The sequence below is a fragment of the Glandiceps talaboti genome, chromosome 14 (genome assembly GCF_964340395.1).
Source record: "Glandiceps talaboti chromosome 14, keGlaTala1.1, whole genome shotgun sequence".
NCBI lineage: Eukaryota > Metazoa > Hemichordata > Enteropneusta > Spengelidae > Glandiceps > Glandiceps talaboti.
In genome coordinates this window covers 19,192,227-19,264,315 of record NC_135562.1, presented here as the reverse complement: position 1 = coordinate 19,264,315, position 72,089 = coordinate 19,192,227, and the positions used below count along the sequence as shown (strand labels likewise).

Here is a 72,089-nt window from a genome sequence, read left to right as displayed (position 1 = left end):
TAATCCAATGGCCCAGACACACAACATATAAACTAGTCTACAAAACAGAAAATAAAATAAAACAAAAACATATCTGAAAACAAGTGTTCTGTAAGAAATATATACACTAAGTTACATACAAACCCTCCAAAAAACAAGCCTTTAGGTCTTAAATATGATGTGATTTCTTAGTTCCTCTTTGAATGGTTTTCTTGAATTTATACGTTTGAGGGATGGTGGCAATGAGTTCCAGTGCTTAGTTATGACGTATTGGAAGTTGTGTTGAGTAACTCTTAAACGGGTTAGTGGTATGCGGAAATTACCCTGATATGCTTGACGTGTTGAATATGTTGTTACGGGATACTGGAAGTATGTCTCTATATCGTGAGGGTAGTGGTTATTCATCAGGTCAAAGGCAAATATACAGGAGTAGAATTCACATAGTTGAAAGATGTTAAGAATGTCAAGTTTTCGGAATAGTGGTGCGGAGTGAGCATGGAAGTCAGAGAAAGTTATAAGACGAACGAGTTTTCACATTCATGGCATGAAAAAACGATAAAATTCAAGGTACATGTAGTTGCCATAAAAATAGTTCTATTTATTTGCCATTTTAAATTAAATAAATCAACCATGTTTTTCTGCTTGGAAAAAGGACTGCAAAACAATAATATAAGACAAAGTCCATGTTTGTACCTAATAAATTTGTAAAAGGTTTAATATATGCAAAGAGTTTATCACTATCCATACAGGAAATACAGATAATAAACTGGGTAAACAGAAGTATGGTAACACAAGTAATCATACATGTCTTCTTGATGTAAACTCTACTAGCAGTTGGTTAAAGGATTGTATAATTGTATACACGTTATTTCTGTATGTTATTGTTGTATGCTTTACCATGCTTGCTATAGCTTGTTGTTATGCAATAACGATTGATTGATTGATTGATTGATCGATCGATTGACTGACTGACTGACTGACTGACTGCCTGACTGAGTGAATAATTGATTGATTGATTGATTGATTGATTGATTGATTCAGTAATCGATCTGTATGTATGTGGTAGATTTATAGATTTATTTCATTTGATAGAATGATAGGTATATTTTATGTTATGTTATTATTTTAGATGAGAATTATTATTTGTATGAAATTAATTGCATTATGATGTGTGGTATTAGTTTGATCCAAGCAGTATCATTAAGAAATAAATAATATCATTTGCTATTAACTTTTTACAGGTCAATTTTAGGAATAATTTGAATTCTGCAAACTGCATTAAAAACACATTAACATAATATATATTTAAAGTGTAACTGAATCTACGACTGTCTCAATCTCTGTTACGACTATTTCTGATGGTAAGGTACTTCTCCTTAGCTCTGGATTGTATCTAACGAACACCCATTATTATATTAGCATAGGCATTTCAGATATACTTATCTCTTACAAACTTACAAATAATTAAATAATCTAATCAATGATCATGAATTTGTAGTAGCTAATTAATAAAGGATAATGACATATGTGACAACATCTTGGTGTGTTGGAATATAGAGAAGGAACACATAGTATAGCAGGAGAACATTTGAATTTTATATTGACCAAAGACTATATATACTGAACACATATTGCCTGGCCATGAGGGCTATAGCACCCGTTTATTACACCCGAGGGACTGTGAGTTACCAGAATCACATGCTATTTCCCGAGGCCAAAGGCCGAGGGAAATAGCATGTGATTCTGGTAACTAACAGCCACGAGGGGGTAATGAACGGGAGCTATAGCCCGAATATAGGCCAGGCAATATGTGTTTTATAATATACCTCATGCTGTGAACTCACGGTGGCAGACGACATCGTCAGAAGCCGCCATCTTGACATGCTGTGAACGCGCGGTGGTCACGTGACCATGTAAAAGTTGATGGAATTATTTCCCTAGGGAAATAGTCATTCTATTTTCCTATCACGTGACTGATACTAGCGAATCATGGCACAGCATTATCACTAGGTATATTATAATTTGGGTTAGTTCATCTTTTTGTTTGTTGTTCACTTGTGACATTCATTTAAAGAGAAAATAGAAAAAAGATCAAGAAGATGTCCAATTACAGCATCAAAGTGGGATTTATTGGTGCAATAGTTTCAAGAGTTGTTCCAGTGGCTGTTTCTATAACTTTTATGTCAAGATCTGAGGGAAACAGCTTGTCCATTTTATGCCAGCATATATGCGCAATGTTGTGTTGCCCTCCAATATACAATGTAGTATGTTTTTTCTCTCCTATAAACAATAACAAATATATGTATGATTTACCTTAAGCTTGTCATACTGGCCGAGACAGGTAGTTTATATTTGGAAAATTATCAGTCACAAAAAGAAATGGTGATGTAAAAAAATGTAAGACCAAATACAAAAAATAGCAACTTGAAATGATACTATTCTAATATATTTGAACGTAAATATTCTTTCAGAAAACAGCTTAGAGATACCTAACTGGCTGGCATGCGACAACTTGAACCACAGAAGAGATAAATCCGCCTTTTCCAGCTGTCCCTCCAGATCATCCAAAGTGAAAATTCAGTTTAGGCCTTCTTGTCAAATGGGGTGACCAAGATTTTCCAGGAGAGTTTGTCTAGTATGTAAGAAGATGACAATATGAAGAACTGTGATTCAAGATAAAGCCTGAAACTTAAAGAACATAAAAGGCATCATGACAGCAATGGAGCAGCCAGCAGGCTATCACCAAGCGAATGTTGACCATTGAATATTTCAGTAATAATTTTAGGCAATCAATATCGGGGAAAATTCATTAAAATATAGGAAGAGATACCATGCATGACAGTGCACCTTTACTCATTCTGCAAGACACACAAGTACTATTAAGTATTTACAAAGGGGGGGGGGGTCACATTTCACAAACCTGTTCTTGGGGGAGGGTCATATTTTGCATTACTATGGTTGGGGGAGGGTCACATTTTACAATCCGTAGTTTTGTGAACAAATCGAAGATTCAATTATTGTAAATTGGTTTTGTGTGATTTGAGATGTAAAATGAGATTAGCCTTCAACATCTATTTTTAGAAGTACTTTACATGCCAAAATACAAGAATAAAAATATATGTATTGTAAGAAAATTGTTTTATAAAAACATTTTGTTGAGTGTACAATCTCACCTTATCACTCACACTGTCCGTGAATATTTTTGTTAAAATATGATGGTGATGGTGATATCGATGATGATGATGATTTAGTTTTGAATGTCATAGAGAACACGGACAGTGATGCATGTACTGACTCGAGTAGAACCAGTGAGTTAGATTAGAGTGACACTGATAGAGGCAATACTGAAAGTGAAGGTGATGATGATGATGATGGTGGTGGTGGTGATGATGATGATGATAAAAATGATATCAGGGAACTTTTACAAGTGACCAGATCAGGCAGAGTATACACAACATAGAAAGCACGTTTTAGATACTAACTAGATTGTGTATGATTCTCACGAGAAATGTAACTAGCCAGTCTTTTATTGTTTGTCACTTTATATGTACAAATATTGCTTTCTAATACAGAGTCATTTAATTTATATGTATACATATAATGGGAAGATTGATTAACTTTCGGTATATGCAACAGTCATGGGGAGGGTCATGCTTTACCAAATGGGACAAAGGGGAGGGTCACAAATGAAGAATGGGTGGAGGGTCATGTTTTATTTAACAGACTATGTGTGATTTCCTCCGCCCCCCCCCCCCACTCCTTGTAAATACTGAAGGCTCCCTTGGTGTGAAGCAGTATCGTCTGCAAAGCATTGAATACTAAGACAAAGTTTGGTATCTTGAAGATCTTCAACTCACATTGGCAGTCCACAGCATCGGCGAAGATTAGAAGTCCAAAGATTCGACAAAGTTTGGTACTGAAAAGCTTCAACAAAGATCGGTACTCCAATGCTTCCACAAAGATTGGCAATCAAAAACGTCGAAAATGCTTTGCACGCCAATGTTTCGATGAAGCTTAGTAGTGCAAAGCTTTGACAAGGATCAGCACTCAAACGCTTCGACAGACACTGAATCATTGGCAAAGCTTTGATCTCAACCTTCATATGACCTTTGACCAAGCTTCAACAAAAGTCATGGACAATTTTGTGCATAGGACACGGCATGGCATAGATTAAACCAATCACGACGCTTGAAATCGACTATGTGATCCGTCAATTTTCTCTTGAAGCCCATTACCACCTGCTGCCCTCTTGTGGTGAGATATGTGTTCAGCATGTTGCAGTACATTGTGGAGTTCACGGGACAGATTATCGAAATAGCACATTATTTGCGATAAAGTTGCAAAATATTAAGTCTTTTGTAAGGGAAATAAACAAAAACACAATTGATTATATCTTGCTAAATAAAACAAGATTTGCTGCCGAAGAGTCGAAGCCGAAGGCTCAAACAGTTGAGTCTTGTCTATATAATTTTCATAAAAATAATCAATAAACAGTAGTCGCCATATCCGTGTCTCTTCAAAATATACATTTTAATGATGAATAAGACGTAGCAAACTTATTGGCTGCCTTTACAAATACCCGTAAGTTTGCCCGTAACAGATCTAGATTTTGCGTCCTTGAACGAGGGTGATGTGGTTTCACACATTCAGAGAAAGAGAAGGCCATAGTGTCCTAACCCTTCTGTTTTAGCAAATGAGCAAATTTAGCAAATAGAGCAAATGTTGAGAACGAATTTTCCGCGTGTTCCAATGTTCCATTACTATTAAAGTTAGCCGAGAATCGAATAGTAAGTCCGCGTGATCGCGAACAGACCGGCCGTGAAAATCTGCAGCAGTCAATCGTATGGCCATAGGGTGCTAATCAATTGTGTTTTCGACATGCATGGTCACGCGAACACACACAAACATTGTATAATCATACTGTGTGCACCAAGCTGGTATGCCAAATCGAAGTATTATTCCAAAGCGTATTTTACTAAGGACGTCGACATTATATTGCGTTGTGCATTGAAATTATATATAATTTTGTCAGCAAACACTAAACATATTGTATTACTTCCGTTGATTTAAAAGCCATGATCTAGAAGTCTCCTTATACCTGTGTGTATTCTACAAATTAATTCTCCAGATATTTACCATGTATCACAGTACCATGACAGAAATTATGATATCTTTAGGAATACTTGTATATTGTCTTCATGAGGTTTTTGGTTGTTATTTACATGTTATTCCACTGTTGATATACGAAATGTTGCCTCATACCCTTGATTCGATTTGACTCTTTTGTTTACATGGAGGTTAAGTGAACAATGCAATCAAACATACCCATGCACTACCTTTTATAAACATAATATTGAAATAAATGTGAATGAATGTATATATACATACATATATATATATATATATATATATATATATATATATATATATATATATATATATATATATATATATATATATATATATATATATATATATATATGTACAAACTAAGTAAGTAAATCAAATATGTCATGACTTACTGCAGGTTTCACCTTCATCAGGAATAGTTGTTGCATCGCAAAATGCACAGTCAGGCACACCATCACAAAGTAATGACCTTGGTAGACAAGAACTATCAGGACACGTATATCCATGACAGACTCCTGAAAAGAATGTGTGGCTACAGTGTATGGCATGTATTGGTATTAAGACGATCAGTTATTCCGTTTTGGTTATTAACAATAACTATAATTCAATGCAAACGCCTATATCATAGACGGAATGATTATTTTCAACGAACTTTAACCTACCTGTGCACTCATTTTCATCCGTACCATCAATACAGTCCATAACTCTATCACAACGTTGATTGATTCTAACACACTGTCCATTTTGACAAGTAAATTTTCCATCTTCTAAACTACATTTTGGTTTACCTTAAAAACAGTATCATTAGGTAAATACACTATGTTTTAGAATGAGTTATAAGTTGACGATTGTTCAAGTTTATATCTAATACGTCAGTGAGATAGTTTAGAATGTTGTGACAAATTCTTGGAAATGTATTTTTTGGAAATAATAGCGTTCCTGAGATTCATTTTGTTGTGATTATAAAAACCTATGACATAGGCAATTTTCGGTGAAGAAACGTTCCAACTAATACTAATACTAATGAGAGGTCAGAGAGTTCTTATATTATGAAATAGATGATGACCTAAACGTAGAAATAGCTTCTAAAGTAATACAGTTACAATTGAGTGAGAACAAGTCAGGGATCATCGTAAATATGTTCGACCAGAGGTCAAAATTATATCAAGGTTTAGTTATTCTAGAATCCAATATGGCCACCGAATACCGTTTTACATTATAACAACGTTGAAGATTGTTGCTTTCTTTCAAAAGAAGACGATGAACCCAAACATTTAATACTTCTAATGCACAAGCTGCAAGGAAATACCTTTCACATTTTAAATAACAAGTCCCTGAAACAGATTCCACCTTCAAGAGAATACATACCACACTGGTGTTCATCTGACAAATCAGCACAATCCGGTCGATAATCACAATATTTGGAATATAATATACAGGAACCATCTTCACATCTAAATCCATTACAAGTAACGTTGTTGTCACCTTGAATAAGACAATATAGTATTTTGATATCTGTGAAATGTGAATAATCCCGCAAATCATATCACATGTTGTAACGATGATGTTCAAACCAGCTTTGAAAGCGAAATGGACATAAAATAATAGCTTTGAATTATGTAGTAAGAACTATTTATTAAGATATACAAATAATCACGCTAAACTTGCCAGAACATGAAATCCAATAACTAGTACATAGTATTAAATACTAGGAGGATCTCTGGTTAGAAACGTTCACAAAGGTTACATACATTTCAGAATATCATTTGGCAAGGAATAAGAATAGAAGGGCGTGTTTTCTGTACAACGTCTTTGTTCACATACCACACAATTCCTCGTCACTTCCATCTAGGCAATCTGAAGAACCATCGCAGGTATATGGCCAATGTAAACAGTCACCACTCCAACATTCAAACATTGTGTTTGGGCAAACTAATGCAAAGAATAACAATTCTGACATAGATAAAATAATAATAATTCATATATTGTGCTTTGTTAGTTATTTTCCAAGCCTCGACAAACAAACTCTACACACAACATTGGTAGCAATACTTAAATTAAGGTTTATATGCTATTACTTGTTTAACTGTTTCAAAATTCACTCTGAAAAATAATGACAATATTATATATGTAAAGAATGATATCATAGTTATCTAAAACACATACAGACACTCAAGAAAAGACGCATACATACGCATACAAACTTAATACACACATATATTATATATGTGTGGGTGTGTGTGTGTGTGGTAACAATTATTAGTTCATTCATATATATCAATTTTCTAATATCTGCAATAAATTGTTACATAATCTTTCCTGTCTAATCGTTGTATAAGTGATAAATGATCCGATTCATGTAACTTGAACTTCACAAACCATTATAGATCATATTCATACAAACTGTTGTGATAAACGTGTAGAATCTGGTGTTGTTCTCATCGATATTTCTGATCATTTACCAGTGTTTGTATTTTTCAATGTCTGTACACCTCCTTCAGATACACATCAAAACATTTAGTACACCAACGAGAAGTTTACAAATGAGCTCGGTAAAGAAACATGGGAAGAGGTTCTTACATGTCATGAAGACGTTAACCTTTCATACCATAATTTTAGGAGCAAGTTTCTTAACATTGCTTCGAATTCATGCACCATTTAAATTTCGCCATAATTGAAAGAAAAAAGTACGCAAGCCTTGGAGATTACTATTGGCATTAAAAAGTCAATTGATGTGAAACATAGAATGTATAGCAAATTGGTAAAAAATAAATTCAGGGAACCATTTTTCAGTAATTATAAGATTTACAGAAATATTCTTACTAACATTTTGAAAAAGGCCAAGAAATTTTACTATACAAACCCTTTTTAAGGAATCAAAGTAACACCAAAGAAATGTGGGGAGTCATAAATGAACTATTGGGTAAACAAAAACTCAAGAATCTTAAAATACCAGATCAAATCAAAGTCGTATCCCAAGGTCAAACAGAAATTCATTACCAGGTGTCTGATATGGTAGAATGTTTTAACGACTTTTTTTATCAATGTGGGTGCAAACCTTGCACACAGAAATGACAATTGAACGGCATCTTTAAAAGTTTTTAAAGCATATACGAAGAGTCCAAACCAACATTCATTTTTTCTCCACCCGGTAACAGCGAATGATGTCAAAGAAGTTATAGCTTCCCTTGATACTGGAAAGGCCACAGGGCATGACAATATAAATGTGAGACTGGTTAAATATGCAGTAGACGAAATTTTGAAACCAATAAGTTATATTATAAATTTACCATTTTTTAAAGGGAGAGTTCCCTGAAGATTAAAATATAGCAAGGGTCATACCTATATACAAAAAGGGAAATACTGAAAACGTGGGGAACTATAGGCCGGTATCAATATTACCAGTGTTGAGCAAAGTTTTTGTAAAGATTTTCAACAAGCAAAATTAATTCATATTTCTCAATACGTACTTGAAGAAATTGATAAAGGGAATCCTACTCTAGGTCTATTTATAGATTTTGATACGATAAATCATAATATCTTGCGCAAGATATTATGATTTATTGCTTGCGAAATTGGAATACTATGGAATTAGAGGTTTGCCACTACAATAAATGTAAAAATATCTTTCATCTAGAGGACAGTTTGATGACATCAATGGTGTTAAGTCACAGAAAAGGAGTGTAGTTTGTGGTGTCCTACAAGGCTCAATATTAGGCCCAACATTATTTTTAATTTACATAAACGATATCCCGTCATCATCAAATGTTTTTGATTTTAGATTGTACGCAGACGATTCTAATTTATTCAATACCGTTAGAAATAGAACCAGTATGATTGATCTAAATGGAGTGAATGATGATTTTCAAAATGTAGTCGACTGGTGTGATGCAAACAGACTGACTATCAATGCAACAAAGACAAATTTTACAATAATGACAAGTAACAAGGAAAAATATAGAGTGTACTGGATCACTTCTTTTGAGGGACAATGTCATAAGTAGAGCTGATAGTGTGACTTTCGTTGGTGTGGTTTTGGACAGTAATCTTTCCTGGAAGCAACATATTGCAGAGGTGCGGACAAAAATTAGTAGATGTACAGGTGTATTTCTAAAACTACGTCATACAGTGCCACAATATACTCTTGTTATCTTACATAACGCCTTTGTACTTCCTCATATTACATACTGTGTGAAGGTATGGGCAACACCTATCCTACATATTTAAATGACATTCTTCTGATTCAAAATAAGTTGGTTCGCATCACGACTTTTAACTGCTGGACAGCACATACTCCACCACTCTTTAGGAAACTTGGTATTTTAGACATATACAAAGAACATAAAGTACAACTTGCAGTTTTTCTACACGACACCTTGCATTGTAGACTACCGAGTACATTTCGTAACTTTTTCACATCCATCACTCATAATTATGGTACACGCTAAAGTAACAGGAACAATTTAGCAATACCAAGAATCAAACACAAAGCAGGCCAATTCACAGTAAAATACGCTGCCACTAAGGTCTGGAATAGCATTCCCGACTCAATCAGGAATACAACATGTTGAAGCCACTTTAAACAGCTGCACATAGATCATCTTCAGTTCAGCGAATAATCAATCTTGTTATCTATATCTTTCTGCATCTCAACTTTCGTCACTCTGTGTCACACTTGTTCTTGTCCCTTTCAGCTTTTAATGAATGTGTTTCCAACAATTTTTTTTGTTACACCTGTAAAGTTCAGTGTTAAACATTTTTGCACTTCTTGAGAAAAGTCTTGTACATATTGGACCCAAGTAATGAAAAAAATCCATTGTAGGCTTTTTTTTTCAGAAAAAACGAACAGTTTGTCCAGAGATATTTGTCGAATTTTCATAGACACTTAAATAAGCGGGAACGGACTTGACGAGTTGCCATACAACTAATTTCCATTTTCCCCGTTTATATTATTGAAATAAGTATGAATTTTCTTATGTATTTGTATTTTATTATAATGCCTTTTGAATCTGGGAAATAAAGCATAATTATTATTATAATGAAGAAATTATCAATTATTATTTCACACATACAAATATGCATATATATATATATATATATATATATATATATATATATATATATATATATATATATATATATATATATATATATATATATATATATATATATATCGTAAATGTAATCGATGACATAAAAAGACAAAAGACTTATACCTGCACTGCCATTGTCGTTGTTCTGACTGCTGTTCTGTAAGATTTGTAGGATTGAGGTTGTGATATCTGAGAAAGATTGTTAGATTATTAAAATTACTTGTTCGGTAACAAAAGTACAGTAACTTAAAATATTTCTGTCAGCTGTTACAATACATTTGTGCATGCAAACAATAATGTTGCCATTCTAATAGAATGTTATATATGTAATACATCAAAAGCCTCGTCACAGATTTAGCAATGGTATACCAATATCTCTAGAAGAGTAATAAATCACGGCAAAAAGGAAAGAATTCATCACATGATAAAATAATAGTGAATCCTGAAAATGGTGATATTATGACTTACTATAAATGTCTATTTAAATAAAGGAATACTAATATTTTTACCAGTAGTATTGTCATTCATTGCTGGCTTCTTACAAAGATATCTATTCGTTATATTTTCAGTACATATAACGTCATGCCAATGGTTAGTAGAGTGCAAATTAAGTGTATGTATTGCACCACAATTTTCGTATCTGCCGCCATCTGGTTGAAAACTATTAAGGTTCAACAAGATTTACACATTAATTGCACATTGTAGAGCGAAAGACTTGAACGTATCAATCATTGAAGGTTAATTGAAATCGTTAGAAACTTCAATTTTTTTTTAAATGTTTTCAATGGAAACTTTAGTTTGTTGATAATGAAGATTCTGATTAATCAAATAAAAGCATATCATTTCTAATAATTGATATCATTGTTATAAGCTGATATAATTTTTCAAAGAAATCAAAATATGTCGGGCACTAGCACTTATCAAATAAGGACGATTATGATCTTGGCTGTACATGGCTGTAGGGGTCCATTTGATACAATGGTTTGACTACCCTTTTTATCATTTCCTGTCGTACATGCTGAGATATATAGAGAGCTCCTCACTACAAATTTCTGTACAGCTCTTTATATATCTCCAAACTACGAATGCATGTTTCTCGTCCATTTGAATTAATAAAGTAACTTTCATGGTTCACCATCTTCTTTTCACGGAAATCAACATTCTTGTATTTACCCAATGAGTATACTGATCAATTATGATTATTTCAAAATCGATAGAGATGAAATATTTGTTTTCAGAGAAGAGTTACAATTGGTTATAACCCAGTATGTATACTCTTACTTTTCTGTACTCCAATCAGTTAGAATAAAAGGGCTGCCATCAGTCCATCGATATATCCCTTCATTATCATCATCAGTGAAACCTGTACATAAGATATTCTCATTGGCATATTTATTATACCACTAACATCTCTAACACCAATGTAAAGAGATTTCAAAGCTCCTTAATGCTTGAAAACATACTATTCCAAAACCATTATCTACTGCATAGTCTTAAGGTGAAAATGTCATTTGAAAGACATTACATTATTGTACACTTGATATGAAGGCCACACACATTTTTGGGGGAAATTGTAGAAACGCTTTACTTTGCTGTGGGAATTACAGTTGTGATTATGAAGGCATGTGAGTCATGTTACTTGCCAATATATGTCACTTTAAGCGGCTCTTCAGATACCAATTTATGGACTGTCCAAGCCTCTATCTCCGTTAAGATACTGACTAGATTGGATGACATAAGTTGGCATTCATGTTCTGCCTCCTGCCATGTAATATTCCACTGGGATTGTTGTAAATTGTAGCACATATCAGCATACAACTGCCAATCAGAATTATCACAATATAATCCTGGTAAAGAAATAATATTTGTTTAGGTTAATACATGTGGGTGGTTGGATGGGTAGCTGGGTAGGCAGGTCTGTCTGTCTGTCTGTCTGTCTGTCTGTCTGTCTGTCTGTCTGTCTGTCTGTCTGTCTGTCTGTCTGTCTGTTTGTCTGTATGTGTGTGTGCGTGCGTGCGTGTATGTATGTATGTATGTATGTATGTATGTATGTATGTATGTATGTATGTATGTATGTGTGTGTGTGTGTGTGTATGTATCAAATCACATTATCAGAAGGGTGATAACGATCGTCTCATATTGGCTCTTTAATACATACCATCCCTTCTTCACATGTTAGAAACATAACATAAAAGCATTTTAATATCTTACATTATAATAGGTTAACCAATTCATTACTTCCTGAAGCACCGGTCCATACAAAACAGCATGGATTGGAAGTTATTGCTGGTTCATGTCCATGTCATCGTACTCGATGTGGTACATGTTGTTTCATTATTAATATTAATTATGTTTTTTGGTCATAAGAACAGTGTGGTTGTTACGAACCAGAAATGTGTTTACATGCCAGCAATATGTTATATATATATATATATATATATATATATATATATATATATATATATATATATATATATATATATATATATATATATATATATATATATATATATATATATATATATATATAGATTCTACTGTACGTCGTCTTGGTGATCGTTTCGTGGAACATATCCGTTTTTTTGACAAAAAATTGTAACTATCCCGTATCTATGCATTGTATTACAAACTGTCATAAATGTATCAGAATGATATGTTTATTTTGTAAGGTTTCTGGCGATGAACATCGATTGAGGTTGAAGGAGGCGGAAATCTTTTTTCCGTCTCGAAACGCTGCAGCTGGAACCCCATGGAATTAAAAGATTATTTACATCATTCCCTAATATCTGTAGGGTTCATTTTGGTGCATGCATTTTAAATTCGTTTTGAGCATACCTTAGCATTAATAAATAATTGCGAGGTAATTTTTCTATTCCATAACATTCAAAAATACAAACGGATTGTTACCTGCTGTACATCGGGCCTTGATATCCTTGATAAACGATTTTGATGTGGACTGTAAAACTCGTTCGTTATGAATTTCTATGTATGTATGTATGTATGTATGTATGTATGTATGTATGTATGTGTGTATGTATGTGTGTGTGTGTGTATGTATGTATGTATGTATGTATGTATGTATGTATGTATGTATGTATGTAGGTAGGTAGGTATGTAGGTAGGAGGGTAGGTATGTGCTTTTCTGTAAAACTTATGCTTCTATAATCTGTTAGAAGTAATCAGCAACATAATGCTCTTATCCAGCAGATTATTGCGAAGAATACTCTTTTCATATTCAGCACAAAAGGACTCACTTAATCTCTAAAACATGCATCTAGCTATAAAAGAATCACCATATTGATCACTTTTTTATAGACTCGCCAATCAATTTAGCTATTGGGAAGATCTTACCTCCATATTCCAAATCTTGACCATGAGATGGGATGATGATATCCTGGAAAGCGTAGGATGCCTTGAAACCATGACTGTGATCATCATACCCATCAGATGTAAATACAACGTATAACTGATTAAGGTTAGAAGTAATGATCTCCTTTGGAAGATTACGATTACAAAACCGACCATGGAGAATATCACTACTTGAGTTTCCTCCATAGATGAGAACAAAGTCCGTTGTACATATAGGATGGTTTCTATTCACGTCAAACCCCTCGAATCGTAACTCTATATACTTGTTTACAGGCGCAGTTATGAGCCATGAACATCTACTGTTTTTCGGGTAGGGGAATGGATAGTCGATTGTTGATATGATACCAGGTGAAGTGTCACATTTCATTCTACCAAGACACACTCTATTCACATCTTGGCAGGACATCACCTCTAGCATATATTTTGAAAAGATGAGAATAATAAATTGAATGCAATCAATACCAAATTTAAAATGAAAACCGCACATGAGGGCAAAACATAAGTTGTTGAACCTACACATATTGTTTGGATGCACAATTCTGAACTATAGGTATTTTATACGGTGTACCAGTTAAATGAAAAATTAATTACATGAAACCCTATGAAATTTGAAGCTTGCATAGTTACCATATTGTCTAATTATCGAAATTATGAAAATTAAGCATAAAGACTTACATTAACAACGCATGTCAACGCATGTACTAAACTAGTTAGCATTTCCAAGCAAAAGCAATGTTCCAAAGGGCAAGTGTCAGTGAGAAATTTATCACAAACGTTTATGAAGTATTAAGATATAACTTTTCTGTTTAGATGTTTTCGTAAACCGCTCTCTAAAAGAAAACAGCATGAAGTGTTTTGAGTGAGGTCGACTTTGAACTTTATTATTTGCATGTCATATTGTCAGTACACTCAGAGAGGAGAAATAGATATTCTAATGTTCTAATTTACCGAAATATACACAAGAATTGTGATTCCCTACAAAAACAATATCTTTCATTGCACACATTTCTTAAAATTCCCGCGAGGTAACAAAATAACTGTGGCTGTGATCGCGCTATGCAGAGATCTACTTCTTCATTCCAATCCCCTGGCGTGGCATTCCGTAACCTCATCTTCGGGTCTCACTCAGGGAGATTTTTCCATGTTCGGTCTAATCCTTCGACCTAACTTAGGATGTTAACTGGAAGTACACGAATGGCAGTACCCGGATGTGATTCTATGGTAATTTTTGAAACTCTGACCTATCGGATGTTAAGGTTTTCGTTTTTCGATTGGATTATTTGTTACAGATTTACATGATTTCGCCCTGAACTTGAAAATCACAATGTTTGGACTCAAAAATGGACCATTTTCACAGACTTTGAGATCAAGTCAATGGGACATTCACTTATTTATTTCATATTAAACATTGTTAGAGTATGTCGTTCTCGGTCACAGTTGTGGGTGTACACCAAACATATTTATATTCAATTCTTGGCAAAATTTTCACCTATTTATTTCCAAACACTTGACCAAATGTTATGTTTTTGTCCATCATTTTGCTTCCACCTAGCAATATTCTTTTTCATACGTCGGTTCACAATACATTTTAAAGTCTGTATTCAAAGTTTCGTGAAAATTGAAAGGCAAATTTCTATATGATTGGCCCGTGAAGTCATCAATGTGTTTGACAGATTTAGGGGCCTCGCCGGGCCAGTGATTGTTACCTTAACACTCTGAAAATTCATTTGGCACGGGTAGCATTTAAAAAAATACAAGGAGAACAAAAAATATACTTATAAAAAATACGGACTTTCAAGGGATCTCCGTCTATGTGAACGTCGTTGATACTCCTATATTGCTATAAGCGTACTTCGTATTTCTGACTGAAAACACGATCGCTTCAAAAACAAAGTCACAATTAAGCACAGCGTGTTCTAAAAGTACTCAGAGCTTGTGTTGAATGTGGTAGAGTGAAAAACATTAATCGACGAAATAGATCCATTCAAATGTGTATTGACTTTTATTGCCTCAAAACAAGTTGAAAAAAATGACTACGTGCCCAAAATGAATATTATACATAAAATATGCATAAATCACGATTTCACTGTCCAGTATACCTCCTTGGTAAACAGGATTTCGTAAACGGGGACCGCAACGCATTGTGGGTAGTTTCAGCTCCTACTGCGTGTATTAATGATGTAGGGGAAACCCTCGAGTTCCATCGGACCACCTAGGCCCTCTGGAACTAATTATTTGAAATTTAAAGTTTGCAAAGATATTGCCTAATTATCAAAATGATTACATATTACAAATAAAACCTACCTACAAAACCATACCAAACGTGTCTCAACTGTTATGGTTGATGGATGTACTAAATTAAATGAAATTTGAAGTTTGCTTTCTTAAGATATAGCCTAAATACCGAAAATAATTAATTATGCAAATTAATCATTAAAATGACAAATAGTAATGTGTATAGTAAAGTAAACTGAATATTGAGCATAACAATTGGAATTTCTTTCTGCAGATAGACAGCGGTGAGATGAGGTAGACAGAGCCCCATCCGTCTATGGGTAGCACTACCTCTAGCGTGTCAAAAATACAGAAACTACAACAGTTAAAATTATTCTATTCTTTGTGCTAATACAATAAACAACACGACATACATATTTAATTCGTATCACTATTGCGATATGCGGGCAAGCTACATCACAACAATACATAGTGTGTACAATAGTAGACACCAGTCACTACACTCAAGAAGGACACATTGTCAGAAATATTGTTATTCGCTAAAGTGGACATTAAAGATTCATGACACTGTTCTGTCTCGCTAAAGGCTTGTCCCAAGCTGTATAAATGAAAATGAAAATATGCTTCTAAAGTGAAAATTATAGATTCGTGACACTGTTCTGCCTCGCTAAAGGCTTGTCTCAGGCCGTATACATAAAATGAAATACGTCGCTAAAGTGAAAATTATAGATTAATGACAAAAACAAAAATACTATGCTAACATGTTTTGTAGGATATGTGTGCTGTGTTATAGTTTATATTGTAAGTATTTCAATTAATCTACTAACAAAGACGATTTTCTAGAGCGTGTTTTTCTTGACATATATATACAGCTGTGACTTAAAGAGAATGAAAATTAAGAAATGAAAATTAGGGATAATATTCCACCAATGAGACACTGTCAAGGACAATTGACAGTCGCCACCACTAGTTTTTTTCCGAATGACATAAACAGAATTACCCCAGGTGGCGGACATCAGAGCAGTCTGGGTATCAGAGACTACAGGTGATACTGTTTCCATAGCTACCAATACTAACCTGTCGACATCCTTATGTAGTAGTCAACGTCTAATGATTTCTCAAGTTTTGCATCAATCATCCAGTGTGTCCAATTACCATAAATACACATATTATCAGTCACTGAATACATCAAATAATTGGATGGTGAGTTATTCCCATGTAGGCACAGGTGAACACATTCTTCAAAAGTGACCCTACGAAATACTTGGTCGATTTTACCCTCTAGGTTACAGATGTTATCTGGAGTCCCAGTCTGTTTGATTGAAAATCTATAACCCTTCCGGTAGAAGAAATCATATCTAAAATTCTCTGAAAGATGCAAGGAGAATAGAAATGAAATGTTACAATTCAAAGAATTAAGATGATATACAACTTAGTGTGTAATACCACGGCGTAATACCGCCATCTCTTATTTACAATTATACTATACAAAAACCGAGGCCAAAAAGAATTGGTTCTGGTCAAGGCATTCTGTCAAAAGTGGTGCGATGATGCATTTTTTTTGTATTCTTAGCAAATCTGTTATTCAATCTACTATTTATGGCAGTTACTGTTCTTCTAATAAAGTACTTTAGAGGAAGTGTGTATGGGTCAGATATCATTTGCTTGATTATGGTCAGCTCCGAAATTGTCTTCACTGAAGTAGGGAGGGTTGTTTTTTCCCCAGATCTGCAAACTGCTTAGGAAGATCTGCCAATTCTTAGCTCTGGGGATAGTTGTATATCTTCATATAACGATGTGTTTGCATAATATAAAGGTATAGGTTCACAATAATGAAACACTTGCATCATGTTAAGATATGTTCACATCATATAAAGATATGAGCACATCAAATTATATATTCACACCATAATTAGAAGCTCACATATAAAGGTGTGCACCATATAAGATGTGTTCACATCACATTATGATATGTTCGCATAATATAAAGGTAAGGGCTCATCGGAAAATAACATGTTTGCATCATGTAATGAATGGTTTGCGTCATGTTCGCATTATACAACTCCCGAAATGGTCAATATACTGTTCTGTGTAGACTTGTGAATCGTGACAGCTGCGGCTTTCAATACACCTGGGTTCACACCCAAACCCAGTCACATCAATATGTTGTCAGGGTTACGCGGTATTGACCATATTATGATATATATATATATATATATATATATATATATATATATATATCATAATATGTATAATTTACAGGTACAATTTTTCCGTTCTTTTCTTCTCAGTTGTGTGTCATTTTCCCTTTGTGTCCGGTGAAAATAAATAATGTAATTAATATGAATATGAATATACATAGATACAATAATATACAAAATCTTTATTACAACAACAATCTTCACAACAGCAAACGGAAAGTTATCAAATAACATATGAATATGTATCACCAATGCTTAGCTCAGGGCGTCCATACAGTTCAAGTACTCCACCATAGTTGTAGATTTTCTTTTGAGGTTGAATCCTAATATATCTTGCATATACTGAAGGGCATATCGAATTAAAGCTAAATGAACAACAGGCACCAACATTCCAAAACTCCTACAAAAAGGAAAAGAAAACAGGAATATGGAAAACTGTTATTCATGCTGAAGTGACCATATCGATTAGAAGTAGGTATTCATCTTGAATTCTTAATGATTAAAACAACTTTACAACTCTTCATCCCATCCCCAGTGTGAATTACATTCATTCCCGCACACTAAGTTCTTCCTAAGCTAAATTTCATATGTTCTGTAATAACAATAATGTGGTATGTTGTAATTTGAATGGACAACAATGTCCAATTTTCCAACAAAACAGTGACGAATTGCTCCTTGAATGCTCTCGATTCAAACTGGACGAAAATATACATACAACCTTTCCCTCATGAATGTACTGGTATTTGAAGGGGTGGGTTCTTAACTAACGGAACACCTTTCTGGTTGTAGCCTATTATTTAAAGTTAGGGACCGGTTATTTCTTCGAAAATTATGTAAGTTATGATAAAGAAACGTTTCTGATACTTGATGGTGCTGTCTTGTAAAGCTTGGAGGTTATTGCTTGAAACGGTCTGAATAGCCTAAATTTGGCTTTAAGGGTATAGACACACTCCATGGCTTCTAGGGGAGACCACGAGGACACCCACATGAGGTGAACACATCCCATAACTCTTACTGTCAAGGGGCTATCAAATTATATTTTTAAAGATATTTCAACCCTATGTAATTGCTTTTTACATGTTGGTGCTGTCTTGTAAAGCTTGGAAATTATTGTCTAAAAGTGTCTGAATAGAGATCCCCTCGGACCCACCATGAGAGGTGTGCATAGTCCCTTCTCAAGCTTCCCCCCTGCATTTCAATGTGAAGATGCTATTAAACTCTTTTGGAATATATTTACACTGTGTAGTCAATAATTGTATGATAGTCCTATCCAAGGAACTTGTAAAGTTTTTGCAAGATGGTCAAGCAGTCCACACTGAGTCACGATAAAAAATAATACCTGTCATGTGAATATGATGTAGAGGGGGGTCATCATGTTTTAGAATTAAGTAATAGGGGGTCAACAGATTTTACAGATAGGTGGTTCAGTGACTTTTTGTCGGCCCGATGGAACAATCCACTGCCCCCACCCCCACCCCCGGCCCAGGCTGGAGAAACTGACCGGTCCCTTATGTGATAAAACATAAAACTATCAAATAAAAATGAAATACCTTTGCCACGTTGTCTTCATTTACATAATGGTCATAAAGATTGCCATCAATGCTATAGGCAAGTGTAAAGGATATAATAGTGAATGTAGCTGCAACTGGTTCTTCTATGTGTACAGGGAACGACGACACACCACTGACAATCATCGTTTTAGCAAGATCCACTTCTAGGAATACGGGACTGTCTACATTTAGGTAGGCGAACCATTTAATACACCCAATGATGTTACCAAAAGTGTTGGTGATGTCACCCATTAGTTTCATGCTTGCGTAGTGTGGATGTAATGGTGACATAAATTTTATCATGTCTGTCATTACTAGAGGTGGCGTGTTAGCCCACATTCTTCTGGATCGATAGTCACTCAGTCCAAGGGGAAAGTTATATACATTGCACGGTGGCTGCGTACCTATGTAAATTGAACCAGATAAAAAGCTGAATACCTCCCGTAAGGGAAAACCCATAGGTTTTCGGGTCTACACACATTGTTGGAATGCAAGATTGTAAACTGTAGCTATTGTACATGATGTACCACTTACTGGAAAATTAATTATATGAAACTATATGAAATTTGAAACTTGCATCATTCACACGTTGCCTAATTATCAAATAATCATTGATTATGCAAATTCCCATAGAGCGTATAACTTACATCAAGCTTAAATGGCACATGCACTTCTTTGTACTACATGTATGCTAATTATCTGAAATGAGAAGCTCGTATTCAAAAAATATTGTACCATTAATTATCAAAATGATAATTGATGCAAATTGCATATCATGATTATAAACTACATAAACAACTACGTCAAACATGTATGATTTGTCATGGTTGATGGATGTACACTGCAAGTTAAGTGAAATTTGAAAATAATTAATCATGTAACTTAATATTGCGACGAATCTGAAAATAAACAGAAATGCCATATCTTCATAACAAGTGAAAAATATTAAATTGGCTTCGTTCTAGACCATTCAAAGTATAAAGGGTTGCTTGTATTGCTGGTCAAAACCGAGTGGTATACCTTCCCCAGGGGGTGGTTTATCGCTATTATAATACTAGTATATTGAAAATATCGGTTCAGATAAGAACTAACGTTTTGTCGTTTCATACGCGCCTCTGTGACTAATTTGCATAACAATAACCCTGCTTTCAAGACAGCTGATCTCACAGGGGCGTGTAATATTTCATAGATTGCTGTTTTCTTATTGCTTAGAATGTCGTTTTCTTATGAAAATATCGTACGAATCTTGTTGCTACAAATGTATCAATCTCTATACTACGAAGAAATACTCTTCCCCTTACATGTAGGAATATATATTAATCAAAATGTTGTTATATTTAGTCTGTAGACCTGGAAAACAACAATCTATGAAATATTACATGCCCCTGTGGCTGATCTTGGCCTCAACCATGACGTGAACGTCGTGCAGCGACTGGATTTATTTTATCTGCTAACCGCTTCTAGGGATAATCTATACATTGATCGGCTCATTAAAAGTGCATAATGATGAATAATCAACCTGTTTGACTCAAGGTATAAACTTGAAGTGGTTTATTGAATACAGCGTGCTTCGATCGTTCCCGGCCGGCCGACTTCGCGACTCTGTGAAATGAGATGATAGCCCGGACATGGCGGCAGATTGATATTTATTTACAATGTATTTATATTACTGGAAGTTACGTCAGTAGATTTTCGGGTTTGAGGATTTCCCTATCGGATGCCTTCTAAATTTCCTTCATAATTTCTCATAAAATATTGTCTCATTGAGAAAATATTCCTTTGACAATTCGCAGAGTTCACTATCAGTATTACGGCACTGCGGACTACAACTCAACGCTCGTAGGCGAACAAAATTTGGACGTCTGCCAACCGAGCATTATCGCTCATTTTAGACGTGCTAGTTCGATGTCTAGACCAATCAGATCTCTCGATTTGCGCCATCAATATACTGGTATAATATAATGTGGCTTATGAATGTTCCACATCATATAATTATTAAATTTGAAGTATGCATTCTTAAGACGTAGCCTAATTACTGAAAATCGTTCAGTATGCAAATCATTTATTTAATATTGTAAGCTACATCAAACAACAAACACACATACATACATACATACATACATACATACATACATACAAACAAACATACATACATACATACATACACACATACATACATGTACATACATACATACATGCATGTACACACATACACACACATACATACATACATACATACATAGATACATACATACATACACACATACATACATCCATCCATCCATCCATCCATACATACATACATACATACATACATACATACATACATGTACATCTCATTACAATCGTCAGCATCTTCGAAACCAGAGAAGTGTATCATTGTGACTGAAGACTTTGTTTACATCTGAAGCGACGCCACTGACTTTGACTGTATAATGACGTCATATGCTGCGGTCAGATCATGGTCTTATGGCAGCTGGGAAGGTCTCATCTCATCACCCATCTCCCAATGTAAAATTATGGCGTCACACTGACACTGACGTGTTTAATATATTCCAATCCTAATCCCAACTTCAAACAGAGACATTCCTAAGGATCTCGCTGCAATGCATATTTGTTTTCTATAGTAGCCTGAGGTTTTACAAAAGAAATGTTAATATGACAAAGAAAAACAGTCAGTCACACAGCTACACAGCCAGCCATCCTGCCAAACAGACAGACAGACAGACAGACAGACAGACAGACAGACAGACAACATAACCACATAACGTGGCTCTTATAGAGCACATTAACATCAAAACATACCATTTTCAATGGACACAGGAACACACAGAGCATTAGTATTAAAATCAATGCTGCCATGTTTAGACTCAATTGCATTAAACGCATCTCCAGATAAAAGAGTGTCCCCATTCGTCTTCAGCAAAAACTTATTTTCACTCCAGAAATATCCAAATGTCAGAAGTCCGAACTGCCAGGCTGTGCGAGTGTATTCAAAGGAAGATAATACAGCATTGTTCCCGTCACAGGCAAGTTTTGCGTCCTGGTAAGAATAGGTTCCCAAGATAACAAATGCAATGGCTATTTGTAAGCGAAATAAGATAAAGTAAGACCATAAGTAATACTAAGAATACACGATTACAAATGAAATATTATTCATATGTTCTTTTTATCGACAGAGTCTATACATTATAGATGTTACAAACACTTCTGAAAGAAACTGATATATGACACATATGAATAGATGAATAAATAAACACACACACACACACATATATATATATATATATATATGTACGTTATGTTTATTTCTTATGTTAAACCTTTTCATGAAGTAACTTCACAGACAATTGCGAGATGGATTAAGACTGTGTTATCTGATGCTGGTATAGACACTAGCATCTTTAAAGCCCACAGTACCAGAGGAGCAGCAGCCTCAGCAGCCATTCGACAGGGAGCTACAACTTCCCAGATCCTGCAACTAGGGGATTGGTCAACAGAGTCTACATTCAATCGTTTCTACCGTCGCCACACAGATTCATCTGAAACTGGACGTCTTATCCTACAGGCTGCCAAGGAAACTGCTAATTCAGCTCATCATTCGGCGTCCAGCTAAATAGTCTGCTATTGTTAGAAACAACGGAATGACACCGATGAATACTTATAAAATTTGCCTACCTTAAGGCTGTCAAATTAAAAGTATTCGTAGGGTGTCATCCGTTGTTTCTCGTGTGTCACCACCCACCCATCCCGACGCCTCAAGAATTGGTGAGTTACCGTTTTTTGCTAAGACTCTCTGTAGTTTTATTAATGTGGTCTTATAGTTTTTTGTAGGTTCCATAGAGCTCAACCCTTCCTGGTATAATTCTAACCACAAGTTGGTTTGGACGGATTACATTTACTCCTGTGATGGAACTGCTAGCATACATTGCTTATCATATCAGCACTAGTTGCTTACTAAAATTGGCATTAATTTGCATATTGAAAGCAGAGCTCACTTATGTATCGCTGGAACCTCTCCTTGCTGCTCAGAAAGGTACTGATGTATCGGCCATAATTTAGCCTATTTATGCTATGAGAAGTGCGCCACCTATCAGCATAGGAAGGTAAATGCTGATAGGTGGCTGAATTAACTGACTTTTAAAAGGGACAAATTCTAACATTATATATATATATATATACTACCGACCGACTGTGTCGACATCGTAATATACATGGGTAAACATGTTCAATGATGTATAAACACGGAATGAATGCATTTTGAATAAAGTTTATTTGACACCTTTAACCGGAAGATATATGACGTTCCTCTCATTAGCATATCGTTTGCATATATTATCGCCTGATATTGCTCATTTAAATACTTGATTGACAGGCTTATTTCAACGTTTCGGCACACTTTTCAAAAGACCAGCGCCTAAAATTGGGCCTACTGAGATAGCTCAGCAAAGCCTGAGTGAAAAGGTTGTTTTGCTAGAAACACTTTACTGTTTTATATATATATATGTATATATGAAACTGTTTAGTTATTTGAGCGTCATTTCGAATGCAGGTAACGTTCCATTGTTAAGATGTATGACGGTCTCTCGTTTGCATATCATTTGCATATTTTATCGTCTGATATTGCTCATTTAAATACTTGATTGATAGGCTTATTTCAGCGTTTCGGCGCACTTTTCAAAAGACCGGCGCCTAAAATTTACATGTAAAGTATTTATTTACATTGGATGACCTCAGTAGGTGTCAGCCAGCTGATTATTGTTTACATTAATGACAGAAAGATGCCTAGAGGAAACGAATTAACTGACTTTTAAAAGGGACAAATTCTAACATTACATGAAGAAGGATATAGCAACAGAGAAGTTGCCAGAAGACTAGATATTTGGGAACGAACAATTAGGTACAACCTCGAAAAGTTCCAAACAAGTCGATTTTCAAGTAACGCGCGTAGTACCGGGTCTATTCCACGACAAATTGGATTTCCGCTAAGGACATTGTAGTAGGTTAATATAATAAGAGCTGTGAAGAGGTTTGTTTACGCTTTGAAATGTTGAGTTTGATTTCGGAAGTTAGTGGTCACGTGTGAGATCTGGCGGGAATGTGCAGCACGGAACTTCGTTTGGAGTCGGAAAAATATCGTAGAAATGCTAAAACCTTTATCAATTTAATTATTTTTATTCATTTTCATCGAAAATGAGCAACATTTTTTCGAAAAGAAAGATATATTAACCCAAAACGATCAAACATCAAGCTGAGAGTCCTCAAGGACATTTTCGAACTCACTGGTAACGAAAAGTGATACAATGTTTGAAGGCGTCTAACTTTTAACTTAAAATGTAGCAAAAATCGACATAAGGGCCCTTTCTGCCTGCGACGGCCCATATGTAAGTGTCTAGTTTGAGTAATTTTGTATTCCGTTTTTCATATGGTCTCTGTGCTATTGGTTTCTTCCCATCAGATCTGATGGACAACCATTACATATTGGAAAAACAGATTATATTGTATTTTTAAGTTGGTATCACCCACTATTTCTTGCGAGACTCCGCAATTTCGCGATTTTATTAATTTTTGTTCAAATACATGAAAACAGTTAAGAATCGGCAGTGAAAAACAAGGTGGGGTAGCTGGGTAACAGGAACGAAAACATTTTTAACTAGGCCTCATAAAAAATTATGATACACACAGCTTCTTTTTCAACTTTTTTTTAAGGCCAATCAATGTTGGCCTAACAGAGAGCTATTGGGAATATTAATTTTGATTGGCTAGAGTTGACTGTACAGACAACGTATATAACATAATATATATTGTTATAGTAGTAATACTATTGTGACTTCGAATATTGTGGAATTGTGTGATTGACGAATAGGAAAGAGCGCACATTTTTTTAGTTCAATAGTTATATTTAAAGGAATACCTTAGTGTGTATACCTACGTGTTTCACACCTTGTTCCACAGTAACCCATTGGACATACACATGAAGGTTTATTATGGACGACAACACATGTACCTCCATTGTAGCAGATTACACTACGACAGTGATGGATGTCTGAGAAGTCTGGAATAAATTAAAGGAACAAATTTGTTTTTATTTATGTTAAGAAAGTTATGTTATACCCGAGTCCGTCCGTCCGTCCGTGCGTGCGTGCGTGCGTGCATGTGTTTTTGTGTGTCTTCCTGTTCTGTCTGCCTTTTCACACGATATATCAATGACAACTGAATCATTTGTAAAGAAACGCTGGACACACCGTTCTTATGAATATACGTTATATATGTACATGTACATGTAGTGGGAATTAAAACAAATAATTAGATTTTAATTACCGCAATGTTCTCCAGGTCCATGACCAATGTTGCAATAGTCCAAACTATCACCCGTTGAACAATAAAGTCTCTCATATCTAGGGTCATTAAAAAAAGTTCTGCAATAGTTTTCTTGGATGAAGCCAAAATCAGAAAGAAATTCTATTATGTCTGGACTGTATCTACCATCTAGATATTCCTTCCATGGTCTACAGGGTTTACCAGACGCTGTTGTAGCAAGCGTACCACGATAATCCCTACCATGTGTATTCCAATGACAATCATCGACGCCTCCTATGAAAAGATTGAGTTGAAGCTACTACAAAACCAGAGAGACTGTAGTGTTTGTCCTAGCCTACGCGAAGTTTTTAGGTTTCGCGCAAGATTTTGTTTTTGTTTGTTTTTTTAATACAAAGTGAACAAACAAACAAAACACATACTGATAGCGCGCAAGCGTATACAATTTTTTACACCCCCTTACTGATAATAAAACATCACATAATTTTCCCACATACCATGCACAAACTATTAAACAAACTATAAAGATCATCAGTGGCCTAATCACCAGGTTTCATGTTGAGATAAACACAATAAAGATAACAGGCAACCATCACTTACACACTGTCTGCCCCTTACTTTGTTAATGGTGTAAACAGTAGCAGCATGATGTACTACTACTACTACTATTACAATAGACACGTGCTAGACTTGGTAGCATTGTTCGTATTGTGGGTCATATGACGATCGCAGCTGGTCTCCCTCCATATCTCTCTCTCTCTCTCTCTCTCTCTCTCTCTCTCTCTCTCTCTCTCTCTCTCTCTCTCTCTCTCTCTCTCTCTTTGTTGCTGTTTACTCATGTATGTATCTACTCATTTGTCGGTTTAATCATTTTTGTTTGTTTATTTGTTTGTTTGTTTGTGTATGTTTATTTGTTTACTTACTTACTGACTTATTTGTTTGTTTGTATTTTGTTTGTTTACTTGTTTGTATTTGTAAACAAAACTAACTGAGCCTGAGCTCCCTGTGGCCCTGCTTGTAATTACTGAACACTGCCTGAAGATTGAATGTGTATTGCGGACATGGTATAGTTCAATATATAATCGTATTAAGTCTCAAATGTGAAATAAGTGGTAGACAGTGGTATTCTTTAGTCAATACAGTGTGACATCAGTGGCAGACACTGCTATTCTAAGTCAATGCAATACAAAATGACATCAGTGGCAGACAGTGCTATTATAAGTCGATACAATACAAAATGACATCAGCAGTAGACAGTACTATTCTAAGTCCATACAATACAATGTGACATCAGTGGCAGACAGTGCTACTCTAAGTCCATACAAGAGAAAATGACATCAGTGGCAAACAGTGCTATTCTAAGTCAATACAAAGTGATATCAGTGGCAGACAGTGCTATTCTAAGTCAATACAATACAAAATGACATCAGTGGCAGACAGTGCTATTCTAAGTCGATACAATACAAAATGACATCAGCAGTAGACAGTGTTATTCTAAGTCACTACCATACAAAGTGGCATCAGTGGCAGACAGTGCTATTCTAAGTCAATACAATACAATGTGACATCAGTGGCAGACAGTGATATTCTAAGTCAATACAAAGTGACATCAGTGGCAGACGGTGCTATTCTAAGTCAATACAGTACGTGTGACACCAGTGGCAGACACTTCTATTCTAAGGCAATACAAAGTGACATCAGTGGCAGACAGTGCTATTCTACGTTCATACAATACAAAGTGATATCAGTGGCAGACAGTACTATTCTACATTCATACAATACAAAGTGACATCAGTGGCAGACAGTGCTATTCTAAGTCCATACAATACAATGTGACATCAGTGGCAGACAGTGCTATTCTAAATCAATACAATGTGATATCAGTGGCAGACTATGCTATTCTAAGTCCATACAATACAATATGACATCAGTGGCAGACAGTGCTATTCTAAGTCAATACAATGTGACACCAGTGGCAGACACTTCTATTCTAAAGCAATACAAAGTGACATCAGTGGCAGACAGTGCTATTATAAGTCCATACAATACAATGTGACATCAGTGGCAGACAGTGCTATTCTAAGTCCATACAATATAATGTGACATCAGTGGCAGACAGTGCTATTCTAAGTCCATACAATACATAATGACATCAGTGGCAGACAGTGCTATTCTAAGTCCATACAATACAAAGTGACATCAGTGGCAGACAGTGCTATTCTAAGTCCATACAATACAAAGTGCCATCAGTGGCAGACTATGCTATTCTAAGTCAATACAATACAATGTGACATCAGTGGCAGACAGTGATATTCTAAGTCAATACAAAGTGACATCAGTGGCAGACGGTGCTATTCTAAGTCAATACAGTGTGACACCAGTGGCAGACACTTCTATTCTAAGGCAATACAAAGTGACATCAGTGGCAGACAGTGCTATTCTACGTTCATACAATACAAAGTGATATCAGTGGCAGACAGTACTATTCTACATTCATACAATACAAAGTGACATCAGTGGCAGACAGTGCTATTCTAAGTCCATACAATACAATGTGACATCAGTGGCAGACAGTGCTATTCTAAGTCCATACAATATAATGTGACACCAGTGGCAGACAGTGCTATTCTAACTCCATGAAATACAATGTGACATCAGTGGCAGACAGTGCTATTCTAACTCCATACAATACAAAGTGACATCAGTTACAGACAGTACTATTCTAAGTCCATACAATGCAATGTGACATCAGTGGCAGACAGTACTATTCTAAGTCCATACAATACAATGTGACATCAGTGGCAGACAGTGCTATTCTAAGTCAAATCAAAGTGACATCAGTGGCAGACAGTGCTATTCTACGTTCATACAATACAAAGTGATATCAGTCTCAGACAGTGCTATTCTATGTCCATACAATGTGACATCAGTGGCAGACAGTGCTATTCTATGTCATAACAATACAAAATGACATCAGTGGCAGACAGTGCTATTCTAAGTCAATACAATGTGACATCAGTGGCAGACAGTGTTATTCTATGTCATAACAATACAAAATGACATCAGTGGCAGACAGTGCTATTCTAAGTCAATACAATACAAAATGACATCAGTGGCAGACAGTGCTATTCTATGTCCATACAATACAAAGTGACATCAGTGGCAGACAGTGCTATTCTAAGTCAATACAATACAAAATGACATCAGTGGCAGACAGTGCTATTCTAAGTCCATACAAGACAAAATGACATCAGTGGCAGACAGTGCTATTCTAAGTCCATACAAGACAAAATGACATCAGTGGCAGACAGTGCTATTCTAAGTCCATACAATACAAAGTGACATCAGTGGCAGACAGTGCTATTCTAAGTCCACACAATACAAAGTGACATCAGTGGCAGACAGTGCTATTCTAAGTCCACACAATACAAAGTGACATCAGTGGCAGACACTGCTATTCTAAGTCCACACAATACAAAGTGACATCAGTAGCAGACAGTGCTATTCTAAGTCCACAGAATACAAAGTGATATCAGTGGCAGACAGTGCTATTCTAAGTCCATACAAGACAAAATGCCATCAGTGGCAGACAGTGCTATTCTAAGTCAATACAATACAAAATGACATCAGCAGTTGACAGTGTTATTCTAAGTCAATACAATATAATACAAAGTGACATCAGTGGCAGACGGTGCTATTCTAAGGCAATACAAAGTGACATCAGTGGCAGACAGTGCTATTCTAAGCCAATACAATGTGACATCAGCAGTAGACAGTGCTATTCTAAGTCCATACAATGTGACATCAGCAGTAGACAGTGCTATTCTAAGTCCATACAATACAGATTGACATCAGTGGCAGACAGTGCTATGCTACGTTCATACAATACAAAATGACATCAGTGGCAGACAGTGCTATTCTAAGTCAATACAATACAAAATGACATCAGCAGTTGACAGTGTTATTCTAAGTCAATACAATACAAAGTGACATCAGTGGCAGACGGTGCTATTCTAAGGCAATACAAAGTGACATCAGTGGCAGACAGTGCTATTCTAAGCCAATACAATGTGACATCAGCAGTAGACAGTGCTATTCTAAGGCAATACAATGTGACATCAGCAGTAGACAGTGCTATTCTAAGTCCATACAATACAGATTGACATCAGTGGCAGACAGTGCTATGCTACGTTCATACAATACAAAATGACATCAATGGCAGACAGTGCTATTCTAATTCCATACAATACAATGTGACATCAGTGGCAGACAGTGCTATTCTACGTCCATACAATACAATGTGATATCAGTGGCAGACAGTGCTATTCTAAGTCAATACAATGTGACATCAGCAGTAGACAGTGTTATTCTAAGTCAGTACAATACAAAGTGACATCAGTGGCAGACAGTGCTATTCTACGTCCATACAATACAAAGTGACATCAGTGGCAGACAGTGCTACTCTAAGTCAATACAATGTGACATCAGCAGTAGACAGCGCTATTCTAAGTCCATATAATACAAAATGACATCAGTGGCAAACAGTGCTATTCTAATGATAGCTTTTAGGAAATATATAAATTTGCAAAGAGTTCACTTACCGTAATCAGTATAGACTTCGAGTTCAATGATTTGAAGCTGAAAAATATGCATGTCTCGGCGACTAACAAGCTTAATAGTATCCACATACAAGTGACAATAAACGTTAACCCAAGTAAACCAGTCACCGCTGAAGTCTAACCAAATAAAATCCGAGTAACTCCCTTTGAGCATCTCTTTCGTCAATTCTGCCGGTGTGCAAGATAAATCGTCTCGCGTAAGTTCCTGTTCATCTGCAAACACTGCGCTCATACTGTTATGACTGCCTCCCAGAAATGCCATATATTCGAGAAAAGGCACTTGATTTAGAGAAGATAGAAATATGTATTAAGCATCTTAAAGATATTTGTGAATTATCGGATAAATACATAAATTTACCATGGTCATTTTGAGTCTTGTTACACTTCCTGTATATTTTGAAAATCAACTAATAACACTCCGTTGCAGTTAATTAAGAATTTAAGCTGGGATTTCATTATTGGGATGGATATCCTGAAACAGCATAACGCCGTTGTTGATTTGTCAGAAACTATTTATCCGTTGCTATTCAAGCATGTGCCCATCTCGGAAAATCGTAATACCCCTTGATGTGAATGTATTATTTTGGCAAAAATAAAAGCTTTATAGCCAATCTTCAAAATACCTCTCCACGCACGATATGATGAATGAATTCAAAACACTGCTGCAAGGTTTGCAAAATTCTAGCGCATTGTTTCAGTGAACTATGAACTTTGCTTTTTAGAAATTTACTTTCGGAAACTGTCAACATATTTGGATAATATTTTCATATTCGGCAAGATGTTTTACGAGATCTCCAACACCTTGACACTTTCCTTGTAGGTTATTTAATGCAAATTTGAAATTAGGCCTCCCAAAATAGTTAGGAAAAGAGAGGTTAAATTTCTGGGTCATATCTTGAATATAAATGATATATCGTCTGCTCCAACGAAAGTTGATGTAATTGCGAATTTCTCCAAAGAATGGTTCACAGTTTCAATCCTTTTTAGGCTGGGCTTGTTTCTATAAATGATTTATTTGAATATTTACAAAGATAGCTGCTCCTTTACATAAACTGCTTGTTAAGGGCAAGCAATAAATTGGGACAGTGATTTTCAGCAAGCCAACATGTTAAAACAGGCATTAACATCAAAGCCGATCCGATCGATACTAGCCTCCCCATGGTTCGGAGAATGTTCAAATATATACTGACGTGTTAGGAAACAGTATTAGTTTTGGGTTTCATACCAGCACATGTTCTGGATGGTGCAGAAAGAGCCATATGTTAAGGCGATCTAACTGTCAATTTGGCATAATGAAATTACAGTTGCACAGAGCATGCACGGCGATCGTGCTCTGATTAATACTTTAGCTCAAAGTGACTCTTATTTACGAGAAAACATTTTCACAATAATCACTGATCGTTGAAATTCGATCTACCTATTCAAAATGAAGGCTCCAAGCGTAAGGTTAGTCAAATGGATTGAAAGTTCAGGGATACACGTTTGACATTGTATATAAAACAGGTGCCAAAATTCTGTATGAAGGTTGTTTATCACATGGCAAATAGCCACCTGAAAAATGTCAAAATTCGGATTTCACTACGTCTGAAAGCTGAAGTACAGGTGTAGTAAATTCTACACACATTCACCAACCTGATCAGTCACAACTTACTAGATGAATGACAAACAAGACGAGTCATTAACAGACATCAGAACTGTATATGGATCGTCTAATACCACTGACAGCAATAAGAAGTTGCATGATGTTTACACTTCGTCTATTGACTTTTCTGATGCCATGAACTTTTAAAGTGACAAAGACGACACTAACGACACTAAGCATTTGATGCCAATAATTTAACTAAATGTGAAGAATGCTCAGAAATGTATACAAAGCGGTGAAAATTGTGTCATCTTGAACAATGTGCTTTATCATTATTGGTCCCCAACTGGCAAGTCGGTAGAAGGTCCTAATTGTGTAAGACAGTTAATAAGTAGTAATTCCGAAATCCTTACAATCTTTACACCCCAGGCCATCTGGGTATCTCACGAACATGGCAGGTAAAATTCGATTACGTTATTATTAAATATGAATTAGAATTAAAGACGTAAATGTATATGTATCTTCACTAGAACGAACATATAATCCCTTACATTAAACTTGGTTCACAAACTTATTTTTTTTGCATACAACTGTAATATTGATTAATGATTGTTGACTTTGAATTTTGACATGTGAGTACAGATTTTGATAATTTTACCTTTTGATGTCATAATGTTTACATTTCACTATAAAGTTACTAGATTTTAATTTTATTATTAAGATAAGTGACTTTGAACATACTGAGATAATTGGATTTGGACATTTTCCTGTTAAAATGCGTGAATTTGAGTGAATTTGAACATTTTGTATTAAATAGATGAGAGGATTGATACGACAGAAATCAACCTTTCCTATCTTTCATTAACATTTTACCTATAAAACGTGTGACTTTAAATTCTAGCAACAACATTCTCATCAAAAGTAAAAATAATCCATTAAATAGTTTTCCTATATTCACTGAACTCTTCCTATAAAATATGGTCAGAAAACAAAAAGGGTGGGGGGGGGGATAGTGTTACGAGTGTTTTATGGAACTTTAAACAAGTTAACATGAATGAAATGGAACCAAGACACACGTGGCGAGGTCAATTAATTAACACGATATGTTGGGTCATCTTGTAGATATGTCATTAAGTAGATGCAACGAATGTCACATTAAATGATAAATTAAAACAGACGTTACCAGCTGCTGTATTGATAATTAGTTCCAGAGCTAGAGGGCCTGTGGGGCCTGCTGAAACTCTTGGTTTACCTGGGACACTTTCTCGTCTCATTTCATGGGGTATCCCCTACCAACTCCCACGCAGTAGGAGACATTACCCACAATACAATACGTTGTGGTCTGCGCTTACGAACTCGGGTTTACCTGGGGGTATAATGGACGTTGAAATCATGATTTATGAATATTTTATGCATGATATTTCATATTGGCAAATTTCATTCTTTTACCAGCTTGTTTTGAGGCAATGTAAATCAACAGACAGATAGATTTCGTCGATCGAATTTTTTCGTCCTACCGCATTCTACACAAGCTGTGGGTACTCCCAAAACACACTGCGCTTCTAGCCATGTGACTTTGTTTTGAAGCGATCGTGTTTACAATCAGAAATGCAAAGTCAGAGCTGCCTATAGCATCTAGGCGTATCAACAACGTTCACATAGGCGGAGACCCCTCGAAAGTCAGTATGTTTATTTAGTATTTTTGGTGTTCTCTTTGTTTGTTTTATATGCTACCCTTGCTGAATGAATTTCCAGAGCATTAAGGTAATCCGGTAGATATTGTCGGCCCGGCAAGGCCCGTAGATCTGTAACATACATTGTTGACTTTACAGGCCATGCATATAGAAATTTGACGGTCAATAATTGTTCATGAAACTTTGAATACAGACTTAAAAATACCTTGTGAATCGATGCTTGGTGGAAGCAAAATACTGGACAAAAACGTCAACTTTGGGTCAATATTTATTTAAAAAAATAAATTGAAAATTTTGCCGAGCGTTGCCTGTTGTGCTTCTTTTTAAGGACGGTAAACTGGTAAATGTTACCGGTGTTCTCTAATCAATTTACTGGAGTCTCCCACTGGTGTGGTCATGAAACGACAGAAAACATATAAAATGCTTTCAAAGTGGTGTTAACTAATAAAGAAGCAAGTTAGTTTCATAAAATATCTTCAGTATGATGTTGTTGTTTTTTTGAAAAAAAATGCATAGTCCGATTGTATGTTTTGCTTTCCAGCATAATACTGAGAGTCGATGGTTTTTATTTTCAAACAAACCTTGTTGCAATCAACATAAAAAGACGCAACACTAACGTTGCTATTTTTGTTGTCATTGTTGTGTTTATCTGGACAATTACTGCACATGTACATATAGACACATAGCAGTAAATTCAACACGTCACGCTCCCATGTCAAAATACTCACACTCTAAGACATGTCTAGGCAAAATTCTCTTCAGCGCATGTTCAGATATTATTTTACAAAAACAAAAATAGTCAGAGACAATATGGCACCACGGTGGAGCTTCAGTAAGCATGGGTCGATTTTTGAAAGAAGATAAGACCGCGTTGAGTTACTGTGTGGATGGTGATGAACCAAATGAAATGAAAATGAAATAAAACGAGGAGTACATAGTTTTCAATGTTAGTACATTGCGTCATGTGTTGTTTTGAAGTGAACCCCTTTGTCATCCCATCAGTGTAAGTTCGATGGGAACGAAGATATTCGATCATTTTTGCATCGATTAGAATTGAATATTTGTGAATTAGACTATACTATTTTATTCATGTTGGTAACATTTTATTTAGTGTCACCTAAGTAATGTCGGTGAACAACACGAGAAGATATGTATTTACATGTATACGATCCGTTGATCTGAGCTGGCTTCAAGTTCGCATGGAAGTTCAGGTGCCAAAATTGCAAGTAGTCTATTGTATTTGATGTTTTAAGTTAAAGCCGTACCTTTTGACAAAATGGTGAAATTTGTGTAAAACGCCATAGATAAAAAACGGCTGTACTATGATGCGACCCTGTATAATTCATTTTCTTACAATACATTGAAATAGCTGTTTCTCCTCTCTGACTGTGCTGGGCATGTTGACAAACAGAAAATTTGACATGTGCAAATAAAAAAGATCACAGTCGATCTCTCCCAAAAACACTGTGCTGTTTTTTTAGAGAACGGTTTTCAACAACATCTTACCAGAAAAGTTATGTCTTAGTGCTTTATGAACGATTCATGAGAATTTCTCACTCACACCTGTCCTCTTGCAAATGTTAACTAGTTGTGTTATTAACTTGCTGTTTTCTGATTCTAATTAACTGTATTTTGTAACATTTTCCTAAATAGGGAAATAAACTGATTGTTTGTTTGTTTGTTTGTTTGATTGTTTGTTTGTTAACCATATTTATATTATGGAATGAAGAGAATCTGATTTTGGATTTGAATAAAATGGGGAATTTAAATATACACGAGGATAGTTCTATTTTGGTCAGACTTCATCGGACTTGGAAGGAGACTTGGACTGTGCTCTTTGAGGCAAGAGGTGAAAGGGCAAATTCACATCCAAGGAACATGGGTATTTTGATTGTAAGTATTTTAAAGTACTGAACTGAAACTCTCTAATGAACAATTATGTGTACGTATAGTTACATCCACCAAATGTAAATCTTGAGTTGCAGGTAGTTTTTCCCCAGGTTTTAACGAAGATTCCGGTACCAAGAGTGTGGAATTCAGTGTGGAATGTAAAAGTTTACTATTGGAACTTGGAAAGCTTAGGCGATCCCAGACCCAGTAGTAACAATAGTGTACGGTAAAAGAAAACAGCCAGTTTTTGGATTGTATCACTGCCTTCAGAACACATGATTTCCAATAACTTTGTATAGGATAGAGAAGAGTAAAAGTATCACGGAATGTACTTATTTGGATATTGGTTAGGAATTTACGGTTTTGCAGAAATTGAAATTCTTCCTCGACCTCATGAAGGTCATAAAGAGTAACTATTCTATCATCACGGTCTACATTATTTCTCCTCCCCAATTCAATTTGAAGCCAATGTGCTGAACTCCTAAAGATTGCAATCCTATGCGATGTTGTGCATTCCAAACATTTTCTAGATTACAAATTTCTGATAAATGTATAATTTCTCCCATCCAACTACACTTAGTACATACACCAAAATTTTATATCTGAAGGATCATGTCATAACATTTCTCGGGGTATGTTTGGCTTGGCATGTTAAGAAACTTCGCCCAGTATTTAAGGCACTTTAAAAATGATAACTTCTCCAAATAACCAGATTTAAACTGAATGCCTTCCGTAAGGAATTTCATGATTTATGCAAGAAATTTAGCTCTATATCTGTGATTCGTCAAATCCCAATGAAAGTTAATAGTTGTCAAAAATGTTGTTGAAATGCCCGCCATGCCTCCTATTCTCAGCACAGGAAAGCTTGCCATCCTCGACTTCACTCGGCTTTCATGATCCCCTACATACCCGGGATATGGCATGTGCGTGTTGAACTTCCTTCTGTCCCACCACGAGTTTACGGGAAAATTGTCAAGATTTTGTTGAGTGGCGCGCCCTCACTGTACACTATTATATAAAGGTCAATGTATAGGTCACCATTATTGATACATTAAACCAAAACCTAATCAGTTCTGGCCATTACCCTATGGGACATGTCTATGAAATTTCGTTTGAATTGATGTAGCCGTTGTTTCGGTAATCGTGATACAGACACACACACAGACTTCATCGGTATATTATCACCTTCCTTACGGAAGGTAAAAAGCATTGCACTGATTGACTTGCGTTTGCAGAGCCCCAAGCGGTTTATATTTGCAGCTTTAATTGATACTTCTTTTTGCTGTTAACAAATAAATACAGTATCTTCCACAGTCCCCAGGCACAGCACAGTTTGGGGCACTGTTTTATAAACCTAGAAACATTCTACAGGCCAGCAGCAAGATTGCCTAATTTATCTCAAACTATATAATGATTTCTAGTACCCTGTATGAGATTCAACACCTTTTACTCATTAAGATACAAAACTATACTTATATATTATTTTTAGAGAACCCCTTTCGTCTCAATTTACAAATTGCCGGACAGATTGGTGCGCATTTGAAAAATTGAACCTGAGTGAAGTTTAGTAGTAATCTAATACCACAGCCATTGTTTAGTAATAAGCTTCAGACCCCAACAATCACTTGGTTGAACATTTGTATTGGATTGTAATATGTAAAAAAATTGTAATATGCTATGTTTAATCCTCAAAAATGATTTGCAAGGCTGACAAAATCAGGAATTACAATGCCACACTGACCCAGAGTGATTTTTTCACTGAATGATAATTACAGTATTATTCTTGAGCTCACAAAAACATGGACAGACGTATTGGACACAAAGCCTAAGGGTGCCTCTAGGGCCACAGTGTTTCATCATCATCATGTTTACATTGCAAATCTATTAAGAATATCAATCACTGTCAGTATATATTTATACCCTTTATTATTTCTAGCAAATGGACTACAATAACAGCTTGCCACTGGTCACCAATAGCATTCACTATTACTTTTCTATAAGGACAATTTTTATAACTGGTTTCTGAAGTGTATAAACATCTTGTTCTTTTAACGTTTGTTGCAATTCACTATATACTTAATCTTGTTCTTGTCCTTTTCATTCTATTCCATAGTTTTGAGATACCAGCATGTGCTCCATCATTGTTATAGTACGTATGTCTTAAGCATTTTTGTAGGTAAATAATAAGAGATCAATCTTTAATTATAAAACTCATGGTGGAATAACAGATAAGTATAATAAATTTTAAAAAAATATTACAATGGTGATAACTGGGTGATATAAAGAATAGTCTATCATAATTACAATATTGAGTTATTAAATGAATCGATAAACAATGCTATTATGTTTAAACAGAGAACAGTTACAGGAGAAGTAATAATGAAACCCATTGATAAGCATAAAGTATTTTTTACATTTCCTAATTATTTGCTGCAATATTATGCTTTCAATATGTTTATACCCAATTAATGTTTCATGACAATCAATACGTATTCGTTAGCAGTTTGGTTGAGATGCTCTGAATTTTTAGAAATTTTCATTACTATAGTATATGTATATAATATAACATGACTTAAAATTACAGTTTAGGCAGAGGAGGCTGGAAGGGGTCTCACGTGACACCCATGTGACCGTTTCGCGATAGAGCATACGATCTGACGCTGATGACCTCGGTGAGTACCCGATGCTTTTATCCGTTTTATTACCATTTGCGTCATTAGTCTTTCGTTCAAACTATCACTATTTTTTAAAATGACCATTACGAGTGTAATGCAACATGGCAATCGTGTTTTCAGTTTTTATAGTGTGTCTAAAACGAACACGAACTTTGGTACTCGACAAGTCAATGTTATCCATATCTACATTTCTGTGTTTTTCACCTCGGTCGTTTTAACACAAAATTATGTTTTTGTGTATGCTTTTGTCACTTTTCTATTAATTATCGTTGTGAATTTCGTTGCTCTGCAGCGATCTTCCCAATACCCCGTCGTATAATGTGTATAAATTGTCATTACTTTTTGTTGATTTTGGATGTTTTCAAGATGGCGACCCATTGTGCATACGTAGTGGCTTGGCCGTTGACGGCTGTCCTACACTTGCTGGCCGGGTGTGCTTGTTGACACTCCCGTGTCGTGCAATGATCGTTACCCGTAACAGTAATTTTCAGCATTTTCTCTTGTATCCTTAGAATTTTGCCCTTTTCACTCTTATCAAGTCATTTTTCTGTTTATTTTCAGATTCTTCGCTATGGCTAGTCGATTTGCTGTGCCAAATCTGGACTTTCTTCTGTTCTTCATGTTACATTTTGTTTCGTATTAAACCATCTCTGTGTTGACTTCTATAAATTTGTCTTGCGTGAGAAAAAGACCTGAATGTATAAATGTAAACCCCTTTCCTACCCCCTGATGATAGCTAAAGAAATAATTTAGCTTACATCTTACAAACTAATTGTTAAAAAAATTAATGTACAACAACGTCATCTATTACAAGTATGATAGACAATTGAGACCTCCAAGACCAAGGCCTATTTTATGTCTAAGCTTTAATATGTTCAGAAAACACTCATATTACGGATCCATGTAGTGAATAGTTTCCTCTTCACATGGCTTTCATGCCAGTCACTCAAAATATCAAAGGGTATATGTCAGTTTCTACAAATCTCGCCATTCCAGCTCAAAATTACATATATTACATCTACCTTGCTAGTTATATAATATTTCGCAATGCTTACATGATCAAAAATACCTCATCATACGTTACCACAATTTATGTAGCCTGAGCATATTTTGCTACACATGTTTGTCGCGTTGCCAGACAAGTGAGCAAAACCATGGCGAAACTGAGAGACTCGCACAATTTATGGCAATGGAAAACTTTATAATAAAAAGTCCGAAGTCTTGTTGTTGTTGTTGTTGTTGTTGTTGTTGTTGTTGTATTTATCTATTTATTTATTATATTTTGAGCAAATGGTTGTATTTTGGAAGGTAGACATGCATCTTACGTTGTTAGCTACGTAGACTGAGTAAAGTCGAGGTGCTGTACTCAGGACACTGCACTCAAAAATACGACCTGCTTACGCGAGTTGCCTTTATTCTGGTGTCACTATTACACACAATTGCAGGGTGATATCGAATTTGGCAAGTTACATTTAACTTGAAAATATCTCAACATGTGCGAAAACAGACCCTTTCGTGTAGGGTCAATGGTGGAAATGGGTGTGAACAGTGATATTAATTACTGTAGTAGTTGAGTAAGTTGTGAGAAGCTCGCCTGTCACGTCACGTCACATCACTTGTCAATGGAGGTCACCTTCGACTCTGGGTCGGATGACCCGCTTTCTACCGAAAATCTTGAACAGACCTTGTCTATTTCTAACAATAGCCATTTAAAAGTACACAAGAATACATCTATTTTGCAAAATTTGTAAATTTGGGGCGAAAAACCGGGCCGAAATTTCCGACCTCAGCGGGGTCAAGTATTCTTCACGAAATCGCCGAAAAATCACAGTATTCCTATCAATAATTCCGAAATCGATTCTTCTAACACGGAGGGAGAAATATCAGTCAAGATTTTCGCTTTTAAAGTATCCAAAATCATGAATTGTTGTGAAAGTTACGGCGAGTTGAAAATGCCCCAAAATACAGCTGATGAGCACTGAGCCAGCCACCATTGTAAACGTAGGTCACTCATCGAAGTGTACACAATAGCGAGGTATGTAATTCGCCCAAAACTGACCAAGTACGGGCAGAGTTACGAGCTCGTAAGTCTCAAGTACGAGTGACGTCATACTCTTGTAAGTTGTAGTTGGCCTAATTTTCGATGAGTACGCAGAGGACTCACGCTTGTCGTATTCCGCGAGTACGTGGCGAATATCCGAATTTATCGGTCATCCGAACTGACTACGTGTCCCCCGAAAAAAATATATTGTTCTGATATCAAAGTAATGTTTCGGTAAAAATTTTAAGTTTGATGAATGACGATCGACTTGTGAATGAGCGCGGTTTGTCTTGGAGCTACAGTGTGTATTGTTTGTAAACAATCACTGTCCACCACTTGAATGACGTGATGTTAATGACGTACGGTAAAACAAAAGACGACTACATCGAGTGCATTGGAACGATCACACCTTCAATAACATCTCAATAAAGTTGTTCTCCTATTGACCACTCCATTGTCTTTTGTATGATTCATAAAAGATTTGAAATGATTGTGAAATGGTGAGAACGGCATGTCACACTCTGACTATAGTGGCGACTTTCAAACAATTTGTCGGCATGAGATGTAACGCAATCATTGATGATTGAAAGTGTGATACCAAAAAGATGATTGTCGGTCAGAAGTGAAAGGAGTTTCGTTTCTTTTTCCAATAAAGATTTTCAAAGGTGTAAAACTTTTTCAGCTTTGGCCTACCTATAAATCTGCGATGTCTAGGAAGGAATCCTCACTCGATCGTGAAACATAAGATAAAGTCGAAAACGATGTCCCGTGTGAACCAGTACCATTGCACGGCGAAGCGGCAGCTATGCTTTCTCCATGTTTGTTATGACTAGAGTCGCAGCCTGATTGTGAACCTACCCAGTTGTTATTGCTCCGTAGTTTACACAGAAAAGCAGCAGACAGCCGTGCAATGAAACAGAAACCCCTGACTTAGTTTTTCTGAACTTTATTTTTTTTCTCATTGAGTGGCTAAATTGCGGACACATCGTTTTATACACATTGATACAATTTGATTACATTTACATGTCAGTGAACACTATTTATAGATGCAACCATGACAACAATGCGTTCTTATCAGCTGTCCACCACCTCGTCTCGTCGTCGTCTTTCTTGTAAATACGTTTTTTGAATTCTTCTACACATATTCAATTCGTTTTCCTATTATAGTCAACTCTTTATTTAGTTTTAGTATTAAATAACGGAAGTACAATTCATTAAAAAGGTTTCTATGTAGTACGGTACGTTTCATTTGTCTGAGAGTGCATGTAACATGTGTAAGTGTGATATGCACCGTACGTGTACGTTCATTCTGTATGAGTGCGACCTTTTGACCCCACCCGTCCCATTTCGATGCCGAACTGACCGCATATCCGAACTAAATGCATGTCCCCGTTAGCGTTCGGATAATCGACGTCACTCGTATTTCTTACGAGCTCGTTACGTCACCCGTTAACGGTACGGTATATATACGTTCTGACGTCACTCGTACTTGAGACTTGCGAGCTCGTAACTCTGCCCGTACTTGGTCAGTTTTGGGCCAATTACTTACATGCAATAGCGGCTCACTGCGTAATGAGCTATCACAGTTGTTTTTACCCATCATGCTCTGCACCCCTTCCAGCCTCCTCTGAGTTTAGGGATATTTTCTCAAAATGATTGATTGGATGATATTCAAGAATCGATGTAAAAGGAGCAAAGGCTAAAAGAAACCACAATAAAGACCTTGTTCTACAATGGAAAAAATAACACAGCTCTTGGATATATCTATACTTACCATGAAAAGAATCATATCAAATATATTGATACAATTATTTACTAATAATGTATATCGATCCATAAAATTTATCAATCAACAATCTAAAAGATGTAAATAATGTCAATAAGGCAAAACCGGTATATACAAAACTAATTTTGCTCTTGAACTAAATAAAGGTGATCAAATATTTAATCTAAAAGCAATTGTTGAACAGAATCCTGTTCATTTAATGAAGAATATGCTCAATTTGAACGAATATACACATTAATTGTTGAGAATATTACCTTTAAACAACTTATTAACACTAAATTATATATATTTTACTCTATCCTGGACAATATTTATTACAACATAATATAGGACCTCCAGTTACCCATAGGGGGAATCGGGTAATAACAGTTCATTTATTTGTGATTATATCCACTAGGGGATCAAATAGTTCCACGTTTCTCATATAAGATCACAAAAGTAGATAATACAATATTATAATCATCATACATAAAAAACAATAATAACACCAAATGGAACATTCAATAGTGAAATAATTAGTCATATTGAAAACTCTTTAAAGAGTACTCTTCCACCATAATTATAAAAAACAAACCATTGTATATTAAATATATATATATGAGATTATTGATAAAAAGTACAATGTATTGCAAAATTAAGTAACTATTTGGAATGACTTTATAGTACTTATAGACGATCATACAAGTTGCTTAATTAGTGAATAAAACCATACAAATAAGTTCTGGTTTATTAACTTCAACAGCTCTTCTTGTTATGGTTTCAGCTGTACCTATTTTTACCTATTAGTGGCTTCTGGGGTGGGGGTGGGGGGCTGAGTCATCTTTGATAACTGCTTGTTAAATACAGCTTTGACAAGTTCTGATTCATTTTTAACACACAGAAGCCACAAATAGAAAACGTATTATTTATTGTACATCATACTTTAGATTTCTTTCTGAATGTCTCCAAACGCCCGTGACTTGATCTACACTACTAAGGCACCATAAATGCAGCTTGTTTATAACAAGGATCGCCTTGTTCCTCTAAAATTCAGTTGACAATATTCAAAATACATATACATGATTAACATTTGTTGTACTTACGTTGTGACCGATAAACACAAAGTCTGAATAATTGTACAATGTATCTTTGATCCAATATAATTGTCAATAAAAATTCATGGGACTTAAGTGCTTGTTGCCAACATATCGCTTGGTTCCAAAGTATTTTAGTTTTCCGAGTTTCAAAATCTGTATATGTTCCACTTGGAATACGATATGGTTCTGTACCTCCCCAGGCTATGTCTCTTGGTGATCTTTTTGAAGTGGGATATCTTCCGTCCGTTGCTGTCCAGATGTTGTATAGTGCACCTTCTACATATCGGTTTAATGCAACGTTGTATAAGGCTATCACAAAAGAGAATGAATCATTCATTTTTACATTTTTGCATTTTAGAGAAAGTTATTCTTTTATCTACATATATACGATAGTTATGTTAGGCTCTTATAAAATATAATTAGGTGCATGTCATGATTGTTGATTTAACGTATAGTTTTAATGAGTAGTTTGCAAAAATAATTGAGTTAAAAAAAACAAAAACTATTCACTATGTAGAGTGTTACATCTCCAGCAGTATCATCTAGAATACATAATTGTGGAGACTTACAGAATAAAGCAGAAACAATGTAGAATCCACATAGTATGAAGTGGCCCAGAATAATGTGGTGGAATACGCAATGAAAATCTAAATCTGTGTTCTGGTTTGACTTGGAGTTTTAGATTTAGAGATATCCAGTGAAATGCACGATATGTATACTAGTTGATAAGTCCCCATGGCAACATAATAGACATGTATGGATTACAGGAATTGTCAAATCTGTGGGTTTTGTGGTTTAATGATGTAAATATATTGTTGCATGGGAAGAAACAAACCTTTTCTCTTTGATTGAACGCACTGGAGTTGTCAAGAATACTTACTAGTAAAGAACGATCAAAACATAATGTTCCAATCATGCAACATTCAGAAGTACCTGATGGCAAAGCAATCTCTTAATAATATGGTACAAAGTTAGCTCTATACATGAACATTACGGAACCAGTGTCTGAAAATGTTACAATGTATGGCATGCACTTTTTATTGCAGGAAATTTGTCTTGCTGGACAAATGTTACCTAGTTACCAAAATCATAACAAACAACACTGAACAATGGGGTTATGATTGGACCCATCACAAAATATAGAACATACAACACAGATTGGGTACATATATGATAAAACGCGCTCTTCTAGTATCATTGCTTCAATACACATTGTGATTTAACTGATGATGTAATATCACACACAATAACAAATTGCTATGTCACACATCATCAAAGGCGGATCCAGAAAATATGTCATATTATAGTCTGAGTTCGTATTTTTAAACACATTTAATAATGTTCAATTTCTAAGCAATGTACTGCCATACACTTCATACGTACACTCTCAGTGGTCTGAGATACAATGCGTCTTTTGGGGGATATATATAAAGCTTAAGTTCAAGGTTTGTGGGTGGAAAGGAAGGTATGAATGCCCCTCTTATGAATGTTACAAAAACGTCAGTACCATTTAGACTATTCAACGATTATATCAAGATTCTCATTGGGAAATTTCAAGAACATAGAGTACATTTTTGTTGGGAAAATTCATGAACATAGAGTACATTTTTATGTATACACAATTCCTAACTAATTCTTCCTGACGAACCTGTTTGTAGGCGAAAAGGGCGATATCAGTACTGTCAGTACTGTTTTTATTAATTTTGGATGGGGTTGATCAAATTTAGATTTAACCCGACAAAAACTTTAAGCAAAATCATAATTTAAAAAAGGAAAACTCTGTGTGATGTATTCGCTATGTATATAGCGACTCCGAGAGATATTTAGGGTGGACTTTAGGGAGCGATCAGTTTTACGCCCAGGGATAGGCTGGTGACTTTTTGTTTGTGTCGGACTTAAAAGTAGTGACCCCCTACAACTCATCCACAAAAAACTAACCCCAGTCTGACAAATAAAAAAACACACCGACCCACTTCCCATCTGTTGACAAGAGACGCTCTTCTTGTTCTTGGAAAAATGGCTCTTTTATTGGCACTTATGTATTTTAATAGCACCATGCATTTATTACATGTATAACAAAAATTCTTCCATTTGCCAATTTGATATTGTTCGAAATGTTTGTATTTAAAGTAAATGTAAACAAAAGTAAAGCCATGGGGATTGGAAAGAACAGAGGCAGAAAAGAAACACCACTGGGTGTGCAATGGCCAGATTGGCCTATCAAAATAGTGGGTATTTATGTATCATATGAAAATGCACATACATTGGTTGTTTTATAAATGATTTCGTTTAGTTGATGTAAGTAAGGTGACCCCTTTATTCAATTTGAAACAATGATGACACCCCTTCTTTGAGTCCCAAATTGAGGTGACTCCCCCCCCTCCCAGCCGTAAAAACTGATTGCTTCCTTAGCAAAATATTTTAAGTGTAAGCCTGCTGGGGATGATTTTTTCATAACGTTTAGCACGTCCAGACCAATGATCAATTTGTCATGATTAGCATTTCAGGAAAGTTAACCACCGTGGCATGCAGTCATGAAATCCACTACCTAACCACTGGTCAATGTACACACAATGTACAAACACGTAATGTTGTTAAATATTGTTTCATCATTTTACAACGTTAAGCGTCCATGTTGGTCAAAAAGTGTAAAAAGGTCAGCGGTCAATTTTGGCATAAGTCTGCTGAAATTGTATAGACGATAGGTGGTAAACGTACTGTGCCACTCAGTGCATAGTTTTAGCAAAGTTTTCACTGATTATCACCATCATGTATACCTAGCTATAGCAGACTTTGCAAAGTAGATGTGTTTTCTACAATCGTTAGCGAACTTTCAATGCAGACATTTCTGTGTCGACTGTTATTTCCACTGTGCACTGGACAGCCATGTTTCTTTTGTTTGACCATGGACCATGGGTTTATACTTCCATGGTTTGACTTTAAAATCAATCTTCTAGGGCTAGTGACTTCTACTGTTTTGTATTAGTTGTTTAACTTTTCAAACTATGAACCTTACTAGGCTCAGTTAGTTGTTGTTGTTGTTGTTGTTGTTGTTTTAAAAAAATACTGCATAAATAAATAAATGAATAAATCAATAGTATGAATTTGTCAGGTTCAAAACAAGATTGTGTTAAGTACAACTTGGTCATTCAACAGGAAAAGAGATATTTTTTTTTAACAAAGGCTAATTATACTAGATCAACTGCACTTATGACCATCTATTCATCTTTTGTGAGCGATGTTCATTAGTAGTAAGTAGTAAAGGTTGTTTATTATAGTGACATGTGCGTGATATACATTTTACAAATTGGCAATAACAATTTCAGAAAGCAAACACATCACCCAGCCCACCGGGCTTATTAGTCACTACAAAACTGAATTGCTCGTATAAAGCACTTAAAAACATTAACTGTGTGTACTTCCAGGTTTCTATATTTTGATTTGTAATGCTATTGCCAACTTCGTACGACAAAGAGACAACTATAAAAAGTTTGATCATAAAGGTTATGTCGTGATCTAGACATACTTTTTGTCACAGAAATTGTATGAACCTGACCATGTTCTTTAAGAGACTGGTCAGTTGCTCCAGCCGGGAGGGAGGGGGTGTAGGTGGATTCTTCCACCGGGACGACAAAACGTCACTGACTGATTGGAATTGGAATGTGGGGTCCCCCAGGGGAGTGTCATCGGTCCCATTTTATTTAATTTATACACATCATCATTAGCTGAGCTGCTCACTGATCGCGGTGTTTCGTATCATTTGTATGCGGATGACACAGGGATTTACATCTCGTTCGAGGTTGATGACTCTGTACCCGCCATTGCTGAGATATCTGATTGTATTAGGGGTGTGCAGTGTTGGATGCTGAGTCACCGTTTGAAGATGAATGACAGTAAGACGGAGGTCATCTGCTTTGGTACGAGGCATTCCCTTTCTCATCTCGGGCATGTGAATGTTGCAATCGGCGGCTCCCTCGTGAATTCGGCGCCGGTAGTTAAAAATCTTGGTGTTCTCCTCGATAGCCAATTGACGATGGAGCGGCATGTGACATCCACATGCAAGAGTGCATATGTAACAAATTATATGGTGACCTCTTCTGTTAAGGTAACCCCCTTCATGTTACTCTCTCTCCACTCTCTCTCTCCACTCTGTACTCTCCACTCTGTACTCGGGATCGACTTGGACTTTTAGGGAATTAGCTCAAACTACACGCAATGTTCATGGTTAACCTGGATCATTTGGAAGTGGCCACGGAGCAGATCGAAGCTCCTGACCTCAGACCGTCTCTTCCAAAGACTGAATCCATAATTTTATTATTCCATCAAATTCTTATAAACATAAAATATACAATACTCAAATGATTGGGTGATAAAGTAATCAGCACCATAAATGACTAAAACGGAAGTATTGCCGTCGCCTTAATTCAATGCAAATGATATTGACAAATATGAAAACTAGCCAAACAATGTGATCACGTCATTGTTCTTCCAACTGTCTGTAATTAGTCATTATTTGACACTGTTGATCTTATAATAACTTAAAGTTGTCATCTTAGAAGAATACTATTCGCGCAATGCAAACATTTGTTCTAAGTATTAATTCATGACAGCTGCGAGTTCACGGTGACCTCGCAAAACATCAAAACTTAACGAATATTAAAAAGTTGTATTCTGTCATCCGTAACACATACTTTCATTTACGAAATATAGCTCGCATTTGTAAATTTCTTCCACGTTTGTCACTTGAAAGGCTCATTCATGCTTTCATTTTTTTCTAAGTTAGACTATTGTAATGTACTGTTTCTTGGACTTCCTTTGTGTTTGCTACGGAAACTACAGCTCGTTCAAAATAGCGCGGCTCGCCTATTGTCTAGCTGCCGCAAGTATGATCATATATCTCCTGTTCTAAGATCACTTCACTGGCTCCAATCGAGTGTAGAATTGAATTCAAAGTTTTACTACTGGTTTTTAAGGCACTTCATGGTCTTGCTCCTATGTACATTGCTGATCTTTTAACACCCAGAAATACTAAGCGTCGTCTGCGTTCTTCAGATTCGGGCTTGCTCGAGGTTCCGCTTACGAGGTCATCTTTCGTCTACAAACGGGCCTTCAGCCATGTTGCTCCGCGGCTATGGAACGATTTACTGGCTGGTATTAGAACGTGTAATACCGTTGACTGTTTTAAGAAAAGTTTAAAAACGCATCTCTTCCGCAAAGCTTTTAATTAATTGTCTTTTAAGATGTATCGAAGTATTGTTTTAATGTCAAGTGCTTTTTCTTTTTTTAACTTTGTGAACCGTTTAGAGCATTTTATGGATTTACGGTATATAAAAATAAATATTATTATTATTATTATTACTGAACCCCCCCCCCCCCATAACTTAGTTCTAAAACAGACTCCCATATCATATTCACATCACAGGTATTTTTGATCCTGACTTAGTATGGACTTCTTGGCGGTCTTACAAATCCTTATAAGATTCCGGGAGAGGAATATCATATAATTATTGACTACACATGGTAAATATATTCCTAAAAGAGTTTAATAGCCTCTTGACAGTGAAATGTAGGGGAAGAGCTTGTGGGAACCAGGGGGGTTCTTCTCCTAGAAGACCTGGAGGATTTTTTATTCTTAAAAGTCCTTTTTTGAGACTATTCACTGAGAGATACTTTCAGGCAATAATTTCCAAGCTTTACAAGACCACACCAGTATGTAGAAAGCAACTACATAGGGTTGAAATATTGTTGAAATAAAGTTAAATCATGGGATCTACGGTTGAATATATATGCAAATTTTCATTAAAAATCACATTTTCTCTCGAAGCTTCACCACATTTATATTGCCTTTTGTAAGTGATCCATATTTATTCATGCGATATGATAACCCCGGTAAAATTGAAACCACTCATAAATGTCAGCCAGATTTTGAACATTATGTGTTGCCATAAAAGTTACCAATCATATGTACGTTTATTTTCTCCATAAATCTTATGGAATATTCCTTCATCTAATTGTGATATTTGTACTGGAAAAAATGAATTATTAACACATACTCATTAGTACATGTACTACCGACAAGATACCTCAATAAGGGACAAATGACATTTCTGTAGAGAATCAGGTGATGGATGAAATAAAATTAAGTGCAATGTCCATACTTGGTAGCCAGCTTGGGTTCATTTGTAGTTAAATGGTGACCCTCGTAAAGTGTATGCATACATGACATTTTTAATGTATCCCACGTTTAAAACACAATGTGATCCCAAACTAACCATCACAAGTGAAATTAATTTGTAAAGTGAATTATAGGATGTCAGGTACCAAATGAAATATTGTCTTTGCATTCACCCTGTCATTATATTAAGATCAGGCCGCTTAGGTCTGTTTCATGAATTCCTTATGATAGTTAACTTGTATGTTATTTTATAATGCAAATATATATACTGAAATTTATTCCATTCTTTTGTGTTGACCTTGTGGAAGATGTGTCGAATGATTGCAAAAACAGGGCTACATCAGAATGTTTTGCAAACTAAAGAGTATCTTGCAAAACCAATATACACTTTTCTTGTATCTAAATCTACTTGTAGAGTTATGACTTCTGTAGGGCTGGCTGGAATAAACAATCTATAGCAGAAACTGGAAAATAAGCTTTACAATTAAGTTTGATAGTATTTGAAAAAAAATGCTATAATATCACAAACAATATTCCTACGCACAGCATCAGTCAAACCAACCCCTTGAAAGCATGGAGAATACACTTCCATTATGTGTTCTCCAGCATTATGAATTCTACTAGAATTCTGGCTATTTGAGTGGTATCCACTAAACAAATCCAATCTATATCCTGTATATGTACAAAGTATCCAGTAGAGTATTCCACACTGAATTCTGCTGGAATACATTGGAATCATGTTGTTTGGTTTCTGTCACTGTTTTGATGTTCCATCTCCACTGGAATACAGTGTCTTTATTCTACATGGATTCTAGTAGTCTCAATTATGCATTGAGAAGACTTCCACTGGATACTACTAGTATCCACAACAGTAGAAATAACAATACACTATGTATTCTGGGTCATTTCACACAATGATATAGAATGCAAATTTCAACTTGTCTCCGTCTGTCTGTCTGTCTGTCTGTCTGTCTGTCTGTCTGTCTGTCTGTCTGTCTGCCTGCCTGCCTGAATGCCTGCCTGCATGCATGCATGCATGCATGCACGCACGCACGCACGCACGCACGCACGTACGTACGTACGTACGTACGTATGTATGTATGTATGTATGTATGTATGTATTTATTGGTATATTTAAGTGTAGGTAGGTACGTATAGCTAGGTGGAATTAGCAGTGGTTTGCTATATCCATGTTATCATTAATGATATACTTTTGTTGGTTTACTAACCCTGTTGTCGTTTCTGATAACACACCCTATCTCCTTTACTCCAACAACACCCCACCATTTGGCATTCGTCTGTTCCACCATTATGCACTTCACAAACGGCTCTAAACATTTTATGGATCATACAAGCTGTAGAGAGACCAACCAATTGTAAACTTAACACTGAACTTCTATGAGCTTAACATTATCAAAAATCTTTACAACATGTGTTTTTCGTCGTTCCACAGTAATTGCATGCGATTGTAGAACAAAACCAATGTTTGCATTCCTGTTCCTAAATATTTGTACACATTGAGTTACAAGGATGCTGTACACCTGTTTTGTACCATTTTATGATATCCAAGAGCCACTGGGATGAATATACCATTAGGATCATTTTTTTAGTTAATCCTGGCATTAATGAAAAGAATCCGAGGCCAGTTTAGCACACAAATATTGTCGTTTGGTTAGACATACATTTTACTAAATTGTGTACCATGTCATGTTATCGGCAAACATCTTACAAACATCTCATAAAATATTACTTCTTTTCATCATCTCACGGTAAGGGAAACTCATGTAATTGTTCAGCAAAATTTGTTGTGGTCACAGACGATAAATCATGGCAATGATGATAAAAATGCCAAAGAAAACAACAAGAACCAGATTTAAACTGAATGCCTTCCATGAAGGCAAAGTTTTGAGATTCTCGTTTCTGCAGACAATTGTTGGAATACAACAGAACATATACAATAAGTTATTTTTTCTCATTGATTGCTGTTTGCCCCTTGCTGTAGCAATCTCCTGGCCAACTGCAACATGTAATGTGAAGCTTTATAGAACATTGTAGCATAGAAATCACCATAGAAATAGTTTTAATGGCCAAAAAAAGAGAATTGTTTCTGGTCAGTGTGAATCACTTAAATACTAGTACTCCCCCCACCCCCTTCCCGCATCAAATGTTTGTCCAGCCAACTCAGACTGCAGATGAAAGGGAAAACACAAAAGTAACTCTCCCTACATAAATTGCCAATTCAGTGAAGACAACTGCATAACTAATCATGAACTAGCCCAAGCCATCTGCCCAAATACACACTTGCTGCAAAGTACTAAATAAAAGAACAGTAACTGCAATGAATAGTAAATTGAGTAACATTTGTTGAGAATGTTTTTGAAAATTGCATCGTCGTACTACCTTAGACAATATCTCCTGACTAGAAACGTTTTTTTTTCTGTGTTGCCTACCAGAAATATGCCAATAACTTATCAAAACTAACAGCTACATCAACAATATTTTCAGGAAGGGGTGTGATTTGGTATCGCAAATGTATGTACCACATTATATTTAATTTGAAGTGTGCATTCTTGAGATACAGCCTAATTTACCGAAAACCATTAACTACGTAAATTGCTCATTAATATTATTGTGATGTTTACCAAAACCTACTCACTTCTTGTCATTAGCCAACGGAACACGTGTGCCAAATTTCGTTTGAATTGAGCCAGTTGTTTTTTTGTAAAATGGCGACACAGACACACAGATTTTTCTTCCCTAATATATAACCTTCCGTACGGAAGGTAATAGAAAGATGGTGGACAGAAAACTAATTAATTGTTCCAATGTATCGCTTGACAGGAAATCACACTTCCTATTAAATCCTACTTTTCATCGGCTGGTGTAAGCATCCCAAAAACCCTTATCAACATTGCCATATTTTTGATAATTGCCTCATGAGCAGTTAGTCGACTAATACAAGGAAAATAACCAGATTTGAAACAAAAAACTTGTCTGACTACAATCTGCTGCATGTTATCGTCTGCCTCAAGAAAAGTATTATCAACCACATTTCATCTACTGACTGAATGAAGATCTCGTAATAAAATGTAGCAAGACTTTTCTCCAGCCAGACGACATTTTTTCCCCAGTTTTTGTGACTTAGAATTTAACTATAATGTTGACGACTTTATTATGGATTATTTTTAACATTTCGACGTGTCAGACGATAACACTTAGAAGTATTAAATATTTGGCGAGCTAGACGATATGATTTGGGAGTGTAAGATTGTGAATACATTCAAACGATCAAACATGATTAATATATTTGTCGTGCCAGACAACAATTTGTTTGAATCTCCGTGTTCTTAAATCACGCTACTTGTTGTTCTGCTCTTAGGTCATTAGATTTAGACAAAGTTTTGCAATAAACTGTATCCATCCAGTCTAGATATCTTAACATGAAGTATGTACAGTTTCTCATTGGTTTATGTATGGTTCTATCAAGCGGAACCGATGGAAGATATCTTGAAACGGGGAGTAAAAAGAAAACAAAGTCATGTTTTGCTGTTTCCCCTAAGTTGAAACTGACGTATTGCCTACACGTGTCATCAGTTGTTATCATCCATCATTAAATTCAGAGACTGACATAGAGATATTGTACATACAAGTCTGCCTACCTCGATCAACAGCAGTTGTTAATTGGCACACCGACAGAATCCAAAATAATATGGTGAACATGGTCATCTTGTTTTCCCTCACATTCTATTACTGGACCTTAGTCAGCTCTGACAAAGATGTGTGTAATGAATTGAATGGAATTGATATGGTGCATAAGGTAGAATGCGCCTCAAGGAAGAATTTCCCTTCACATCAGACGTCTAAAAATATCTAAATAAATGACACATGGAAGTCTACAACTCTGGTCCCTTTGAAGTAATCAAAGAAGTGTTGGAGTTCATCTTTTGTATTTTTGAGAGAATCACTGAAATTACTCTTGGGTAAATATAATCCTCTTTTGACCAGTTTATTTGTTAGTACACAAAACATATAACTTCGGAAAAAAAGATTAAACAGTATTGAGATGCCATGTGGATTATAAAATGCCTTAAATTTGATAACATCATTACCTCTGTATTCAAAATATGTACAGTGACCCCATATTATTATGTGATTTTACTTCAGAAGTAATTTTTAGTTTTCTTAAACAATGTCACAACAACAACTTCTGTAAGCAGCAGTACTGGTTCAGGAGATGCAAAGTCGATATTACCTAAAGGAAAATGAAGTGCGGTATTCCGGTGCAAAGTTTTGACTTCTTTGATGATTACCGTTTGAAAGAAATGCAATATGTCACATGCTATAATCTATGAGTTCTGTCTTCAGAAGTTTATGACTTGGGGATACCAGACATCTGTATTCATCCATCAGTTTATGTGTACTATTTATTCCACTGTCTTTTTTACTTTCTCTCTTGTTATGTTGATATGATTTTGAGTTTGTGGCAAATAAAATACTACTATCAGACCAGTTTGATTTCCATTTCGATTTTTCTTTACCTTCTGCCTATTTTTATGTTAGAATGTCAACTCAAATATCCCTGCGTAGACCTCAAATACCCGACTACATAAGTACGTCTTATATATTGTTTTTAATACATAGGAAATATATTAATATAATAAAGTGTATGGTTGAAATCTGTTTTTACTGGGTGACCTCAAAATCCATGATGAATGACTTGTGACCTTTCAACCACCTGGATGTTATGCGCACAGCTGTGGAGTATGATTAAAATATTTGAAAATTAGTCAATGTCACGGGAGGTCGGTACATTGGTTTTTACAGCTACATATACATTATTTTTAATCTATTAGTTTATTTATTAGTTTTATTACTCATTTTTTTAACACAATTAACATGCACTTATCTACACATGCGCACAACCAACTTGTAAAAGAGGCTCGCTAAATGATGTGCACAATATGTTTTAATTGAATTTTATAATAGCCACATGTCATTCACGTTTTACCAATTCATCCAGTAAACACTTTTTCATCATCCAAACAGCTTGGTGACATAAGTTAAGTCATAACTGCCGAACTGGTGATTCTCACTCCCAATTTCTGTTATAGTATGATATATCTCTTTCTCATTAAACAATGTGTGAACATAATTTGTAAGTTTGATTTATTTTTGATAATTATAATTATATATATATATATATATATATATATATATATATATATATATATATATATATATATATATAACAGTGAAAAGTGTTTCTGGCCAGGACGTTTCCCTCAGGTTTTTCTGAGCTGCCTCATTCGGCCCAAGCCATCTCATAGTAATTATCGCGTATGTCCAGTCACGTGACCCGAAATGGTAACCAGAGCGGTCACGTTGCTATTGTTTGTGGTGTAATCTATTGCCTCCTTACGTATTGAGTCCCGTGTGAGTCAGTATGATTTATTCTTCCATATTCAATCCATTGTTGCTTGGGATGCGAGGGGCTTGAAAGCATATGTCCACGATAAAACTATTAAACAAGAAATACTTTTCTACGTTTTCCATAGTTTGTGTATCAGTAACTTGGGCTGAGTCAATGAACGATTTTTTTTCGATTGGCTACCAACTCACAAGTGTTACTCTACTTTCAGGAAACGAACCAGTCATTTCGGAAGATATTCAGGTGGTGTTTGTTTGTTTATTTATTTTGAAAGAAATAGATAAATAATAAGAAATTCACAGAGATTATGGGAATGTTGTATTTTTGCTAATTGACCGAAAAGCGGGTGATATCATTGTTGGTGGTGTTTACATCTCACCTGAGGGTTCCACAATTTACAGTGAGGGTGAACCAAATTGTATTTTAAGGTTAGAAAATTATATTGTTGAATTATGTTCACAGTTTGATAACTTTGATTTCATATTAGTAGGAGACTTTAATGCTAGAGTTGGGAATTTACCTGATTTTGTTGTAGATTTTGAGGAAAATAACACTTTTCATCAACTGGAATACGAAACAGACGACTTTGAAATACCAAGGAAATCGCGAGACAATGTAGTGAATAATTTTGGTCGGTCGTTAATTGAATTATGTTACAAGCAACATGTTCATTTAGTAAATGGTCGGTGTCAAGGTGATAGTGAAGGGAATTACACCTGCTGTACGAGTAATGGAGTCAGCATAGTCGATTATGTAATACTTAGCTCATCTTTATTTAATTATATTCGTGAGTTCATAGTTGGTACACTGGATGTTTCGGATCACTTTCCTATCCAGTGCTCTTTTTTCTTCCAAAGTGATGATGTAGTAAAAAATACCGATAATGTAAACGAACATTTAATACAACTAGAAACTTGGAGCTAGTTTAGTGGAGAATTTTAAACAGAGATTACAGGATGATTTGTTCACTTAGTTGCATCATGTGTTTTATCAGGCTATAGAATGCTTTGACTTATACAACGCACTGAATACTTTAACTGAGATTTAATCAAGGACTGGAGTTGGCATGATGATATCTAGTGGAAATGAACAACTTAAGGGTTGAAGTGATAACATTAAACCGTGGTGGGATAGAGATTGTTTATTTGCAAGAGAGAAGAAGTTTGAACTATTAAATAACTACCGTAGATCAAATGCTCAAAGTGAACTAAGACAATACATTGAAGCACGAAAGGGTTATAAATGATAGAACCAAAGATAAAGGGTACAAAATAAAACAGCATAACATTTTATTAGTTAATGCGAATGACCATTCTAAGTTAATAATTTTCGTGGGATTTCTGTGTTATCGTCCATGAGTAAGATTGTCACTAAAATTATCAACCAGATTTAAACTGAATGCCTCCCGTAAGGGAATCACTAATTATGCAAATAACTCATTAAATTAAAAAAAAAAACAATGGTAAAAGGCTTTGTTTTTGGACAAGCGTGCTTTCTTAGGTTAATGTATGTAAGAGTCTATGATACTGCTTAATTACTGAATATTGTTCATTATTCAAAATACTCATTAAAGGTAAAAGTTGTAGCAACAATCTTCATAGGACAGGTGCGTATTATTATGGTTGATATATGTATCATATTATACGAAATTTGAAGCTTGCATTTTTAAGATACAACCTAGTTACCTAAAATCATTAATTATGCAAATTTTTCATTAAAACTGTAAGCTATATCAAAAGTTTTATAGGACATATATGCTTTGTTATGGTTAACATATGTACTAAATTGTATTGAAATTGAAGTATGCAGTCTTAAGATATAGCCTAATTACCGAAAATCATTAATTATGCAAATTATTCATTAACACTGTAAGGTACATCAACTAACATTATAGGACATACACAATTTGTTATGGTTAATGTATGTACTGAATTGTATTAAAATTGAAGTATGCAGTCGTAAGATATAGCCTAATTACCTAAAATCATTAATTATGCAATTTTTTCATTAAAACTGTAAGCTATATCAAAAATGTTATAGGACATATCTGCTTTGTTATGGTTAACATATGTACTAAATTGTATTGAAATTGAAGTATGCAGTCTTAAGATATAGCCTAATTACCGAAAATCATTAATTATGCAAATTATTCATTAACGCTGTAAGTTACATCAACGAATTTTATAGGACAAATGTATGTTGTTATGTGTAACGAATATACTAAATTATATTGAAATTGAAGTATGCAGTCTTCAGATATTGCGTAATTAGTTTATTTCATTAATATGCAAATTTCTCTAATTAAACATTAACAGATCTGACTCAAAACCTAATCAGGTCTAGCCATGACAATGATGACACAGACAGACAGACTGTCTTGACTATTGTCACTACCTTGTTCCTAACCACTTGTATAGGGAATCACACTCACTTGGCGAGCTTAGAGGTACTCACTCAGGAATCAATGCTCATTGACCAACAGGATGTTTGTAGACAGATTTATTACACAGCTTAACGGCATTCAGGAAAAAGATAACAATATAACTTTACACGATTCAAAGTAGTCCTTCTATACACTACTGAAATATGACATGTCTACTAAATATATGCAAAATTAGTTATTCCATGCACATGATCATATTAAGACAACTGATTGGATAGAACCTCTCATTGGATTATGATCTCATATCTCCGATGTGAACTTATTGATATTAATGAATTCTTTTATTGAGTTGCTTCATTACCATTCTTTTGTCTTTAGACCTGTATCAGCTCTTGAACTTTGTTTAGAGTTAATTAACATTCTTTTGTCTTTAGATCTTTGTCAGATTTCGTTTTCATTGTACCACCTCAAGCTGTCTCAGGACATATGGTTGACCTTTGCGTTACTTATTGTACTATAACAAGCTGTCTCAGGATACATTCTATAACAATAGTGTCACAGCTGTTTGAGGTCAATCGGACATTTCTATATTTCTGCAAGTCGCTGTACTTATCGAATTACTATGTATGTAACATTACTTTGTTCCTTTCTCTGATGCAGTCTTGTTTGTTGATTTTGTCTACCTTCTTAAGTTGTTGTTGTGTGTTTGTGTCGTTGTATCCCCTCTTCCTCACACGGCTCTTGATTTCTCCCCGTTCTTCTATACAGTTTTCATTGTTTGAACATATTGTTTTTCCGTTGTGCAGCGAGTTCATATGGTATTAACTTATGTATATGTTATATATGGTATTGACACACACACACACATACATATATATGAATATATAAATATATAAAAATATAAATATATATATATATATATATATATATATATATATATATATATATATATATATATATATATATATATATATATATATATATATATCGGACATGGCAATAAATCACATTTCCGTTTTAAGTCACTATCAGAATACAAATACTGAAATTGGAAGTGCAAGGAGGAAAACATGAGATATAAAGAAAATAAAAGGAAATGTGATTTATTCCCATGTCCGATATATATGTACATATATATATATATATATATATATATATATATATATATATATATATATATATATATATATATATATATATATATATATTTGGATGATACAAAGCATTTACTGGATGAAATGGTAAAACATGAATGACATATGGCTATTATAAAATTCAATTACAACATAATGTGCACATCATTTAGCTAGCCTTTTTTTCAAGTTGGTTGTGCGCATGTGTAGATGATTGCATGTCAATTGTGTTTAAAAAAATTGAGTCATAAAACAGATACTAATAGATTACAAATAATGTATATGTATCTGTAAAAACCACTGTAATGACCTCCCGTGACATTGACTAATTTTAATCATACTCCTCATCTGTGCGCATAACATCCAGGTTGTTGAAAGGTCACAAGTCATTCATCAGGGATTTTGAGGTCACCCAGTAAAAACAGATATCAACCACACGCTTTATTATATTAATATATTTCCTATGTATTAAAAACAATATATAAGACTTACTTATGTAGTCGTCTATTTGAGGTCTATGCAGGGATATTTGAGTTGCATTCTAACAGAAAAAAAGGCAGAATGTAAAGAAAAATCGAAATGGAAATCAAACTGGTCTGGTATCCCCAGGTCATACACTTCTGAAGACAGAGCTCATAGATTATAGCATGTGACAGATTTCATTTCTGTAAATCGGTAATTATCAAAGAAGTTAAACATTGTACGGAAATACCGCACTTCATTTTCCTTTAGGTAATATCGACTTTGCATCTCCTGAACCAGTACTGCTGCTTACAGAAGTTGTTGATGTGACATTGTTTAAGAAAACTAAAAAATACTTCTGAAGTAAAATCACATAATAATATGGGGTCACTGTACATATTTTGAATACAGAAGTAATGATGTTATCAAATTTAAGGCATTTTATAATCCATATGGCATCTCAATACTGTTTAATCTTTTTTTCCGAACTTATAATTTTTGTCTACTAACAAATAAACTGGTCGAAAGAGGATTACATTTACCCAAGAATAATTTCAATGATTCTCTTCAAAATAAAAAAAGACGATAAACGCCAACACTTCTTTGATTATTTCAAAGGGACCAGAGATGTAGACTTCTATATGTCATTTATTTAGATATTTTTAGACGTCTGATGTCAATGGAAATTCTTCCTTGAGGCGCATTCTACCTTATGCACCATATCAATTCCATTCAATTCATTACACACATCTTTGTCAGAGCTGACTAAGGTCCAGTAATAGAATGCGAGGGAAAACAAGATGACCATGTTCACCATATTATTTTGGATTCTGTCGGTGTGCCAATTAACAACTGCTGTTGATCGAGGTAGGCAGACTTGTATGTACAATATATCTATGTCAGTCTCTGAATTTAATGATGGATGATAACAACTGATAACACGTACAGGCAATACGTCACTTTTAACAAAGGGGAAACAGCAAAACATTACTTTGTTTTCCTATTACTGTCCGTTTCAAAATATCATCGGTTCCGCTTGATAGAACCATACATAAACCAATGGGAAACTGTACATACTTCATGTTAAGATATCTAGACTGGATGAATACTGTTTATTGCAAAACTTTGTCTAAATTTAACGACCTAAGAGCAGGAACAACAAGTAGCGTGATTTAAGAACACGGAGGTTCAAACAAATTGTTGTCTGGCACGACAAATATATTAATCGTGTTTGATCGTTTGAATGTATTCACAATCTTAGACTACCAAACCACATCGTCTAGCTCACCAAAAATGTAATACTTCTAAGTGTTATCGTCTGATGACACGTCGAAATGTTAAAAATAATCCATTATGAAGTCGCCAACATTACAATTAAATTCTAAGTCACAAAAACTGGAAGAAAATGTCGTCTGGCTGGACAAAATTCTTGCCACATTCTATTAAGTGGCTCAAATAATATCTCACCTACAATGGTACATGTTAACATCAGGGGTTGATGAAAATATTACCAACAGAGATCTTCATTCAGTCAGTAGATGAAATGTGAGGCAGGCTATAACATGCAGTAGATTGTAGTCAGACAAGTTTTGATTTAAATCAGGTGGTTTTTACTTGTATTAGTTGACTCGAGCTGATTATCAAAAATATGGCAATGTTAACGTTGGTAAGGTTTTTTTGGGATGCGTACACCAGCCGATGAAAAGAAGGATTTAATAGAAAGTGTGAATTTCGGTCAAGCGATACATTGGAACAATTAATTAGTTTTATGTCCACCATCTTTCTATTACCTTCCGTACGGAAGGTTATATATTAGGGATGAAAAATCTGTGTGTCTGTGTCTGTGTGTGTGTGTGTCTGTATCACCATTTTCTAAAAAAAAGAACTGGCTCAATTCAAGCGAAATTTGGCACGTGTTCTGTTGGGTAATGGCAAGAACTGATTAGATTTTGGTAAGTATCACATGAATATTAATGAGCAATTTACGTTGTTAATGGTTTTCGGTATATTAGGCTATATCTCAAGAGTGAATGCTTCAAATTCAATATAATGTGGTACATACATTTGCAATACCAAAGCTTAAAATGTTATTGATGTAGCTTTCAGTTTTGATAAGTTATTGGCATATTTCCAGTAGGCAACACACAAAAAAAATGTTTCTAGTCAGGAAATATTGTCTAAAGTAGTATTTTTTATAACATTCTCAACAAATTATTTTTATTTAGTACTTTACAGCAAGTGTGTATGTGGGGTAGATGTCATAGGCTAGTTCATGATAAGTTATGCAGTTGTCTTCATTGAAGTAGCAATTGATGTGTAGAGAGTTACTTTTGTGTTTTCCCTTTCATCTGCAGTCTGAATTGGCTGGACAAACATGAAACAAGCGACCTTTCGGTCAGAATAGTTCCGCTGTTCTTTTTAGTTTTTGTTTTGGTAGTGATGTAATAAAGTGGTTAGTGGTTTCATATGATGTCTTACTATAAAACACATTTTACACAGAAAGTTGGTAAAATATTATACTTTTATGCCATAGTCACCATTTTATAAAAAAATGTTACTGTTATGAAAATTACACAAAATCTCAGAAAAATGACTGGGAAATGCACGCACACACACACACACACACACACAGAGGATTTTTGAGGTTGGCTATAAATAATTCCAGTGTCTTACAGCTTTAACTCTGGAAAATTTTGATAATGAATAAAATAAACTAGGGATCTAAAATAATTTTGAGGCAATTCGAATTTCAATTTTCTAACAAATTTACCAAAAACACTGTCCATAAGATTAATTGTCAACAACATTCAACTTGTAGTAGCCATAACATCGTCTAATATTTAAATTTACGGAGTGTAATGTGACTGGCGCCGGTCAGCAGACTCGGCCAATTTTTTTTTCATCATTCAATTGTATTTAAACCTTGTACTTGACATTTCGCAATATCTATAATTCTCAACAAAATACCTCAATGCTTCACCTCGCTCGTACTCAAATCAGCCCCAGTATGATCACTGACATGACTAGAGAGAACCTTTTCGGATTTACATATAAACCGGGGAAAGATACGCTAAACATGCAAAGTCTGAAACCAAATTAAAGTTGTAATTATTTTATGTATTTTTACTTGCCAAATATTTGCATTTTGGAAATGGCAAGACATGTTCATGTCGTTTACATCACAGATAACTAACACTAGTTATCTGCGTTTACATGTAAACTGTCGGCCAATAAACAAAGTTTGGTCGATTCACTGTATGTACTGCTCTAACTTCACCCGCACGCCTTTATGGCCTAGGCATGCCTTGCCTTGCTTACGTGAGTTATCTTCATTCTAGTTCAATGTCACTCCAAATTGCACGACAATATAGAATTAATCACAAGTTACATGTTATCTGAAAACATCACTTTTTTATAGTGGGTCTGAAGTGTTATTTTAGTGAGTACCAAGAACTCCCGCGTTGCTAGCTGCTGACTGTGGAAAATCGCCCGGTCAAATGAGGCCAGAAGTTCAACTTCCGGGTCAAATCAGTCGTTTCTACCGAAAATTCTTGAACAGTCTGGACCGTTACACAACGATCCTACTAAATTTACTTGCCATGGTTATTTAAAACACATAAAAATCCACCTTTTTGTGAAATTTGTAAACTTTCCGGTCCATACTGAGGAAACTATGAGCGAAAAACTGGGTCTAAATTTCAGGGCCTCAAGTATGCGTCCCGAATTCGTCGGAAAATCGGTATTCCTAAATGTAATGCCAAAATTTATTTGGCTGGCACAAAAGAAGAGATGTTGAGGTTTCGGTGTTTTCAGTATCTAATATGGGGGACTCTAGTGAAATACTGAAAAATAAGGCCATTCAAAGTGTAACGGTCGTTATGATAGATTGTATGCAAATGAGGGTATTGCGGACTGGCTGATTATTTAGAAGGGGTGAAGAATTTGGATTTGAAGTTTACAACCCTTTTTCGAACAAACACTTGTCATTTGGGCACACAATGCGTAGAATTATGACTATAGTACATATTACATTGCTTGTTTGACGTCAATAGTGTCTTTAGAAAAGTTGCAGTTTACTTAAAGTCTCGTGGACTGATTTCCAATATGGCGTCGGTCACAATGCTCATTAACATATTATTATTTTTGTTAAATTACAAAAACAAAATCATAAAAAATAGAAAAGAAGATGTGTTGACTTGAAATTAACAAATCTGAGTAAGCTACCCCCTGCGCATCAACACACCTGAAATCAAAGCAATCTGACAAGTAGTATTTGAGGAGATGATGAAAATATCATTTAAAAAAACCAAAAACATAAATAATTGAAAATAGCACAGATCAACTTGGCATGAACAAATCTGAATAGCCTCCCAGGGAACATGCACAGTACCAATATCGAAGAATTCTGACTGTCACTTTTGGAGAAGATGATGAAAATATAAAAAGTTGACGGACACCAATGATTCACCTATACTCTATACCTCAATACCCACCTATACCTAAAGCTACGCTTTCAGCTGTCGCTGACAGCGGAGCTTAAAAAGTTGACGCGGGAAAGGGGTGAGGGCAGTATTTAAGCGATACACACTGACCAGAAACAATTCTCTTCTTTTGGCCATTAAAACTATTTCTACAATGAGTTCTATTCTACAATGTTCTATAAAGCTTCACATTACATGTTGCTGTTGGCCAGGAGATTGCTACAGCAAGGGGCAAACAGCAATAAATGAGAGAAAATAACTTATTGCATATGTTCTGTTGTATTCCATCAATTGTCTGTAGGAACGACAATCTCAAAACTTTGCCCTTACGGAAGGCATTGTGCAACCGACATTTGTTATAATTGCTGAAATTTGTAATAACAAAGTGGCAGGTTTAGTTGACGCACTGGACACTGACTTTGGTGTTTGTTCCAACTATTCCTATAAGTACGTGCAGAAAAAATTTCCAGCAATACAAAACTTCAATGAAGGTAATGCTATCTTTACCTTCCCAACCAATCCTATCAAATGTGCTGGGGCACCACAGAAGATTATGTATTTAGCTAAGGACTATTTCCGTAAACATGGTAAGAGAGATAATGCCAATGTTATGTTTAACACAGCTGGTGGTGTCATATTTGCTGTTAAGAAGTATGCAAAGTCTCTTCTTGAAATTGTACAGACCAGAAATATCAACGTTAACTACCAACATAATTTGGTGGAAGTCAATGCTGAGAAAAGAGAAGCTGTCTTTGAAAAGCTGAATACGGAAGACAAAGAAAGGGTGTCATTTCCTTATGAGATGTTACATGTGTGTCCACCAATGGAACCACCCAGAGTGTTACAGTCCAGCACTTTATCAGACTCTACTGGATTTATGGATGTTGTCAAGGAAACGTGTCAACATAAACAATACCCCAATGTGTTTGGGATTGGAGATTGTACAAATATTCCAATTTCTAGAACAGCAGCTGCTGTAGCTGGACAATGTGGTGTTCTTGACCAATCATTGAAAGCTGTTATGAAAGGCAAGTCTCCAAAACCACAGTATGATGGTTATACTTCATGTCCACTAATTACTGGCTATATGGTAAACTAATTCTGGCTGAGTTTGACTTTAATGGTGAACCATTAGAAACCTTCCCACTAATAGACCAGGGTAAAGAAAGTCGCTTGGTGTATCACCTTAAACAAGATGTGATGCCGACACTTTATTGGCAAGCACTCGTCAAAGGCCTTTGGAATGGTCCAGGAATTCGGCGAAAAGTGATGCATTTTGGGATGTCAAAATAGGCAGCATATGACATGTCACTCATGATGTCAGAACCTGTCACTCACGATGTCAGATCCTGTCACTCATGATGTCAGATCCTGTCACTCACGATGTCAGAATCTGTCACTCACGATGTCAGATCCTGTCACTCACGATGTCAGATCCTGTCACTCACGATGTCAGATCCTGTCATTCACGATGTCAGAACCTGTCACTCACGATGTCAGATCCTGTCACTCACGATGTCAGATCCTGTCACTCACGATGTCAGATCCTGTCACTCATGATGTCAGATCCTGTCACTCACGATGTCAGATCCTGTCACTCACGATGTCAGATCCTGTCACTCATGCTGTCAGATCCTGTCACTCGTGATGTCAGATCCTGTCACTCATGATGTCAGATCCTGTCACTCATGTCAGATCCTGTCACTCATGATGTCAGATCATGTCACTCACGATGTCAGATCCTGTCACTCACGATGTCAGAACCTGTCACTCATGATGTCAGATCCTATCACTCATGATGTCAGATCCTGTCACTCACGATGTCAGATCCTGTCACTCGTGATGTCAGCTCCTGTCACTCATGATGTCAGATCCTGTCACTCATGTCAGATCCTGTCACTCATGTCAGATCCTGTCACTCATGATGTCAGATCCTGTCATCAGACAAATTCTGTATATCATTTAAATACTAAGAATGCCGTCATCAATCAAATGTCTTCCTGACAATTGAAAATTAAAATACATTTGTCAATTGTAGAGAATAGTACAAGTGATGTGATTTTTTATCTGTGATGTTTTAGTACAATTACCTTAACCATAGAATGAAGATGTATGCTTTAAAAGTTTATCATTGCTAGACATAGCCACTGAACAATGGAGCAATTATATACACTGAACAATAGAGCAATTATATACACTGAACAATGGAGCAATTATATACACTGAACAATGGGGTAATGATATACACTGAACAATGGAGTAATGATATACACTGAACAATGGAGTAATGATATACACTGAACAATGGAGTAATGATATTGATTGTAAATGTGTTCTACATTCTATCATTCACATCCACTTTAATATTTTGATGCAGGTTTTATTCTCTTCAAAGTAAAGTGGGAGTTGATATGAAACAAAACCATTCAATGGAAATTGACTTGACCCTTAATAAACATAATGTTAGCCACTTCCAAATCCAATATGGCCACCATTTTTCAAGATGGCTGCCTACTTGTAAGTGCCAATGTAGAATACATGGGAAATGAGTGTTTGTGGTAGCCTCTATAGTGACTAGGTAAAAATACCATGACTACTGACTAGGATACTCACACCTCATGTGATTTAGTTATTATTACATTATTATATATTGGAGATGAAACAAAACATTTAATATAAATAGAGACTGATTACCTGATTATCTGTACATGGAATGATTATCTGTACATGGACTTTCTCTATAAAAGTCCTGAAAATACTGCAGGCAATGTAATACCACAGAGATTACTGCAGCAATTCATACAAATGTCCTTATTATGCCACACTGGAACTTGCACGTCATTGGGTACTTTTATAATAAACCCAGAAATGAAATTCACTGCAAAGAAAAGTTCTCAAAATCAAACTTTGCTATTTGTCAGCTTGCTTCTACTCTTCTTGAAGTAATAAACGATATTTCAATAAACGATACTGTATTGTTTCTTGTATTTTCCCATAATTGGTGGCCATATTGGATTTGGTGGCCATATTGGATTTAGTGGCCATATGTTGATATCATTTTGACATCTGTTTCAAGAATTTGTACTGTGGTCTCTGTCTGAAAAAAGTACCAGCAAACTGTTTATTCTGAGATGTATTTCATGTTAACATTGAATTGGCCATGTGTCAATGGTCATTTAGCTAATAGTGACACCAACTTTATAAAGCTGTGTCAGTTAGGATACATTAGTAAAATTGGCTGAATAATAAAGGTAGTTCAATTTTAGGATATACACAAGACTGGTATACTCTCAGTTTTATTACATGGTAAATGTATGCCATGTAGATGGTGTGTGTTCTGTATGCCATGTAGATGGTGTATGTAGTGTATGTCATATAGATGGTGTGTGTTCTGTATGCCATGTAGATGGTGTGTGTAGTGTATGCCATGTAGATGGTGTATGTAGTGTAAGCCATGTAGATGGTGTGTGTTCTGTATGCCATGTAGATGGTGTATGCCATGTAGATGATGTGTGTGTAGTGTATGCCATGTAGATGGTGTGTGTAGTGTATGCCATGTAGATGGTGTGTTCTGTATGCCATGTAGATAGTGTGTGTAGTGTATGCCATGTAGATGGTGTGTGTAGTGTATGCCATGTAGATGGTGTGTTCTGTATGCCATGTAGATGGTGTGTGTAGTGTATGCCATGTAGATGATGTGTTCTGTATGCCATGTAGATAGTGTGTGTAGTGTATGCCATGTAGATGGTGTATGTAGTGTATGCCATGTAGATGGTGTATGTAGTGTATGCCATGTAGATGGTGTATGTAGTGTATGTCATGTAGATGGTGTGTTCTGTATGCCATGTAGATAGTGTGTGTAGTGTATGCCATGTAGATGGTGTGTGTAGTGTATGCCATGTAGATGGTGTGTTCTGTATGCCATGTAGATGGTGTGTGTAGTGTATGCCATGTAGATGGTGTGTTCTGTATGCCATGTAGATGGTGTGTGTAGTGTATGCCATGTAGATGGTGTGTTCTGTATGCCATGTAGATAGTGTGTGTAGTGTATGCCATGTAGATGGTGTGTGTAGTGTATGCCATGTAGATGGTGTGTTCTGTATGCCATGTAGATGGTGTGTGTAGTGTATGCCATGTAGATGGTGTGTTCTGTATGCCATGTAGATAGTGTGTGTAGTGTATGCCATGTAGATGGTGTATGTAGTGTATGCCATGTAGATGGTGTATGTAGTGTATGCCATGTAGATGGTGTATGTAGTGTATGTCATATAGATGGTGTGTGTTCTGTATGCCATGTAGATGGTGTGTGTAGTGTATGCCATGTAGATGGTGTATGTAGTGTAAGCCATGTAGATGGTGTGTGTTCTGTATGCCATGTAGATGGTGTATGCCATGTAGATGATGTGTGTGTAGTGTATGCCATGTAGATGGTGTGTTCTGTATGCCATGTAGATAGTGTGTGTAGTCTATGCCATGTAGATGGTGTATGTAGTGTATGCCATGTAGATGGTGTGTGTAGTGTATGCCATGTAGATGGTGTGTTCTGTATGCCATGTAGATAGTGTGTGTAGTGTATGCCATGTAGATGGTGTGTGTGTGTGTATGCCATGTAGATGGTGTGTGTAGTGTATGCCATGTAGATGGTGTGTTCTGTATGCCATGTAGATAGTGTGTGTAGTGTATGCCATGTAGATGGTGTATGTAGTGTATGCCATGTAGATGGTGTATGTAGTGTAAGCCATGTAGATGGTGTATGTAGTGTATGCCATGTAGATGGTGTGTTCTGTATGCCATGTAGATAGTGTGTGTAGTGTATGCCATGTAGATGGTGTATGTAGTGTATGCCATGTCGATAAAAATCTTGTTTTTCATGTAATGAAACCGACATTTGTAATAATTGCCGAAATTTGTAGTAATTTGTATGAACGACATATGTAATAAAAATTGCCGATATTTGTAATAAATTGCAGAAAAAAAGTAACACAATTGCCGAAATTTGTAATAAAAAATGACATTAAGGAGGGTCCGTCCTTCGACACTAAAAAATTGGTTATTTTAATAGAGATATACAAGATTGCAAAAACATCATGTCTAACGAAAGTAGATTTAACAAGCATTAATTGAATCAATTTATATGATAATTAATTGAATAATTAACCGTTATTATTATTTCAATCAATCCATATACATGTATGTATGTACATGTATGTATGTATGTATGTATGTATGTATGTATGTATGTATGGATGGATGGATGGATGGATGGATGGATGGATGGATGTATGTATGTATGTATGTATGTATGTATGTATGTGATGAGGAAGTGCAAGAATGATCTAACAAATGAACGAATTAACGAACAAAGAAATGGATCGATAAATGAATGAATGAATGAATGAATGAATAAAATAATAGATAATAGTTAATAGATGGGTGGATGTCATTCATTTAAACGAACTAATCAATTAATGGATGGATGGATGAATGAACGAATGAATGAATGAATGAATGAACGAACAAATTACTTGATTAATTAATTAATTAATGGATGGTTGGATCGATGAATGAATGAATGAATGAATGAATGAATGAATGAATGAATGAATGAATGAATGAATGAATGAATGAATGAATGAATATACAGTGTAATTCTTAGCATAGTTCTGTTATATTTTGCAAGTTGCCGGGGATACTTTGCAATTCGACAAAATATACTAGAAAGTATGTGTTCGCGTGAAATTTACATTGAATTTGTGAGATTCACCACCACTGAATGAATTGATTTGACCTATACCATCAATGTTTGAGTACGGCAGCCTCCTTTCATATCATTATAGTGATTTTCTATTCTTCACCAAGCTATTCGGTTAGTGGCGTTTTCGAGGATATGCATGGTTTAGTGAGCTGTGCACTACAGGTAGTAGTTCTTCATTTCAAATTTGATATCGAAAGGAGTTTAGGGATAGCTGACCAGTTGTAGAGCCGGGAATGAGATCATGAGCTCTGATTTAGATGAAAAAAAAGGGGAGAATAACATCTCCCCAATCCCTTTCTGTAAAGTAATGAAATCTTATCTCCATTTCAATTAAATCATTTTTTTTTGTATATTTCAATTTTTAATTTGTTGAATGTTTTATAATAGCACAGCCAAATGTTGTTGTGGCCACTATATATAACATTACAACTTGTTTTGTATATTTACAGAGACTTGTACCCATAACGAGTACACTTGCAATACAGTTGTTGAAAACTTGTAATACAATTGCTGACATTTGTAATAAACTAACGGCATTTGTAATGAAATTGCCGACATTTATAATAAACTAACGACATTTGTAATAAAATTGCCGACATTTGTAGTAAAATTACGATAACTGTAATAGACTAACAATATTTGTAATAACATTGCTGACCAAAATAACCTTTTCCACTATAGTTGAATTCATTAAAAGTTGTGATTTATCAACTGTAGTGACACTTGCAACCTTCACCTAATTACAAGTAATAACATGGCCTAGCTCGTATTACTATCTCATTAATCAATTAGACCTCACACGGTCGGGTAGCCTAGATACAATTACTGTGTTTATAATACAATGATATACTTTGTAACACATGCAATTACCATGGAACGACGAAAAATACATGTTGTAAAGATTTTTGATAAAGTTAAGCTCATGGAATTTCAGTGTTAAGTTTACAATTGGTTGGTCTCCCTACAGCTTGTATGATCGATAAAATGGAAAGAGCCGTTTGTGAAGTGCATAATGGTGGAAAAGACGAATGCCAAATATTTGGATGTTGTTGGAGTAAAGGAGATGGTGTGTGTTTTCAGAAACGACAACAGGGTTAGTAAACCAACAAAAGTATATCATTTATGATAACATGGATATAGCAAAACACTGCTAATTACACCTAGCTATACCTACCTACACTTTAATACCAATACATACATACATACATACATACATACATACATACATACATACGTACGTACGTACGTGCGTGCGTGCGTGCATGCATATACATACATACATACATACATACATACATACATACATACATACATACATACATACATACAGACAGACAGACAGACAGACAGACAGACAGACGTACAGACAGACAGGTTGAAATTCGCATTCTATATCATTGTGTGAAATGACCCAGAATACATAGTGTATTGTTATTTCTACTGTTGTGGATACTACTAGTTAATTAATTAATATTTATTTTTCTATACCGTAAATCCATAAAATGCTCTAAACGGTTCACAAATCTAAAAAAAGAAAAAGCACTTGACATTAAAACAACACTTGATACATCTTAAAAGACAACTAATTAAAAGCTTTGGGGAAAAGATGCGTTTTTAAACTTTTCTTAAAACAATCAACGGTATTACACATTCTAATCCCAGCCGGTAAATCGTTCCATAACCGCGGACCAACATGGCTGAAGGCCCGTTTGTAGACGAAAGATGACCTCGTAAACGGAACCTGAAGCAAGCCCGAATCTGAAGAACGCAGACGACGCATAGTATTTCTTGGTGTTATAAAAAGATCAACAATGTACATAGGAGCAAGACCATGAAGTGCCTTAAAAACCAGTAGTAAAACTTTAAATTCAATTCTACACTCGATTGGGAGCCAGTTAAGTGATCTTAATACAGGAGATATATGATCATACTTGCGGCAGCCAGATAATAGGCGAGCCGTGCTATTTTGAACTAGCTGTAGTTTCCGTAATAAATAACACAAAGGGAGCCCAAGAAAAAGTACATTACAATAGTCTAACTTAGAAAAAATGAAAGCATGAATGAGCCTTTCAAGTGACAAACGTGGAAGAAATTTACAAATGCGAGCTATATTTCGTAAATAAAAGTATGCACTCGTGCATGTGGATGTCACATGCCACTCCATCGTCAATTGGCTATCAAGAAGAACACCAAGATTTTTAACTACCGGCGCCGAATTCACGAGGGACCTGCCGATTGCAACATTCACACGCCGGAGATGAGAAAGGAAATGCCTCGTACCGAAGCAGATGACCTCCGTCTTACTGTCATTCATCTTCAAACGGTGACTCAGCATCCAACACTGCACACCCCTAATACAATCATATATCTGACCAATGGCGGGTGCAGAGTCATCAACCTTGAACGAGATGTAAATCCCGGTGTCATCCGCATACAATTGATACGAAACATCGTGAGCAGCTCAGCTAATGATGATGTGTATAAATTAAATAAAATGGGACCGAGTACACTCCCTTGGGGGACCCCACATTCCAATTTTTTGGTAGCTGACACAGCACCATTGAGAACTACACATTGATCACGGTTTGAGAGATAGGAAGAAAACCCATGATAACACCTTTCCAGTAATGCCAATTGAACGAAGTTTGTGTAACAAATGATCATGACTAACAGTATCAAAGGCTGCTGACAAATCAAGCATGACAAGCAAAACAACTTTCTGTTGACCAATGGCACAAGCGATATCATTTTGTACTCGAAGTAGAGCTGTCTAAGTACTATGATATTTCTTATATGCAGATTGATGAGGTACATGCAAATAATTGATATTCAGATGGCTCTGTAATCGGGCCGAGACGACTTTCTCTATAACCTTAGATGTAAATGCTAAGTTTGACACTGGTCGATAATTGTCTAAAACACCTTGATCCAATGATGCTTTCTTCAGAATTGGGGTTACCATTGCCAGTTTCAGTCGATCGGGAAATTTCCCCATTGACAGTGAAAGATTAATAATGTTGAGAAAAACAGGGAG

At 35.5% G+C, this 72,089-nt stretch overlaps 1 protein-coding gene across 1 annotated transcript; it reads left to right on the top strand.

Annotated features, from left to right (window-relative positions):
• Positions 1–32,527: 32,527 nt before the first annotated feature.
• On the top strand, positions 32,528–64,593 carry LOC144445385 (sulfide:quinone oxidoreductase, mitochondrial-like). Its single transcript, XM_078134923.1, is given in 3 exon segments — positions 32,528–32,534; positions 63,687–64,384; positions 64,387–64,593. Coding segments are annotated over 3 exon segments (912 nt in total).
• The last annotated feature ends 7,496 nt before the right edge of the window (positions 64,594–72,089 follow it).